This window comes from Prinia subflava, chromosome 1 (genome assembly GCF_021018805.1).
Source record: "Prinia subflava isolate CZ2003 ecotype Zambia chromosome 1, Cam_Psub_1.2, whole genome shotgun sequence".
Lineage (NCBI taxonomy): Eukaryota > Metazoa > Chordata > Aves > Passeriformes > Cisticolidae > Prinia > Prinia subflava.
The window spans coordinates 26,808,850-26,880,938 of NC_086247.1; the positions used below are offsets into that span (position 1 = coordinate 26,808,850).

The 72,089-nt window shown below is 36.8% G+C and overlaps 1 protein-coding gene across 4 annotated transcripts; it reads right to left on the reverse strand.

The window, feature by feature from the left end:
- Positions 1–653: 653 nt before the first annotated feature.
- WWP1 (WW domain containing E3 ubiquitin protein ligase 1) lies at positions 654–58,461 on the reverse strand. 4 transcript variants are annotated; one of them, XM_063391636.1, is made up of 25 exons: positions 58,103–58,461; positions 57,392–57,595; positions 35,498–35,588; positions 31,639–31,777; positions 29,295–29,419; positions 26,482–26,619; positions 26,318–26,384; positions 24,119–24,300; positions 21,042–21,393; positions 18,894–18,989; positions 18,104–18,278; positions 15,427–15,481; positions 15,252–15,336; positions 15,019–15,147; positions 13,997–14,069; positions 13,833–13,904; positions 12,757–12,845; positions 10,008–10,167; positions 7,205–7,338; positions 6,966–7,106; positions 5,938–6,058; positions 4,659–4,763; positions 3,195–3,291; positions 2,818–2,890; positions 654–1,580 (listed from the first exon to the last, which is right to left on the reverse strand). In XM_063391636.1, exons 3-25 carry the CDS (start codon positions 35,565–35,567, stop codon positions 1,481–1,483), a joined length of 2,778 nt encoding a protein of 925 aa, XP_063247706.1. In that variant the 5' UTR covers positions 35,568–35,588; positions 57,392–57,595; positions 58,103–58,461; the 3' UTR covers positions 654–1,480. The 4 variants fall into 4 exon arrangements, with proteins under 4 accessions (XP_063247706.1, XP_063247715.1, XP_063247698.1 ...); XM_063391645.1 differs by lacking the exon at positions 57,392–57,595 and having other exon boundaries at positions 26,318–26,381; positions 58,103–58,460; XM_063391628.1 differs by lacking the exon at positions 57,392–57,595 and having other exon boundaries at positions 58,103–58,460.
- Between the last annotated feature and the right edge of the window lie 13,628 nt (positions 58,462–72,089).

Below are 72,089 nucleotides of genomic sequence, written 5' to 3' on the forward strand. Positions count from 1 at the left end.
TCTAAAATCATTATCATGTGTGTACAAAATTCTGTGTAATTTAAATGTAATGGAATTTACAGGTAATATTTAAAGCATATTACAAATGGTGATTTAAAACACGTTTTTACTCTATAATAAGGAAGCACAATTTGCTAAAAGTAGCATTTAGTATCGTTCACATGAACAAGGTGTTAAATTTTTGTATTTTTTTTAAACACATCTTTGCAGTTCAGCAAATCTATGCCAATAAAATGCCAATAAAATTAATTTTAAAATGATTTTATATTACTGTGCACTTAGGACAAACCTGACCTACGTAAAAGGATGACAGGTTTTAGATGTATTTCATTCAAGTACATCTAAATTTCTGTAAGAACTTTAGAGAAATGAGATTGTTTAATACTAAATAATACTTTTATCTGTGCAAAGCTTAAGTAACTTTCATTTTGAGTTTATTAAATCCAGTATCTGAAACTGAACAAGAACACAGAAAGCAGCAAAATTCACATTACCTTTCGTATACCCTTATAGCTCAGTTGACATTAATATAACTACAAAGTTATAAAAAGACATCACAGAGTGAAAAGGGAAACCAAATAAACAAAACAAAACCAAATTAAAAAAAAAAAAAAAAAAAAAAAAAAAAGCCTGCAAGACACCAGACCAAGAAGTCAATGGGTAGTATTTTCTCTTTTATTCTTTTCTTTGAAGATTACCTAACATCCTTGTGGTAATAACCCAAGGTACTATGTAAACAAATTTCAATGCTGCTCAAATGAATTAAAATACTCTGTTCAGCTCCTGCAGTAAGTCAGAACAGTGGCACCAGTTCCTTTCAACATTAAATCACATTCATCTCATTGTACATGACTTGTGCAAGTAGTAAAGGCTTTATTCATGACCTTGGCTACATCAGTAGAGAGGGATATATCAGCTATTTATGTATTGAAAAAAATCAAACTGACAGAAGAACAGATTCTGTCGTCTCAAATACCAGCAGCATCTTTCTACATATTTAGGATACGTTTGGCCTAAGCCTTTAACACCTTTTAAAACAGCCATGCAGTAAAACAAACTTGGAGATGTTTCTTTAGAGAACATTGAGCAGTTTTAACATTTTTCTGAATGATAAAGCCAAGATAAAGCAAATCCAGGCCCTTTTAAATGGCTGCAACTTTTCATACACTTAAAGCTCTATAAAACTAGAGCCCATTAGTATATATATTTATATTTTATATATATATATTTTAAATAAGTCTCTTGTCTGCTTTCAAAATTTATGGAGGGGTTTTTCTTGTCTTTTGAAAGGGCAATAAATAAAAGTAGAAAAGGCTGAACAGTTTTGCATATATTTGTGGAAGAACGGAGAACAATTAAACTTTTAGAGTTCCAGAAAGATCACTGTACAGAACAAAAAGCTTATATACAATTAAGTGTGCAATTTTAGTTGGCTGGGCCTTTTATTATGCAAGGTATCCTTTTTGACTAGAAGCAACTTCTACTCTTGTCCAAATCCCTCCGTTTCTTCAATGGCAAAGAGCAACTTCTCTTTTAGTTGTTCGTAGCTTTTATATGGTGGCAAATCCAAACGATTAAAACTGAGCAGGAAAACAAACAGAATTTTGGTAAGTTTATCTAAATCCCATGTAGAACTCTACAGAATTCAATTGTTATAGTAGAAGCTATAAATGTTTTGATCTAACAATTAGAAAAAAAGAAATAACAATCAGCACAATCTCAATGCCTTGGCATTTCTACAAGAAGTAAAAAGAAAGTTTCAGAGGAATATTCTAAGAAACAAAAGACCCCTACCAGATTAAAAAAACTAGAATGGTGAAAGACTAAAGACTGTCCAAGATACAGGGAACTATAATACTTAGAAAAAAATCATATAAAAACGTGATATTTACAATAATGATTACTTATAGTAGTAATACATAGAAAAGGAAATTTTCAGCATGAAGTTTAATATAATCTTAGTTTGAAGCATTTCCAAATTTCAACAACAGCATGGAAAAGGTGAACTTTTCTCCTTCCTACACACGCTTGGATATAGGTGAGTGTTTTTCCCTCCAAACTTTGCCCTAAAAGGCTTTTGCCAAAACATTTCATTCCATGTCTTCCCCAAAATTATTCTAGACAAGATATGTTTAACTCTTGCAAACATCACTCAAAACAAAAGCCAGTGGAGATGATGTAAAATGGACGATACCCTTAAGTAGTTTAAAAGTATGATGAATATTATTGTCACAGGTTGCCGAAGGAAAGTCTGTCCATTTTGCACAGTTTATATAAAAACCTGATCTGTGCACCTGATGCAACAGTTCAGTATGCACAGGAATGCCAAGCCAATAATGGCCCATCTGCAGCCTGGTGGGAAAAAGTATCAGCATTCTTGGCTAAGCATCCTTGTTTTGAAGGTTTGCTGTCATTTCTTTCATGCTACTTCTCACCACTATACATTTTATCTTTTATAATGTTACTGCATAATAACTGTATCTAAGAACTATGTGGCTACTACTAACATGACTTGTTCAGTTATTTCATGTTCTTTTAATATTCTTTAAAAGAATTAGGAAAACGCCTTTCAGTTCTACACAAGGATGTTCTCATCCCTTTGATAGAGCTGACACTGAGAAACTGTTCAGCACAGTAGTAAAATTAAAGAAAAGGGCAACTAGGAAAGTTTTCAACATTGGCATGTCAGTGCAACCAAATGAAGCTGAAGATGGAGATAGAGAATTGATCCAAATTAGATTTCATTTGATTTGGCCAATGCAAGCCTGGAAGAGATAAACCACTAAAGGTACAGAAAGTTTACACATAACAACTCACCAAGTGTGACTTCTTGGTAACCAGGTTTCCTTACCAACTTTTTCAATGCAGAATTTCTGAGGACCATTACTTCCTAGAAAATAAGATTTTGTAAAGTGTAATCTGTTCCTTTTTAAGTAGCATACATGATATATACATGACATAAGACACAACTCAGACACAGCAGACAGAGTTCATTAGTTACATGAACATGCTTCTCACAGAAACAAGCTAATTTCCAAATAGCTTATAAATGTATTCCTGGGATTTATGATATAAAAACCCTTCTAGATCCAAGGTGATGAACATGGAGTTTCTCTTATCTGTACACCTGCAGCATGGTTCATTTGCAAATGAAACAGTGACTGTAAAAACAGTTCTGGTCACCTTTTACTTACCCATAAGTTCAGCAAATCCACCCAGTGGTAATCTGCAAGTGCCAGTGACAAACTGCAGAAGTCGCATGCGAACCTCGTTGTCTGTTTCTTTTACAAACTAGGCACAGAAATTGAAATTACTTAATAAAAAGCTTTAACACAGCTGGACAAAATCAAAAACCCCGTGACATGGTTAAAAAAGTATATTTCCACTTAAAAATACACCAACTTGTTTGGTACCAGTTTTCATTTCTTTACTTTAGCAAAATTGGTTGGAGGAAAAAGAACAGTGATTTCAGATTATAAGCACAGTCAGCCATTATAATGTGAAGGCTGGGAACAGCAAATAGAAGAATCCTTACTTATTTTATTCTACACTGAAATATAAATCATACCAATGCTTTGTATGAAGACTACTGCCATTGTTATTAAACACGGCACTAGTCTAGCCATAGACTCTGGGTATTTCAAGACTAAGAAAGACTTGCATATAAATGTAGATACTTAAACTTCTGGTATAGATTCTTTCAGTACCAAGCATCTTAAAAAGATGTATCATCAAATCTTATGATGTAAAAAAGACAGGAAATAACTGTTTTGTATCACTTTCCCAGAAAAACTTAGTCAAAAGCATCTCTAAAATGGTGGTTTTTTCAAAAGACCCTAGGTCTGAATTCTCTTCAGGAAAATTTGTAGAAACTGTGAGCCTGAATAGTGTTTGAGGGTTTTCCTTAGCCAACTTCATTAAAACTGAGTGAAGATTAGTCAGTGCTAGACTGGAACAGTTAATATGACAAATAATCCTAAGTACTATGTGACATTTTTAGATCACAGAATCAGAATGGTTTGGGTTGAAAGGAATGTTTAAGATGGTCTAGTTTCAACCCCTCTCCCACGGCAGGCACACTTTCCACTAGACCAGGTTGCTCAGAGCTCCATGCAGCCTAACCTTGAACACCTCCAGGGATAGGGCATCCACAGCTTCTCTGGACAATCTCTTCAAGTGCCTCACCACCCTCACATTAAAGACCTTCTCTTCCTAATATCTAACCTAAAGCTACCCTCTTTTTGAATCCATTTCCCCTTGTCCTGTCACTACATGCCCTTGTAAAAAAGTCCCTCTGCATCTTTCTTGTATGCTCCCCTTAGGTTCTGGAAAGTGAAGATGTACAGGTGCACTACATATAAGAACATTTAGAAGGTAGATCACTAAGACTAAAATAATTATCACTGAATAACCAGTAAGGACAAGATAGCGACAAAAATATTCATAAGCCAGCATCCAAATGTAATGTGTGTATCTATCTGACATTTCTCACCCTAAAGAATCCTCCCTAAAGACCAGTAATCCTCCTTTCCTTCTCTGAAAAGAAAAAAAGGAAGCTGTAAGAACCTTCATCTGGACAGCCCTCCACTCCACATGTCATTTGTGCTACAGATCGAAACAAAACCTACAGAAGTCAGAAATGTCACTGATTAACATACCTGCCAGAACCATATGATCTGCTTGCTGTTCCTCGTGTAATGACGATAAACAGTGTTCCTCTGCCAGTCTGCTAAATCAACCTCTTGCATACCACAGAGCATAACCTAGAAAAGAGAATGATTTCTTCACATTACACACATAACTTAAGAGTATTTTTTATTTTGTATGAGACGTGGTAACAAAAATGAAAGTTTCTGCTCTGAAAACAGAAGTGGTAATTTTTTCATTTTATTATGTAATTAGATTTTCCTTTATCCTAAGTTTACAGAGCTACTCCAAAATTGTGTATGTTTTTAAGTGGTCTGAAAGACTGAATACCAAAAACTTGGTATCTTCTAACTAATAGCTCAATAATAGCAGATACTACCTTTCCCACAAGAGTAATTTTTACATTAAGGAAGATATTACCCTTTCCATTAAATCTTCATCTCATATTCCAAAATGATGATTAAATTGCTGCTACTGCTACTACCAATAAAGATAAGACATACTGCCAAGTATAAGTCTGAAAAGTATTCATTACAAGAGGCAATGAAAGCTGAAAGTTCAAAAGGCAAAGCCTTCCACAAAACTGAACACGGAGTAAGACTGAGCAAAGTCTTTTCTTAGGAAAAAAATCCTCCCTATTTAACTTAAGAAAGTTTCAGAAAACTGCTCATTATATACAGGGAACGTTGGCAAATCACACAGAAATAAATGAGCACAGCACTACAGAGCCTTTTGTCCCTACTCCAAATCACAACCCCAAGAGTGAACACAGACCAGGCTGATAAGTAAACGTGGAGCGTGCAAGCAATCCCTGCTATCAGACCTTGGGTTGCATACTGAGGATCTGAAAAGTTCTGTTTCATGCCTTGTTGGTTCCTCCAGTTTTCTGTCTTTGAATATAAGAACCCTAGAACCTGTCTTAGACCATGTATTTGATACTAAGCAATTACCATACACCACAACCAACTCCTGTGTCATCTGTTACATGTTAATTCTACCCATCTACCACAGAGGGAAAAGTTTGTGACTCATAGATCCATCAGTGATCTCATATACTTCCACAGAAACTTTCAAAAATACATTTTAATGCTGAACACCACAAAACACTGATTAAAAACACTGATTCAATTTTCATCATGATTTAATCCCACTGTTCCTAATAAATTCTCCATGTTCCAAAAGCTATCAAATGCAGCATGCACAGACAAGAGATTCAAGCTGACCTATCCATTTAATCTCTCCATATGTATTACCTTTGCAAAAGGTAAAAATGCTGAATAAAAACCTCACCTCCAGTTCCTTTTCATCAAAATAATGTAGCCATTGTAGAGGAACTACTTCATTAAAACCATCAAGAAAAGCTTTGGTCTGTTCTCTAACTCCCCGAGAAAATCGCCACTCTGCCATTAGCCTGGGATAGAACAAAACCAAACATGAATTAAACATCAATTAGCATTCAACGTGAAGAAGTTCAAACATACAGGATTGCATATGTGTTCCCATCAGGTAAGACTCCCTCAAGCTTCACTTCTTATACTGTTCAATTCCATTAACTATAAGGAACCTACTGTACTATATTATCACAAATCTTCACATTTAGATAATAGTAAAGTGGCAAGGTGTAACTTAGATGACCACTGCAGTTAAAAAGACATATTATTATTAACCTTATTTCATCTATATACTACAGAAACTATTTCTCTGAGAAATTGAAGACTGCTAATTTAAGTGGAAACTTTATGTGCAGCACTGGACATATATAATATCACAGAAAAGGGTCTGTGTACATCTGCTTTTGGGATCACTGAATAGACACATCAGAAACAGAGGTTCAGAAAAAGAAGGGCAGTGATAAAATCAGGAAACAGGCAGAAAAGAGTAGCAGAAAGAGTTTAGAAAAAACCAGTTGAACTCACAGCATGTTACACACCATTCTGAATTTCAGTTTCCACATTTATAGCAAAGTTCTAAACAATTTTACAATCTTCTGTCTAACAGATACCTTCCCTCTACCTGGATCTGTTACCTGAAGTTACTGAATTTAGGCTTGCTCATTTCAGTTTCACCTGTTCTCCCACTGCACACAAAAGAGCATGACAGGTCATCTTCACTCCACATGTACCTTTTGTGCCAAAGAATTGTGTATCAAGACAGCAACGTGTACCAAGATACCATTTCAATAACAGTCACAAGAATTACATAGTAACACGGGAAGAAAAAGTAAAAACAAACCAAAACCAACAGAAACCACCGTGTCAAAAAAGGCTAGAGCAACAAGAGAAACATGAACACTTTTTTCAGCATCTACACCTTCCTACCCAATATATTCTTCTTTGTTCTCCTCAGTTACCAAGATATTTGAACCTCCTGATTTCAGTTCATGTGAGGTTACTTTTCCTAAGAGCTCCATATCCACACAGAAGTACATTTCCAAGTTACACTCTTCAATGTTATTATCCCTGGATGAAAAGAAAAAAAAGTATTGCAACGAACTCTATACAAACAAAAAGATCCATAACATATCAAAGACACACACACAAAAAAATAAACTACAAACCTTATCCAAATTAGGGAGTTATAAAATTCAGTATCAATAGATTCCAGGTCTTTAATAGTAAGCTTTTTGCTCAGCATTCGTTTGTAGAAAGGCAGAGAAAAACCAGTGTCAATAAATTTCCCATGAAACAAAGCCTGTTGAAGAGAAAAATATGTTTATTTTTTTTGAACTACTGAATTATTGAAGTGTTTCTGGCCTTGAAGTCTTTTTTTTTTTTTTCTTTCTCCTTCAAATAATAAAAAGCACCAAATAGCAGTAGCAGCTTTATAAAGCCGTATTTATAAAGAACAAAATATTAAATTAAATGGGAAGCAAAAAAAATGGAAAAAATTTATGCAAGCATATATTATTAAATTTTAGAAATTCTGTGATAAAAAAACAACCAACTTCTCATAAATGCACTTCATCCTTTCTTCCCTTAATTATGTGAATAGGCATAATTGCCAAGTGTTATTTTATCCTACTTCATCAGGATATTTGATCCTACTTGAGTATTACTACCATTTTTTACTACGTACATACATCCAGCAACATCATCCTCTACAGAATGATACTGCAGCTTGTAAGAAAGGGCTTTGGGAGTCACATCTTTTTATTAGTGAGTAACAGAACTGAGGAATTAAAATCTCCGCAAAACTGAAAAGAGAAAACCAAACCCAAAACATGTGTCTTGTCTCACCACACATGCACACAGGGTGTAAGCTGATTTCTAGTACTGAAGCATAGCATTACACACACACACACTGTTAACCTCTACACTGACTCAGTGCATCTGAGAGCTCACAGAACACAACATAACCAAGAAAACCCTTTCTTCCTCTCAGCTTTATCAAGTACACTTTCTTCACTAAAATAGCTCTTAAAAAAAATCGTACACAAAGGCCATGTAGTGCATTCATTGCTTCTCTTTCCTCTCAGCTGAAATTCTGTGAGCAGAAGAGCCAACTAACAGCCCATTTCCTCCAGGCTCCATCTTTTTTCCCCTCCTAATTCCCCCCTTTTAGGCTTAGTCTAGTATGCATTTTCTTCTGCTTAAGAAGACTGTAAAGAGGTTCTCTTAAAGGCTTTTATTTATTTATTTGTTTATACATCTATTTACTTTTAAACTAGTTTATTCTTCTCATGGGAGGGTTACCTCATAGAAATTCCATGTCAAGTGCAGCATTTGGGCATATGATTTTCTGCATTTGCAGAATTAAGCTCTTAAAATCACCTTATTTGATGTGAATTATAATCTTACAGCAAAATATAACAGTTGCCTCAGCCAACTTCATTTAACATGTTTTTATTACGAAGTTAGATGTGTATTCTTTATGTTTAATCCTGTTTCAGTTGAAAATTGAATTGGCTACTTCAGTACTTAAAACTAAAAATCTCACTACTGTTTTAGAACTGTGAGAAGAACACAAACTGCAACTTTGTTTCCCAGTTGCATTACTACCTGAGCTATCTTAAGCCACTAGAGGGTTTTGTGGCCCAGGAAGCACTGCAGAAAGTTCCATCCAGTATAAACCATGAATACACTCAAGCCTGGCAAGAGACCACATCAAGCAGCATTACACAGGTCTTTCTCTTGCCCTGCTTAGAGAATTTAAAATGCAAACACATAAATACTTTAGGAAATAAAAGCCTATTTTTAATTACATTAATTACCTTAATTAAATTCTCTACTGTGATCTCTACTGTTGTGAAATAGCTTTCCTAAAGTTAACGTTTCTTAACATTAACTTCAACAAGATCAAAAATCACCAGCTGAAAGAAACACTGGCTCTAGCACCTAACTGGCTTTATCATGCCTTCCTGCTAAGTGGCCCTGTAACTTGCTGAGGACTCTAAAATAAAGAAAAAAGGTGGCAGCCTACTGAAAATGTTAACCCAATGAGGTAAATTCTCATGACAGCACAAAAATTGTGAACTCAAAACACTTGAAATCAGAGATGGTATTATCATAACTGAATACATTTCTTAAGAAGTATCCATAAGAAAAGCATAAGAAAAGTTAAGAAACCACCTAAACGTCATTTATTTTAAAAGTTTTTTTTTTCATTTATGTTACACTTGGCTTGTATTTGTTTTAATATTGTACAAAAACCCTGAACAACACAAGGCAATAGTCTCTTCAGTAAGAAAATGCACTTGCATCTACTGGTTTTGGTTTCACTATTCACCAAGTTGAGGGATATTGCTGGGGACTACCTGTAGACATGATGATTATGTGGAAAGATGACTGTATCACTACATGGAAGGAGAGAAATGTGACAGAACAGGAGTCACTATAGAAGACCAACTCAGTGATACTGAAGAAATGATACATGCCTGATCAGCTTGTATTTTAAGAGAAACTGGATGGCAGAGAATCAAGCCTGACAGCTTCTGCTCTCCTCAGTATCTGACTTTTATATCCAAGCATATACATTTAAATTAAGGCCCAGTGTACTCTGCAAAACATTCTAACTCATTTTTTCAAATATACTAAGGTATACCAAGTCCAACTGAGGAGCCTTTTTCACAAAATAGTAGTCACATTTTTCAGAGCATCAGTATTCAGACACTCAGACAACAGTTTGCATGAAGCACACACATCCAATTGATGAAAATAAAATATCATATCGAACATCATATTAACTTTGATCACTCTCCCAGGAAACATGAGTGTGCAAGAGACTCAACTCTCAGGGAGCTGGCCTATTCTTCAATTTCTTTATTCTTCATTAATATAACCTTTAATAACTGTACAAACAAATACTGTTCAGGAGTAAATGTATAGCTACAGGAAATATAAAACCTTAAAAATCTAACCTACCATGGCAATAAAGCGCCCAATGAAACAGAAATATGAAAGATGGTCAGGATTGATTGTTGATGCTGGATTTATCTGCAGGCAATAGTTGCTCTTGCCAGCATATTCAAATAGGCAGTACATAGGGTTCAGTACTTCATGGGAAAGCAAGAAAAACCATTCTCTAAGGAAAAAAAAACATGTATACACATAAAAACCATCAAATACAGATGTTTATCACCATTCCCCTTAGGTAACTAGCAAAATGGTCAAAATATATGCAAAGTTTGAAAAATAATATAAACAGTGTTGTATTATAATCACAGAATAATATACGGTATTATATATTTCTTAAATATAGAAAATCAATTATCAGTCCCAATAATGTTAGAAAATAATGGTTTCCGAAGCTTAGAAATTATAGTTAAGATTTTCGTCTAGAACACACCCTCACAGCACAGGTTTTAGCTGCCTATCAGTAATACCTTTTTCTAACACAGTCCCTGCCTCAACCAGTACACAGCATTTACCCTCCTCATGCCTACTTTATTGTCTACAACTCACGTCTCTACTCAAAAAAATCACAGATTATTCCATGCTCATTATAAACAACTTAGATAAAACAAAACTAATTGAAACCTCAGCACACCTTATTTGCTTTTCCAGTCTGACAGCAAAACACTCACTAAGTCATTGTAGTTTAAAGAATTACCATGCATTGGTTAAGCCTACACAACATGACAGTGCAAAAGTATCTTTTTTACTGAAGTTAAATGAATACATGTTTTTTACCACTTCAATTTTTTTCAACTCAGCTGATCTGAAATAATTCCAGAATCTGGTATTTCAGTGTTCAGATAGGTGATTTTTATAATATTTCTTGCTTTATAGTATTTGCATATAGTATTTGCAGAGACCTCAGAACAGTCATACACACTCAGGAGCTTCTGTATCGGGCACTAAATGTTTGGTACTAAACAACCAGGCTTAGGGATAACCCATAAAAACAGCTGAAAGTCTGTCTTATAATAACTATAGGGGCTGAATTCCATTCTGACTGTCTTTCAGCTGTCACAGTTAAGAGGCATCTCTTCTATCCTTGCATTTACTCAAGATCATGGAATAGAAATGAGGTTTGCCTGCATGTTTCTCCTAACAGTGCCGTGAAACTCACGTCATGGATCACGATTCTCTATGATACGCTTTCAACCCAAAGGCAGCCAGGATCCAGTAACCCTAACAGGGTTCCATGTACCTTCCAGTAAGCACCAGAATGTTCTACAGCATTCTAGGCAAGTTTCATACTGAGACAATTACATTAACTACATAGAAGCATCAAAGTTAATAGGCATTAAAATTAGAACAAGTCAGATAACAAGGGAGGAATAAACTAAATCAGTCATTAACAAGAAGTTGCAGAAGCAATTAATTTTTCCCATCAACAGCTAAAACTTGCCACAGGACATAATGTCAGATTGGTCCTGCTACATACAAGGTAAAAATCTGACAGGAACACTGAGTGTAGTCTGCTGAGAGGCAGCTGATTTATATTTGTATTAATGCAATATTTCATTAGTCAGTACATGAACATTTATTTAGTGTCACTTAGGAATTCTTAGCTTAAGTTACAGTAAGATCCTGGCTGGTTCTCAGTTGCACATACAAAGTCTTGGGCAAGACTTAAGTAACTATGAAACTATGAAACTACACTACTTAGGTAATATTTATTTATTTATTCTCCTTCTTTCTTCAATTAACACACTTCAGTTAAATTATTCTAACTTCTTATCTATGGAAAGATCTATGAACTGTTCCGGCTCCCATCCTAAACCTATGGCCCTCACAACAGAGACACCAACCAAACAAAACCCATGCAAAGCAAAACTTGAATTCCTCCCTGCAATCACTCCCCAAAAGTCTATGTGATACTGTAATCAGAAGCAGAACACCACATACCCACAGCTCAACCTTCAGTGGCAAGCTTCCTTACTTATGACTACACATTTTCTCTGAATTCAGTTTTAATGCAGGAAGCTACATAAAACCAGAACAAAACCAAACCAGAACACCTTAACATTAAAAAAAAAACCAACCAAAAAAGCCTAACAAGAAAAATTTTGTCACCTATGACCTCCTCCAATTCCCTGGATATACAGTAGTACTGAATTTTCTTCTCTAGCAATAGCAATTCATTCAAGTAACTGGCAGCAGTAGTCAGTGGTTGTATTCTCTGTGGTCAAGAAATGAAACCTTGTCTGTGGTTTTCCTGTTATCAGATTTTTCCCCTCTGAGTTCCACTTCAGATCATAGAAAAACCCATAGTCCAGCTGTTTCACATTCCAGTGGAGCCAACATTGTCTGTCTGTTGTTCTTTTATGCCTGCACTACTCTCCTTTCATTTATTTCCTTCCTCTTCTTATCAGCCCCAATCTGGTGTTTGCTTGCCATTTTTCCAAATAAGCAGAACACTTTATTTTCCCACAGTCCCCATTTCTAGAAAAATTGAGTTTTCTGGTAGAAAGTTTCTGAAATAACTCAGTCCAGAGCAATTAACTTCATTCCAATTAAAACATCAATCTTTGTCAAAGAACTGAACAACTGAGACCATAGTTTTACCAATGTGAAGCTGTAATATGTGAAAATAGACAGTGCTGCCAGTTCCACCTCCTTAATACATTTAGGTGGACTAAAAAGATACCTAGGGTCAAACTGCAAGAGAAATCAAGGCTAGAGTGATATTAAAAAATAAAAACTTTAAGAAATTTTTTTTTACCTTGCCAAGCCACCATAATCCAATCCTTCTTCTCCTCTAAATATAACATATAATCTTCTCCTCAAATCATACGGTTTTAATGCCATAATCTATCAAAAAAAATTTATAAGTTACCAATTATGCATCATCACTACATCTCTCATTGATATTTAATTTATGTCGATACAGAAATTGTATATATGTCAAATGTTACACAAATTTGAAAAGCAAGTAGACCATCTCATGGACAAGCAACCAATGAACTACACACAAAAATACCAATTTGGACTTAAAATCTTTGAGCAGCGGACTGCTAGCAAGGTGAAGGAATATCTGGAAAGTACTGCTATATGAGTACCCTGTTCTTACACTCTTCCTAAGGCAGTCATTATTTAAGGAAAACAGACAAAAAGGTACTTCATCTGATATATATGATTTTTTTGTTTTAGGGAAATCACTTAGAAGTAATAACTATATCCAAACTAAATTCAATATATCTTAATTTATAATATACTTTTTACTTATAGAGAATCCCTGCCAAGTGGTCTTGTGGTGACAGCAGCAAGAATTTTCACCACACACTGTCTGCAGACTGTAAGAGCTCAAGGACTGTAAGTTTCAATTACACAGATTTCATCTTTGAAGGACAAAGCAGGACACCAGTTTTAACTGGAGGAAACAACATATTGTAAGGTATCTAAAGACACACAGGAATCAGGAAAGCAAATATAATGTGGCTGATGCCACAGCTGATTAAGCTATGGAACTCTACTACACGAGGCTGTAGATGTAAAAAGTTCACAAGAGGAGCACAGATAAGCTCACAGAAGAGAAATCCCTTGAGGATTATTAAAATACTCAGAAACCACTTCAAGCTCAAGAAGCATTTCAATTGTAAACAGCTGGAAAATGAAAGATCATATGGTAAAAGTATTATATACAATACTTTTTTCTTACAGTCTTCCCTAAGAAACCCCCACTAGCTAATACTAGGGGAAGATAACTGTGCCTGGAGGACCATTAGTCTGAACTAGCTATGGCCATTTTTGTTCTTCTGCTTTGTCTTGAAACAAACACAATTATTTTTGCAGGCTTACTTGCTGGAAGGAATCCTCAAACAGAGTCTGTCTGGATACATTGATTTTCACATGACTTGGCAGTGCATTGGACTGTAATCATAAGGCAATAGCATTAAAAGGCAGCACATACATATGTAAAAACTCACACAGTTTCAATCAATAAATAATTACTAAATCAGTACCTGACACAAGTAACGGAAATGAGCGAGTTTCCACCTAAAGCTGCGCTCATAAGCAATCTGTGGCCCTTTATTTCTGTAAGGAAACATATTGGAGAAACATTAAGCATACAGACATCAAATAATACTTTCAATGCTAAACAACAGCATGAAGATTTTAAAAATACACAGAAATTGTTATTGTAAGATATGATCAAATGCAGCTAATGGTTTGGAATGCCAGTCTTTCTTTCCTCCATCCCTTGCTCATGATTTTTTTGCAAGTTAATTTATCAAATTTGATAGAAAGATAAAAGATCAAGAGGATATAAAATCCCTATGAAACATGTAAAAACTGCAAGTAATACAAAGGAGAGACATCTAATTTATCATCTTCACTGAGAGAAAGACTGCCAAGTTAGGCTTTATAAATTCAGCTGCTTCTGGAACTGTGAAGGACTTTCTAGTGCAACATTCTACAGGCTCATTGAATGATAAGTCATCACTACATTGTCAGAATTAAACCCTACCCCATATAAAAGACATCAAGAAAGCCACTATAGGTTGGTTCAATACTTCAAACCAAAATACTTTAAAAAGTTTGCATGTAAACTTTTTCAGAAATGTTTAGAACTACTTTGTTTAGACATTACTGTTGCTGGAATGCGTATCATTATAAGTAATAATCATAATGACCATTTGCTGTTACTTTAAAAATGCAACTATTAGTTACATTAGTTCATTATTGCCCATTCAATGAGGCAATGAACCTCACTGCCCTTCTCTATTTATAAAATTATTACAATCTTGGTATTTCAAAAGCATATAAAAACTACTGAACAGTACAGAGCAGTACAGCAAAATGTGTCCTAGGTAAAGTCACAAATAAAATTTAAAAATATTTTAAATTTATAATAAAAAAACTTGTTCATCATTTAGTGTGCAATTCCAGCTAAAAGTGTAGGTCATTTGATAGTATGAGAAGACTTCACTATTAAACTATAACAAGGTAGAACATTCAAAAATATATTTAATTTCTCACTTACACAGAAGATTTCCCAGTACGAGGATCATTGAAGGTGGTGGTTCTTGTATTATGATCAACAAAGTACCTGACACCTTCTCTGGTATATCTGATTTCCCAGCCCTCTGGAAGAGGGTCCTCATTCTGTAAACTGCAAAAAAACCAAATTGAAGGCACTGCTTTTTCCCCCCATATCACAGTATAAAAGAATTAAGCAAGATCTTTTGAATCTGCACAGTCATTATACACACCTACCCTTGAGTTCGAGGGTCTTCCCACTGTGTTGTCTTTGTGTTATGATTTACAAAATACACCCTATCATTTGAATCCACTCTCCTTTCTAAAGGAAAAAAGAAAAAAATCCACTATGCAACTGCATTCCAAATTTCTGTAACTGCCACTTCCTGAAACCCACAATTGATTAACTTACCCCAGCCTGGTGGTAAAGGCCCAAGTGGATCATTTTCTGCTGACAACATCGAAGCCTATTTAAAAACAAGAGGTCTTTCAGTTAGGCCAAATATTACTTATATTATTTTCTCAGTGTGTTCCAAGATTACTACTAGTCCTGAAGACTATTCATTCTGCAAAAAAACCCCATCATGTCATCTTTAATCTAGCTTTGCAAAGAAACTTTGATTATATGATAATAAGACATGCTTTTGCACATTTGTTTCCAATGCAATCTACCCTCCTTTTCCCTTCCTACAGCAAACTTGAGTGCTCATACAAAGAGGTGCAGTTCATACAAGTTTTGAGGAAGCATGTATCAGCAGATAAGCACTAAGTTCTTGCTTAAGAACACGTTTTACCATAATAAACATTTCCAAGCACAGTGACTACTGCCAGCATAGGGGGTTTTACTTCCTCAGTACATGATAACTTCCCTGCATGTTTGGCTATTTTCAAACGTTGTCGCTGTTTTTTTAAAATGCAGCTGCATTCATATGCAGATGGGTCAAATTATACCAGCATACAGTAAGGTTAAAAGGGAAAAAAAAGGGATTACATTATTATGTAAACACATGCTAAGCTCATAATATACTGTAACCTTGCAGAAGTCCCCAAGTAGCTCCCAAAAATAAAAAGCATGAGAAAAAAAAAAAAATAAAAGGCAGAAATCCCATAGACTACAGGATCCATGCTCTGATTTATAATTAAAAATATCCACTCCTAAAGTTTTGTGGATGCTAACTTACAGTGTGTGTGGGTGCAGAATGGAATTTTGATATAAGGGGACCAAGCTGTGTTCTCCAAAGAGTGTCTTAGGAGCTAAGACTGCTTTATACAGCATTTGCAATACAAAGATATCAAGCAAGAGTTTACAGGAGCAAATTCAAGCAAAACAAATCTATGATATTTTTTCTCAGAAGGAGAAATAGATCAAGGATCAAAAGGAAATGCATAAGTTACACTCAAAATAGAGCTGCATAGTTGTTCCAGCCACCTCTACTACACATGAACAGAGAATTATCATTATTTCAGCAGCAAATGCAGTTAGTCTTTTCTGCTTTAGGAGACCACACAATCACAATAACCCTCTAACCAAAGACTTCTCTGTGGTGACTGTAAAAGAATAGTGCACAAAAGCAAAAAGCTGTCTGCCAAAGAACTGAATGTTGGCACAGTTCAGATATTTCCGACCTTCCTAATGGGTCTGAGGATTTGTGTGTGGCTGCTGGCCACACAGAGCTGTATATTTAACAGAACACACTGCAAGACCAAGCAGATTCACTTCCAAAATGACTATGACCAATTAATCCAGGTAAAAATGAAAGTAATTCAAATAAGTGTATTCCATCTACATTTCTTTCTTTACATAGTTTAGCTTTGACCACTCAAGGTAATTGAAACATTCTCTAGCTGAAAGTATTCATTTACTTTTTCTCAAAAAATAAAATACAATCTCACTTAAACTGCTATATAGGCAGAGTCCTGGTATATCACCAGAGCATGAAAAGGTAACTATAGTTAGACTTGAACTATTCTGGAAGAAAAGTATGCAGAAACATACTAAAGTAAAAAAAAAAAAAAAAACCAACACTCTTCCTTCAATATAATTTCAAGTTTCCCCTTCAATAAACTGTGAGTTCTACCTGTGCAACAGATAGAAAAACTGCGCTTAGAAAACAGAATTCTAAAGAGATGGCAACAGTCCAGTTTTCTCTTCCTTCAGATATATTCTGTCTCACTAACAAATCCTCATTTATTGATTCTAAGGTCAGATGAGACATTTTCAGGAATGGGTCTGTTGTTTTCAGTAAGGGTTATCCTTTAATAAAGGAACCAACATAATTTTAAAAAAATATTGTTCGCCGAAGGACAAATCTAGCCCCAAAAAAAATCTTGGCACCGGAAAAGTGAGAGTTATCTCCTATTCCAATGAAGATGTTCTGGACTTGTACTTCCATGGTTTCATCTTCAAAACTCTCCAGCTTTGCTGCATATCACTTACGAAGTTTCTGGGATCAGATTTTTTTTAAGAAGCAAAGCACAATTCTTGAAGTACACTGTTTAGAGTGACAGTGACACACAGGCACCATCATTCTTGACTCTGAAAAAACAACTATCCTATTTATCCAGTCACAATGGGAAAATCTGACTCAAGAAACATTCTCTTTGAAGATACTCATATTTTCTTTAGGCAGAAATAAGCAACTATGTGAGAGAAGTGGAAAACCACGTAGGAAATTCCAGAGCTGAACCAGATGTATAACCCTGAATGTAAAAGTATTGCCACTTGTATTAGCAAAGGACTTCTAATCCCTTAAACAGTTTAGAAGACTGTTTAGTGTTCAAAATGACCCCTAACATCATTTAGACTCCTTTTCAGTTTAAGGGACAGTTTCAGTTGTACCTCTTACTACTGATATTAAAAATCTTATGTAAAATGCAGTATCGAAAACTGCTGTCAAGGAAGAAACTCAGGAGGGAGTACTTTCTGCCTTCCAGGATGATTTTTAACTTTTTTCAAAACAATCCAAATCTAAATTACTGACGCTAAACATCTTTTAACGCATATAGTTGAATACTTACACAATCCCTTTCTCTAAAGAACAAAAATGCACCTACAGCCCTGTCCTAATTCCAAGTTCTGTGTACTTTACCGAGTAGAGGTATCGCTGGTTGAATTGTTGCATAGCTCCCTGCAGCTGGTTCCGTTGAGATTGCCACTGCTCAAAGTTCCTCACTGACTCCATCGTGGGCCGCTGCCACGTTGTCGTTCTGGTGTTGTGGTCCACATAGTACACCCTCCCACGATCATCAACTCTTCTTTCCCAGCTTTCAAGAAACACAAATGTTAACAGTTCATTCTCCCAGGAGTGTTACTAACCGAATTTCTCTTTATGCCAAATCCCTAGGTGGTACTTGAATGAACTACTGGAGTCACAGACATGATTTTAATTTCTAAAGGACACAAAAGCCCCCCAACGTAATTGGTAGATGAACAACCACAATGAGCACACATAGACCTCAAGCAACTGCCTGCTCAGCTCTCTGTGACCTCAGTTTTAACTTTGTAACACCTGTGACTGCAAGCAACCTTGGCAGATTTCACAGAGAACACTTTGCTGGGAAATCTGAGATTTGGAACCAGTGCACTACACTTAGTGGTGCCACCTAAAAGAAGGCAATCAAATATTCACTATTTCATGCTTAAGTTTTAAGGGAAGAACAAAATACTTTAGTAGTTGTATTTGAACAAGTGATCAGAACTAGTGACATATCCAGTATCAACACTCCTGTAACAATAGCTGCAATTAACATATTTAAATGAAAGCTGGAATTTAATATATGACACAGAATACAGTTTTGAAGAGTTTCTGTTTGTTTCCAGCAACAAACAAACAAAAATATAGTGAGTTTATTATATTTAATTCAAGAAGTCTATATTACCCAGGAGGTAAGGGCTGTGGTCTTTCCCATGTTGTAGTTCGTGTGTTGTGATCAACGTAATAGGTTCTACCGTGAGGATCCTTTCTTTGCTCCCACCTTCAAGACAAAGAAACTTGCACATAAGTGAAGTTGCAAATACTTCCCTGGGACTTTCCACTAAGACAAAAAAGTACCTTGGCATTGAATGAAAATACCACAGTCCAAAACGCATTCTTGAACATCAAAGAAAATTCACACCAGAATACAGATCAGTTACTTCCTATTGAAATGACATCACCACAAAGACTTCTTGAAAGGATTTAGCACATAATGAGCTACATCAATATTCACAAGCATTTTCCTATTATATTTAAGCTGGGAACAAAGTCAGTTAATTATCTGCTCAATGCTTGGATGCTAAAATAACCTCATTGCAAAAGTGCTTAGAGAGATGCATTTTTTGCATTTCCAAGTTCATATCTCTCAAAAAATCAGTGTGTTTGCATTTGAAGCTCTGTTTCCTATACCCAGCAAACAGCATCTTTCAGAGTGAACCTGCAGTGTATGCTGTCAGCTGTTTTTCCTGTGTTTCTATTTCCTATGCTGGTAAATTCTGTATCTGATATCCTTGGGGATTACTTCATTTTGTGAAACAATCTCACATTGAAGATGGAGCTAGGACCAAACATTATCAACAGCTGAGGTTTCATGATGCTGAGAACTACCATAATGCAATAAAAGTATTGGCAATGAAACCAGGATAAACATTAGGTGAAAAGCTGAAGTGCTTGTCTGCATTTGATTTATATTTGTTTTCCTTACATAAACACTTAATTAGTTCCTAAAAATGTAGGCAGAACACCTGGCCTGCTTAGGATTGGATGTGCGTTTTCTCACTATTGCAGATAATTGTATAAAACTACAAAATCTTTTCTTCAATTCAAGAGGCTATATGTTAAGATTTCAAGAAGAGTAGAGAGGAACAGCAGCAGTTTACAGAGTTCCTAGGGCTATACATAATGGAGACTCAATTAGGCTGGAGTGATAAGAGGGCAGAGGGGAGAGGAAGGAGGGGAGTGTGGGGAACCATCAAATAAAATAATCACAGAAACATGATCAGGGAATGATGAAGAAATGCAGTTGGCCACAGTGTGCACTATGCCTGGAACTCATATGCCTGGACTCCCTCCTCAGTGGGAAAGCACGTAAGTAATTAAAATAAAAGAATGTGTGGAAAGAATTTCAGCATCTGAAAATTAAAAACTAAGTAACTCTTCCACAACTTATATATAATACTTCTATCTTTTAAAATGTTTGTTTTCATGTTTATCTAACTGCAGAAACTCAGAAGTGTCACTAATAACTTACTGAACCTTCTTCACAGGGAGAAGACAGGCTCTCAAAGATCAGTTACAATGACACAAGGTATACACACTTAGGGTTAAGAAACAGTTTCTGTGATCAGAAAATGCTGAAAATGGTTAATATTTACAATATTATGGAAACATCAGTATTTCTAATTTGAACTGAAGGTATCTTTTCACCCCAACATGAAAGCATATACAAAAAATGTTAAGATCTATCTATCTATATATTTGAGCAGGTACTGTACTTTCACTTAATGCACATTTTTGATTTTGTCTAAGCACATTTTTGATTTTGTATTTAAGACTACTAAAGCAATTTCTAACAATCTAGTAACATTAAAAAATTCTAGCTCTTCTTAGCACATACCTACATACACATCAAGTCTTATTTTTAACTATAACATTACTGGCCTCACTCTTACACAGCAAGCACTACAAGTATCTACAGACTAGTCACTTCCACTTCTTTGTGCTTTGGTCCTTACTACTAAGAAACAAAAGAATAATGAAATATGGTCCAAATAAGTTTGAAAATATCAAGTGAAAAGTCTTCACATCCATAGCGCTCAAGAGTTTGTCTATTAGGATCACAATACCATCTCAGCAAATCAGTTATCTGTTGTTACTTTCTGGGACAAGAGCAGCCAGTTATAGCAGCAGTACAAATCCCATTTTAGATCAAATAACCCTGTCTCAGCCAGCTGACCTGCATTTGACAATCCTTGTATAGAATAAGTTTCTGTTTCTTTATATGTACATTTAGATGACACAAAATGCTAGCATTAAAAGCAAAACAACATACCCTGGTGGCAAAGGTTCTGTACTGGCACTGGCAGGCTGCTGTCTTATGGGCTCTGCAGATGCACTTGGCGTGGAGGAGGACTCCCTTGGCTTTGCTGCATCTGCTGCTGTGCTGTTTCGAGCGCTGGGCTGGGCACAGTCTGTGGCAGCTGCAGGTTCTAGTCCAGCAGACACAACAGGCAATGCAGAAGTGTGGCTTTCAGAAGAGCTGGTTGCTTCTGTTGCTGACTGAGGTTCTGCTGTATCATCAGTGCAATCTGCTGAAGACACAGGAGCTTCGACTGAACCCGTTGGAGCCTCGGAGACAGAGGAATTACCAGCTTCAGGTGCAGAGGCAGATGATTCGCCATTAACTGAGAAAAAGGAAATAACATTTGTGTATCAGCATCTGATGAGATTTACTTTTCAAATAACCAATTTCTGGAGTAAATTACTTGAATATATTTAAGTTGCACCTGTATGCCACAGGCAGCACTGTTGTCTAAGATGACAAAAAGTCACAACACACTTGCCTTCAATTAAAACCTACTGTTTGCAAGCCATTCTCTATACTTCCCTGCTAAAGTTATTTCTTAGTTTCTGCATGTCTTAGTCAATATCACACCTTACTCTAGATTAGCAAGAGGCACCCATCTAGTTTTCCACAAAACTGTATAGCTTTTTTTAAAACTCCGAACTTACACTGAAGTTCAAAAAAGAATCTTGATCAGTATGACACGAAAACAAATATTAAGAGATTACTCTACGAGATTTGGAAAACTAAGAGGCATTTCCTACAGATAATTCTTTCCTTTTTCAGAGCTGAGGTACAGAACTCTACAATTCACCCTGCACCTGTGTGTGACTTGGAAAAAAAATCCCCCTCCAAAAAAAGGATTAAAATACAAAAACTATTATTGGCTAACACAATTTGTATAGTCCAATGACTGAATAAAATTACTTTAGGATCACAAAGTAAATCAATTCTATCTTTTAGAGAACAATAAAAATGCCATCAAACAGAAGCAAGCACAATCTCATAAAAGGTTTAAAGCAGGCATGGATTTAGCAGGCAAAGGGTGCTAAGAGGGCTTTATTAGTCCCAAGCCCACTTGGCCAACAATACATCAATCATCTGCAGAGTTAAACAGAACAGTATCTCAGCACATCAAGATCTTGCCTAACTTAGACAAGTGACACGAGGTACAGCAGTCTGCAGGACACCCATTAAAAGTCAAGGCCCTATAAAAAGCAGTGCAACATAATTCAGCACTTTCATTTTCTGCACCACTAATCAACATCACAGAGTGACAATTCTATTTATACTTGGTAGCTTGTACCTGTTTTAGAGTTGCAACAATTTTCTACAGGACTAAGGATATGCAACACATGCTTCAAGCAATTTTCTTACCTTACAGTGTATTATCACCTTACCAAGCTAAGGAATGAAATTAATATAATTCTATGCTCTTAACCTTACTGATTCACATTTGCAAAATTTAATCCTACATTAGTGCTTATATAATGTTGTTTCATTATTTTTAAAGAGTTCAACTGTTTATTCTATCATCAGAATTTAAATTAGCAAGTGAGTTTCTTTAAGGCATTATCACTGCACCATAGGAATTTTCTTGATATGCATAATGATAAGCATGATTTTACAGGCAATAGATTTTTAAGTTCTATAAAGGAAGCAATTTTTGAATAAAACTTTTCCAGAGTAACACATCACTGCTTCCAGATGGCATAAAAGAAATTATCTACATTAAGACATACATACATACCAGGATTTTACATTGTTTCAGCATGACATGAAAATTATAAACAATTTGATCAAGTTTACTCAAATTTCTGCTTAAACTAGCAACAACCTACTTACACAAGAAAAAAGCCAATTGAAATTTCAACTTCCATTTAAAAAAATCAACTTAATAATGAACAAATCATCTGCTCTCTTAGTAAGTTCATCCCCAAAACAGATGTAATAAAACATTACATCAGATGTAATGTAACTTGACCAATTATGCCTAAAACAGCAATTCTGCCAACATCATATAAAACTACAATCCTGCTACAGCATAGCAGTGGGGGAAAAAAAAAGGTGCCATCAAAAAATGCCAGAGATCTGTTTTATGCCTTGCCTTAAAAGAATCTTCACCCACTGGTAGAGTAGTTGATTACTCCTATACCAATGCCTCAGTGATGATTTCATCAATATTACCACTTGAAAAGATCAATTATTTTTCAATTCAATCTATTCTAATACAGATTTCAAATGGCTCTGTCTGCTGTTGAAGAAAAAGGAAGCAATGCCTTAATAATATATATGCCCTCTAGCCTTGAGCTGAAAAGAGAGGGAAATCAAAGTTCTCCAAATCAAGAAAAACTTCAGAGAAGATCTAATTTAATTATTACTTTTTCAAGTTCATAACTGTTTCTGTTATCTTCCAACCATACCAACACTTCCACTCTATTACAGAGAGTTTGACAATCTCTGTTCTATCATTTAGTAACAACTTGCCTATTTCTATTTATGGTTGTCTATTCTCTGCTATCATTGTCAGCTCTCTCAAACAGCTGAGAAAAGACAAAGGGCTTAGAAGGCACAGTCATTATTAGATACCAGAGGAATAAAAATTTTAAAAATCACTAGTTTCACTGAGCCAAAACTGAACTGTAGTCAGAAGCAATGTTTTTGTGTTTAAGAAGCAAATTAAATTCAGTATTTGCCACTGCCTGTTTTTAAACGGAATTTTTGAAAAAAATTGAAGGCACGTAAAGTCTGCAACACATCTCAACTCTGCTGCTCAGAGTACAGCAGTCTGGGATAGAAAAATGGAAGATTTTGGACATTTTATCCTTTCTTCCTCAGAGAAAAGAACTTATGAACTTAAGAAAGTGTGAAACTCAGTATATTTAAGAATGGGTCTACTGCAAAAAAAATTTACAAAAGCGGACACTCAAGGTTATAAATTCAAGCCACTTCCTCTCAGTACTTTTGAATTCCAACAAAATTTTATAGAAAAAATAGCTCAACTTGAAATACAACTAGATAAAAAAGCTTCAGAGAACACGCCCCCATAACTCTCCCATTCTTACCAGTGCTGTGGACAGGCTGAGCTTCGAGTGGTTTTGGTACTGGTGTATTTTTGGGTCTGGCTGCAACATGATTAGGAGATGGTGTGCTGTCTCCATTAACAGCTTCTACACAGAACGTATTCTGTGTTACAGAGCTGGAAGGTTCTTGATTGTCTATCCCATTAGAAATGTCACAAGCAGATCTTGGTAAAAATAAAAGATGATTTTAGGTTACTACAAGCAACTTGTTAAACAGTTATGCAGCTAAACTACATGCTACACTAAACCACGCTACAGAAACAAATCAAGAAATGGTGGTAAATTCACAACTACTAATGGCATGGTGTTTGCAGACTAGATAATTGTTTTGGTCTCATCCTTGACTGTTAAAAGGCAAGAATCACTTTCGGGGATTTCAGATACTTAAAACAGGTAAGAGTTTCCATTTTCACTTTCTCTTTTAATGACATATTAGAATTGAATTAGAATCTTCCAAAACGGCCTCAGGGACCCTTCCAAAGTGCAGCTACGAGCAGGAAAGCTTTTTCTCTCATTAAGCAAGAGGATGAACTAGTTTTGTTAGTCATAACATTAAAAATACTCATAAGAGAGTTACAAAATTCTCCCTTAGTAAAAGGAAAATAAGATGAGCTTATCTATGCATTGGCAACATGGGACATTGTGAGGACAATACACATAGGCAGCTCTGTGTTTACAAGACTACATGGAAATAAATGCACTTTAAGGGCTTGTTAATGGAAAGTTTTGCTTAGTTACAGTAATTCAGTACACTGTTTTTTTACTTAAATCTCTTTCAGAATGCTTAAACCCATCCACCAGAGACAAATATTTCGAAAATTACACTCAGTGTCAATTCCTTAACATCTCAAGGAGTAGAGGTTAAATGCTAGAATTATACAAATGACAAAATATGTGAGAACAGTTAGAAATCCAACTTTGTGGAGTAAGAAGGGAAGAAGTAGAATTTCCATGCTTCCTTATCCAACCCCAAAGGAGAAGTATAAACAGAGAATTGAAGTATCCCTTTTCATTTTTGGACTACAAACTCAATTTACCTCCAAAAGACATGCAAAGAAGCTACCTTGAAACTTTTCTTCATCTCTTAATTTTAAAACTGTAAATCAAAATTCCTGGATTGTTATGTGGAAAACTGCAGTAAATTAAAATATCAACACCAAGAGCAGGATACCAGTAAAAGATATCATCTCCAGCAACAATAGCTGAATGAAAACAAATGATTGTTACTACTGTTTCAAAATGGTATGCAGATGTGTTTGAAATCACTTTTAGCAGTCCCAAATCTTTCTAACAAAAACAAATCAGGAGCAACTTTTTATTCTCACTCCCTCATTTTGAGCACCCATCAGGGAAGAGAGACAAACATCCCCAAATTCAAAAAAATAATCAAGACAAGCATACAAGGACAATGTGCCCCTATCACTCAAATGCATAGCAGCTGGATGTTTTTCCACTCCAGTTAGTGTCAATAACTTAAACAGAAATGGGTTCACACAAGGTAACTGAGCAGACCAGTAACATTAAAATGATCTGAATTGACCTGTTTGTCTTACTAGAGATGAGGGGGCAAAAAAATTTATTCCTACTTCTCTACAGCCAGTCCTTGAGCAGGTTATAAAGGTAAAGAAGCCGAGAATTAAGCTCTTAATTGGTCCGAATATCATTTTCTTGCCACTTCAGAAGGAAACAGGCCTTGGCCTCAAGTGTTACAAATCCTGCTTTTGAAACTCAATACAAGTCTCTTAAGTTCCTCATCATGACCTTCAAAAAGCTGAAGAGGAAGTAATTCAGGCTTTTTTTTTCCTTTTCCTTCCGTTCAGGTGCTACATTGCAAAAAGCTGCTGGAATAATAGAAATGGTTCTTAAGCAGCAAAAGAAAACAATTGAGTAACTACATAAAAATACACTGAGCCACTGCTCCCCTAATTTCTGCTGCAGTATTTTATAGATTTCCAGTCAGCTGAACTAAATTATGTAATTATCAATCAAATAATGTTTCTAAAACCTGTTGCGACATAATTGAGACCTCAGCAGCTGAAATGTCTCTTTAAAACCATTTAAAAATGAAAACAAAAAAAAAACCAAAAAAAAAACCCCATCAAAACACAAACAACCCAAACACTTCAACTAATAAATTTGCTAATACTTCATATTGCATAAAACACAAAAATAATTTCCAACCTGGATGAACTTCCTGCTGAAGCATCTGTGCTTTCATGTACAGCCTCGCCATTTTGTTGAACTTCTACTGAACAGTAGGAAAAAAATTCAACAGAAATATTCTATTATATCAATTTGAAATCTTAATCCAAATATTAATATTTGACTTAATTATTTTAACTTACTGGTTGCTGATGAACTGAGATTTGTAAGAGGTTCTTGTTCAACAACCAAACCATCTAGCACAACTGTCAGTTCACCTGTTTGCACCATGCCACTCTTGTTTTCCAAAGAGAGTTTCAACTGTTCTTTCACCTTCTCCACTAAAAATGGAGTCAGGGATTTGGGGTGGGTAGAGGAGGAGAAGGAAAAAAGGAGTAAAGGAAAAATTAAATTCTAAATAATATTAAAAAAGATCTTCAACACACAAATGTGATATAAATACATTCAGTTCTATAAAACAGATATTCAAGTCAAAGCAGAAATCACTATGGAGCTGTATTTAAACTTATACCTGCTGTGTGTAAATGCACACTTCATTTTAAAAAAGAACTGTCTATTTACATGGTATATGCTATAGGTATGCTAAAGAATTCATGTGAATTCAGTACTTTGTTGTTAATGATTTCCCAGGTCCGCCATTTTCATTAAGCCCTTTGGAAATTATGCACTACTTACATAACATGTGATGGCTTAAAGTCAAACAACTTCTCAACCACACATCCAAATATTACAAATCACTGGGAACCTCATTCTAAAAGACCACTGAAAAAAACATCTCTTTGAGGAAGAAGTAAATGCAAAGACTGCACAGAGTCTTCTCCCAATTTTAAAACTGATTTTAGTAAATTTTTATTAGCATTTTCATAGATTGTAACTCCAAGAATTAAACAGTAAGAGAGGATGCTTCAGGTAACCAAAAGTTAAATCAGAAACTATTTTGACCAAAAGAAAATTTGAGATAATTGATGGTGCAGTAAAATAATTCAATCTAACTGACAAGCAGTACATAAATTTGTAGAGAGACATATAATCCAGAGGTAAAACATGTTGTAAAACATTCTCTCCAAATCAACTATCACGAGTTGAACAGTTAAAGCTACATATCTTAAATCCAAATACAGTCAGCTAGGAGTTCACATTAATCAGGTTAAAATGGTTAAGATCTTTTAGTATTTGTGCTCTCAGATTAAAAGATTAGTTTTTAAAGATATGCCACCATATTTCCCCCATATGATAGCATTCCAAGTTAAATTTAAACTGGGTATTTCTAAGCACTAAACTAGTATTTCCTTTTGTTTTTTTCATTCTTAGCATGCATTATAAGTGAACAATAAACATGAAAAGAGGGGAGGCTGCCATAACCCACTGCCAGATACCCCCAAGCTATTACTTGAAAGAGCAAGTTTGACAGCGTAGTTGGGCAGCAGTTACCAGCAGACACACACTGCTGTGCTACAATGGATTTTAAAGGATATTAAATCTCTGCAGCAAGCACAAAGCTCCTAAATCTACAGGACTACTGATTTAGCAATACACATTTTGGAAAAAAGTACTGTCTCAAAGAAGAGAAGAAACTAACCTACCACTGAATTGTTTAATTACACATTTTTAATTTTTGCTAAGGATGACTGGTTTAACTTCTGCTATTTTAACAGGTTATCTTCCTAAACCAGATCAACTGTTGGCTGTAGTTCAACTGAGCTGGCAAGAAAACTGTGAGGTGTGTGGGCAGCAATTTAATAGTCACGGCGTTTAGCAGAATTGATTCTAAATTTCTGCATTTAGAGGAATTCCCATTCCATATTCATCAGCAAAGAGCCTTTCAAGTGCTGCATTTCAGAATAGGTATCAATAATTAAATGAATGAAGGATACCAATCAGATTATTCTATCAGTGAATTCTTAGTTTAATCCAGTGTCTAACTACTGACTTGCCCAAATAAGAAACATTGCACATAAATTACTTTTGGTGCAATGTACAGAAAACTCAGTCAACCATTCCCTGAAAGAATTTGTCAAGATGTTAGATCCTACCTCCTACCTCCCCTGGATCTACAGTAATAAAATGTTGAATATTTTGTTAGAAATTGTTAAAATATTAATTACCTTTTTGTGGCTAACATTATTGCAACCCAGTTTCTTCTGATACAGTTTTCTCATGTAAAAAGAAAATTTTCTGCTTAACTATGAAAGCTACTGCTAAATCATTATAATACTGTTGAAGAAGCCCCATTTGATTTTGGATTCTGTTTCAATTTTCAGTAAGAATCAGAAGAATTGAACTTTTTTTTTTTGGCTCTCCTTTCCCCCCACCTTTCCAAACAGTCATCTCAGGTTTATATATATATAACTTGTGAAAAGGGTTAAGATTGGTTTAGCTGGAATTCTACTGCCACTCTGGAGTGGAATTTAAAGTGTGGATTCACCATCTTGTTGTACTACAGAAAAAAAATTTTGAAAAGCAAACTAGATATATTCTATTAAAAATGTTTCATATTAGAAATTACACAGATCAATCTCTATGTACTAAAAGGAAGATCACATATGTTTCCTTAATCAGTGTTTTCTATTGCTCTCTGGGCAGCTAAATTATGAGGGACAAATATCCAGCCTTTCTATTAGTGACTCCAGAGAAGGAAAACATGGAAAATTACACGGCTTTCCTGAAAGTTTAATTTTTTTTGGTTACCAAATCTAAACCAGATCTTCTACCCAATTAGTAACAAGCTTGCTAAAAAACATGGTATTTAATCACTTCTGCTTTTACTTAATTTTCAGCAACTAATACTCTACTGTTTGTTTCAAAAGTGTTATATCCCACTGTTACATTTAAAATGCTTTCAATAGCACAAATATCTCTAGAAGAGACGAGTAAAGATATCAACTGTATCAGTTGTAATTATTACACATATAGTTAACAGTCTGGTTGCCAGTCTGATATATAGATTAGTAATAATAATTTTACTTTATTCAAAATAGCCTTCATGTTAACTTACATTTTCGATTGTGTACTTCCAAAGCTTGTCTCAAGTCTACAGTGGCTCTTCCTAATAAAGCATCTGCTTTTAAAGTGTGATGGCTCCACACTCTAAATTCCAGCGTAGTCTGTGGAGTCACATTCCTGCATATAAAATACATTTTAAATATATATATACAGATTTTTAATAATTCATTCTTGTTATTTAGGAGTATTTGAATTTTATTCAATTTCTCACTGTATTTCTTGATAACAATGAAGTGAAACTTTGTATTTCAAGGGGAAATTTTCAACTAAGAATTGCAAACACTATGCTAGTCACACTTGGGATCAAAGAAAGTGCATTACTATGATAGTATAAGGAATTTGAGAAGTGTCAGAATAACCTACACTGAGCTTACATCTCAGTTATATACAACACATCTTTATTTATGAAAGGCTTATTTCCCCTATTCCTCCAGAGTTCTCACTAAAAACTTACATTATTAAATGTGGAGAAAAAGGTGGGAAGTATATTTGTCTATCACTGAAAAGAAAAATACTAAATATTTTTAGAAACGAAAAAGCAACAAAGCATCTATTTGCAAGCAAGAAGAACCCACTCAACAGGTATCAGCCTGCCATGGAAGTGTTGTTAAACACTTCTTGTGAATCCACAAATATATATAAAACCATAAGGCATACTCACAGAAATCAGAGGGAAAAAATCAAATGGTGAAGCTAAAGTAAAAACTGGAGAAAGGTAAAGGACCCAGTTGCAGTAATATTATGACAAGCTTTGGCATTGATCTCTCCCCTGCTCAAGCTATGCTACATCCTGGAGAGTAAGTTTTGTTAGGGTCTAATACTGCAAAGGTGCCCTTGGCTGTGAAAAACAGGAGTAGAAGTACTTCACTGCAAAAAGTCAAAGGCCACATATCCATCAGTATTGATCTAACATATACAGAAGTTATATCAGCAATGATAAAAACAATAATTAAACAAAAGACCCACTCTCCCAACAACAGGACTAGCTCTACAGTCACTTGAACATGTTGGACAAGGTGGATCATTTTTGCTGAAACACAAGCAAATATATTTTTCCACTTTGAATAGGCTGCCTTCTAAGGGAGGTCTTAGTAAAAGAGCAGCTCAACAAAGTAAAGGAAAAAATCCCCCACACTTACACATACAAATATATTGCTGACCCATAGAAGTGAGGGGAATTTGGTAAGCCAAAGAGGTCACTAAACCTCAATAGAGGAATCCCAATAGAGGAAGAATGAGACAGAATAGCTTAAAAAATACATGTAAGGGTAAGACTTCAAGTAAGCAATGCTCATTATGAAATGAGTCTGCCTTTATATGCATTGCAATTTACCTCATTTCTATCAGATCACCAAATCCTGCCAAATCAAACCTGCTTCCTCAAGAAAAACTCAAGTCCCTGTGACTATACTGACAGCTCTGTACTAATTCTTGATCCTGGAAATCATCTCAGGTCCAAGACTACGTTATTCTCTTTTGCAACATTGCAAAAGGCTAAGAAGTTCACTAAACCTGAAATATCAAGAAATGAGGCACAGGAATACATCCTTCAGACCAGGTCTGGAGTCAGTAAGTGTTCCCAAGCCAAGAGGTTCCCAAGGATGTACCACTCCCCACTCTGCAGCACTGTTACTGCATCTAGCATGGTTCCTACTGCTAACAAAGCTGGCTACTGCACACAGAGACGTCAGATGCTGTGAAATGTGCTGGCCCAGGCACAATGCCCCTTGATAGGAGCTGTGCTGCTTCCAGACCCAAGGCTGAACCAATACAATCTTGCTTGTGAATAAAGCATTCTAACCAAGTGCAAGACTGCCAGCTCTTCATGGAGTCCCATTCAGGTATCTCTACACCTCTAGCACAGTTAAACCAAACTAAACCACAAGAAGATTGAAATGGTCAATTATCAGGGTAAGCTGCAAGGCAACTTTGCAGTTTTTGTGTGCATATCCCTTCACTGGGAAATTCAAATGAAGAAGTGACCTCCTTCATAATTATTACTTATCCACTTGAGACTTTTTTCCTTCTAAAGTTGAGAATAACATGGTTACAATTAGTAAGTCTCTCTAGCAACATGTGCTAAACACAGTGCTAACAAATATCAAGACTGTATCACGTACAGCCACTGTATGCAAGTAACACACACTGTAGGAAAAAAATACTCTCAAAATATTGTAAGGATTCAGAAAAAAAAATAATTTGAGATAAATACCAACTTATGTCTGCATTTAGGCATCAACAGCCAGGGCAAACTATGTAGGCAGCCAAGCTTAGTAAATATTTGCCTGCAATGTCTGTCTAATAAATAGTATGAAACAACCAAAAAATCTACTTACACTGTCAGCTGTTCATCCCATTTGGGATTTGAAGAACTACTAGATTTTGCTGTTTTCTTAATTTCTCCATCTGCAGTTAATTCCGTGTAGAAAGTGGTTCCAAACCAATTCTTTTTCCGTTTCAGTTTGGCACTAGAAACTAATAAAATACATTGTTTTATCTATAACAGCATACTGTTGCTGAAAAACAGAAATGTCTGCCTACACACTGTATGAAATACTTTGCATGGCAATGTTTTTCCTCACCTTCTCTACTTCTGCTGAATAGAAAGAAGTCAATGCAAAAATGGTAACTTTTATTTTCAAAAGTTGCTTTGTCAGACAGTTGAAAACAACTGTCACATCCTCTTTTTCCCACATACTGGCAGGACTGGTTGTAGAGACAGCACAATTATTTTAGGGATAAAAACTGGAAATAATGTAGGTTGTTTTCTTATTGTTCTCCCTATTCTTCCCTTAACTGAAAAATCTGTAAGCATGATACATGGGATGATGCATCTGAGGGATTATCAGACAGAGTTTATTTTTTAGTTATGTATTTGTTACATTTAGTTTTATACATTTAGTTATATATGTTATGAAAGTCAATGCAGTTCACACCTATTTCAAAATGTCCCTGTATAACAAGGCCTGTATACAGAGCTCCATTTCTTTGCCTGTATTACTGCATGGTTGAATTTGTGGGTTTACACATCAGTCTGTCAAAATTAAGAAACCTACTCTTAGATTTCCTCTATTTAAACAGCTTTGCAGATGAACTCAAAAGTTTCAGGTAAATATTCAAAAATTAAGAAACACCACCGATCGAAGAAGCTATTTTCACCTCTAAATCACTGCTAAGTTCCTCTGTGCTCCTGAACATAAATCTGTTCTCTCTCTTCCATGCCCAGCTGAGGAAGTCACTATAAAAACCAACAGCACCCTAACTGCCAAGATTTTAAATTCTCTTTCAGGCAGATGGTGTCTTGAAAAGACCACAAGAATGGATTCTCAACTATATTTACCTGCTGGCTGCACCTTCTCTCTAATTCCTCCCTTGTTTCAGTGCGATTCTTGTTCCCTCCACTTGCAAACTAAAACAAGGCTAAGTATTTTCAGCCATTTGGAAACAATTCTTCCCTGTTCCTTTCCCCTATGGTACTTGGAACTTAACGTGGAAGTTTACTAAACTGAAAGAGAGACATATTTCTGGATTGCAGTATTCTGAGATGTATACATGAGTCATTTAAAAGTTAGTGGGATGCAACCATCCAGGATTCTAAAGGCACTAGCCATGGACTTTTACTTGGTTTCAAATAAAAGGTGCAAACTTATCTCCCTCACATTCGGAAAGCCCAGTCTTAGTAATGCACCATGAGTCATAAAAAGGAACTGCAGCCCTGGTAATGACGAAAGCTGGAATGTAGAAAACTAAAACTGTAATTTTCATCTGAAATCATGACATATTTTTAAGCTTTGACAACTTCTACTTCTTCCACATTTTCTTCCATAATTTTCTTCCCAAAGGAAGATACAACATTTATTAAAACACAGGTATTTAGTAATGATATTCAGGCTTCCTTTTAATTTCTCCTCTTTTTCTCCTCATTTCTCCTCTGATTATGTTTTAAGTTAGTAAATTTTGAGTCCCCAACCATAAAAGGAGCCCATTATCATCTTTTGATTAGGACATTTTCTAAAAAAAACTACGAATAAGTAATAACACCAGCAAGACATCCAAAAGAACTAACAAGACAAGATCTCACCAAGAAGATTTTAAGAAATACTGCTGGCAAAGCATGCCTACAACATGCTGTATCTGTCCAAACTCAAACAAGTCACCACTCCATACAAATTCCTTGTTTGCAAAATGAGTTTATGATACTTGCTGCCTTTATAAAAGTGCTTTCTAAGTATAGTACTTGAAATGTAAGTCTAGCTTCTACAGCAGCATAAACAGAACTGCACATAAATATGCAGTGTAGGCCAGCAATACCACAGTCCCACACTCCTCTGTCTCCCAGTACTTTCCCTATGATACTGCCACTGACACTCATTCCTGTGATCTTGCAATAAAGTCTACGTTCAGAGAACTAAACCTTCAGAAAAGTTAACACAAATGTTGTAAAGACTTCTTCCCATTTGAGCCCTGACCCAGATTTCTTGGAGTCAAAAGAAGTCCCAGCATCAGAAAAATACAAGACTATTTTACATAAGGAGCAGCTGAGCACAGGATAAAAAATTTCTGTATGTACTACAGATCTGAAATTAAGGGTCATTTGTGTAAGCCAGTTTATATACACATTCAATCAGTTATATGTACATTCAATCTACAGGTGGCTCCACCTCTGCTGTTAGTTATTGCCAGTTTTGAAGATTCATCACATTATTGAGTGATGTGCTCCTTACATAAGGTTAATCATTTTTGAGGTTTCTCTCTTATCTAATTTCATAAAATATCCATTGTGGGGGACTCTTCAAAAAAATTTTTTTTTTCTCAGAATAACCTGGCTATCTTTGGATCATTTAGCAAGATGCACCTTTCTTTAAATGCAGCCTTTATTAACAAGTGGTATCTTACTCATGTTTTTCCCATATTTTCTTCAGGATAGCCTTAATATATTCTTGGCCATGCATCCATTTTTACTTCAGTGTTCCCAGATTTCTCAAAATCCCTGGAAAGTTCAAGTTAGTTATCAATGGTGAAATAATACTTTTACCCATAAATACACATATATATTGATGGCAGGTGTATTTATGTACAGTATCTCATCTATGTGCTGGTAACATTTTCATTTTTAACTGCTGTAACACTGTCATGATTAGCTATCAGACTTGTTTACTTAGATGCACTTTGCTTATCTTCAGACTACAAGGAAGTCTCAGTTCTGCTCTGCCATCCCACAGAGAGAGTAGCTAAGATTGACAACAATTGTCACATCTTTAACCAGTTCTTGTCCATCAGTAGCAAAATGCATTATCTACTTGACCTGCTCAACATCTACTGAAAAAGCGTCCCCAGCACAATCAGAAATTTCCAGGACTCTTTGTAGCCTACTGTGTTTCCCTGCCATGGATACTGAGATGGCTGATTTTTGCCTCAAACTATGAGAACTAGCACAGCAAAAGGGAAAAAGTGAACAGCCACAAGAGACAACATGGTAAATTGCAACTAGATAGAATGAAAAACATTCAAAGTGACATGGCTTATCACAAGGAAAGCTGGTAATCTACAACCTTTGAGATACTGAAAACTCAACTGGACAATTTAATGAGCAACTTGATCCAACTTCAAAGGTAGCCCTGCCTTCATCAGAAGAGTGGACTAGGGAATCACCAAAGGTCCCTTCCAACTTAAATCATTCCTGTTTAGTCCAACCTGTGGCCCTAAGGATATTATAATCAACAAATATTTACCTGATATGTAATGAAAGAACTTAATCTTTTGAAGGGCTAGCAACTTTTGTGATCTCCTCCAGTTCTCTACCTTTGCTAATACATTGTACCCATTTTTGGCTTGGGGTTCACTACAACCACCCATCTTTTTCCTAGAGTTTCAGTAACACGTGTTGCCTCTTCAGAACACGTCATTAACCCCTTGCTCCCAAGAAAAATTTCTTGCAATTGTCTGTACTGTTGTACGGAATACCTTTTTTATTATTACTTTTTTAGATTTATTAAACCCTGTCATGCAAGTCGCTGTATAATTTCTATTTAGCATCAAATCATCTTCTACAGATATTATAGTCACATTATTAACTGTAACATCCATATCATTAATTAAAATATTAACTAGTCCATTTTTACACTCACTTCCAGGATTGCTTTTGTACAATACATGTTTTGCTGTAAAAATCTCTATAATACAATCATTACTTGCCTGTTACTTGCATCTGTAATCTTCCATTATGGTTGTGACTTGTATCAGATCTTGGTGAGGCTGTGGCCATGTCAGAGGTTTAGGCTTCAGCCTAAAAAAAGCAAACAGCTTATTACGAAATACTTATCTCTGCATGTTAGCTTGAGCTATTCAATAAAATGTTCAACCAATCAAGAAGTTACCAAATATTACTTACGTACAGCAGAACACATTATTTCATAACAGCAGTTAAAAAAAGCAATTACTTTGGAAATTTGTCCCACGTTACACCTCTAAGGATGCCAAGACACTTCAGTAACATACATATTTACATAGTTTAGAACAAACGTGTAAGGCGAGAATAAAAATTCAGCTGTGATATATCAATAATTCTCTCTCAAGAAGACATACTTATGGTCTGATTTCAGATAAGGTGAGCACCAACAACTTCAAATGAACAAAATGTTTGAAATATTCACATGCTTCAAAAATCATGCTGTCACCAGAACAATTCACTCAAGCAGTAACGAGAGCAATTCTGACAAACGTTTCCATCCTATCCTTGGATTTTCCACGAGCTTTCTGCCCCTCTGTTGTCCACCCACAAATCACTTCCCTCATCTCCTGAGACAGGAAGCACTCTACAAGGACACCCCATCTCACCACCCACTGAAGCTGAGTGTGTCAGATCCCAGCACAAACACGTGCACACAGCATCACTCCTGTCCTCCTGAATTACTACACCTGAAGCACATCTAGAAGTAAAACATTCTGTTTCTATCAGACAACTACTTTTCATGAGAAAAGAATATATATATGTAAAATAGACTTTCCATGATCTGGAGGAACTTCCACATATTTGTTTCTGAGAACCCAACTGGTTTCAATAACAATGTGGGAAAAGCTGTCACCAAATCTTTTTGATTATGCACCTCTATAAGCATGAAAATTTTGAGTACATACCCCCAATATGTGTGTGTTTATTTAAAAATTAAATATATGTACCACTTTACTAATATACTCCATATATATTACAGCATATGAAACCAGAAATTAAAAGGATGAAATGAAGATGAAATAAACAGTATTTTTAAAGAATTTTTAATGGTAAAAAAAACTCTTTTGCTCTTACTATTTTTTTTTGTGGGAGCCATGATTGAATATGCTTCAACATTTTTTAAAATGCTGACTTAGCACTTTGTAACGGTGATTCAAAGGTCTAGTTTTAAATTCAGTTTATTGGCTGTCATAGCTGGAAAACACAATTTGCAAAGATATGTACATCCAAATCAAAGTGCATCACTGGCTACACTTTCTAAATCATGACATTCGTTTTGCATCTCCATCCACTAATTATGTAAAGGTTTTTCTTCAAATTTGGCAAGTAAACTTCCATCTTCCCTGATATCATCACTTGTTACTGCAAACCAAAGAAAGGTATTGCATTTTTACACTTTTCTCAAATTTTCAGACTCTGAAACTTAATTGGGAGGACTTTTAAGCAGATAAGGAAATTCTGCTTCCAAGTTTAAGTGTACAAATACGGAAGGTTTTAGAGATGACATCTTTTCTGGCAACAAAAAACACACAAGGAAACATTTCAAAACAACCATTTTCAAAATGCTTCCTTCGTAGCATCAGTTTATTTCAAAAAGCAATAGGTTTCTTGTTAAAATACCATCTTCACCTTTAAGGGAAGGTGAGGAGAAGGTAGGGAAGATCTTTTAAGTGTCTTTATTATTTTGAAAATAACTGATAGTCAGCATACTGCTGACTGCTATCACTAAACAGGTCAGGAAGTTCATAACATTTGCCTTTTTGTGAGATAAAACATGTAATTAATCTTCAAGTCTTACAACACTTCTAAGCACTTTGCCATGATAACTAGCAATCCTCTGCACAGTACACAAGATCTTCCTGGTCACACCCACTGTCATTACAGATTACTTTAAATACTTGACTATTTAAAGGTTTTGTTTTCATACAATGAACCACAATGATGACATCCTGCAGCACTTTGTGCACTTACGGCTCCAGCTTCCTTGTTGCTTGGCTATGCATGATGCAATGAATAAATTCTGCAAATGGTGCTCAACTTGCAGCCTTAGCCAAGAACATTTTTTACTTCAGTCAAATCAGCCACTCCATCTGTGGTTAGTTTTGTACAGTTTCTCCATTTAAAAAAAATGCTGCTATTAAAGAAGATACTGTGTAGAATTTATGCTTAAGGGTGTCTCTTGTCTGATACGTCTTTCCCTAGTGACTTATTTCTTTGTGTATTTCATTATGGACACAGAATCCAGCAATTACTGTAAGTCGAGCCACACCACAAACACCTATACTTTCATCCAACTCTCTGTACAGCCAGCCTCTCCCACTGTGTAATTTTTTTCTGATATTTATTTTTTCAGAACTCTGGCAATGTTTTCCAGACATCTTCCAACCGTATCTGCTGACAAAAGAATTTGTTTTGGTTTGTCACCACATTGTTTGCCACGTATTATTCCAGACATTTATACTACCATAGGAAGATGAAACGTTTCCCCAACAGTATCTCTGTACTCTGCTACTGAGAAGTCTCAAAGGTGGCTTCTAATGATCTACCTCTAAGTTTAGTGAAATCTTGCAAAGTCTTGGATTGAGCATATATAGCATGACTTTAACATTGCTGAAAAAATTTGTAGATGTTTGTCTTCATGTTCTGGGTGCTTAGTTTTTAAATGCCTTGCTAATGGTGATGGCTTCCTACTATCATTAGCTGATACCTCAAGAAACAATGCTCATCACTTCCAATAGCGGATGTACATCCGTATTTGAAATACCTTTCTTGATAAACCAAATTGTTTTGGCTGACTTCTTGTCAGATCTAGTTGTTAATGATTTTATCTCATAATACATCTGACCAAGAGCTCACACAAGAAGAAGCATCAGCACTGCCATGTTCTTATTATTCACACTACTAATATTATCTTCAATGCATGGTCTATTCGCAGGAATTTTTTTAAGCCACTTGCCCATTTTGTGAGCGTTTGTTTAGTAAAAACTGAATATCATAATCCACAAATCCTAACTGGGCACAAGTACACTGCATCTATTACAATACACTGGAAGTAAATGAACAAATGAAGGTGCTACTGAGATCCCATCATACTGTGAAATACTAAATCTGTCTTTGGGACACCTCACAAACCAAATCTGACACAGGACCATCTAACATACAGATCTACAGAGGGTGCCAGTGTCAATACGTATACTAAATAAAGCTTAATCTCTTCCTTATTTTTAAGATAAAATGTAAGTCCTAGATTTTCTTCCCATATTTCACTGGATGGTGTTCTACACTGACTTCGGAGGAAAACGTCACAAAAGCAACGCATTCAAACAATTCTGAGGCAAATAAATTCAAATACTTCACAAGAAACCAAGAATTGTAATCTAGTTCTAAACATACATTAAAAAACTAGTCTAGGCATACTTTTGTAAATGACAAATTATGATTGTTTGTTTCCTCCAACTGTTTAACCCGCATAGGTCTAAAATGCTAGTGGGGGGATTGGTTTTTTATTTGGTTGGTTGGATGAGTTTTGTGGGTTTTTTAACTTAACATCAAGGATGCACAAAGCAAAACAAATAAATTTTTTTTTAAATATATATATAAATAAATAAATAAATAAAATTGTGTCAGAATCCTCAGGTAGACAGTTCGTTGTATTATCTCCTCAGACTTCACATGTTGATTCATTTGTAAGTAATACTACCTGCCCAAACCTGAGTTTCTGGCTCTTCTAGCTGCTAAGCTGCTAACTGTATTTGGCAAACATGTTTGTCAATCTTCTGATAACAGGGAAGTGAGAATTCACTACACTTAGCTTTGAATCTTTCCTCTTGAAGGAAAAAATGACCAGAATGCATGGGAGAAATTATTGCTCTGTGAGAGGTGATCTCAATAGCTGACAGGAGATGAAACAAAGTTAGGCTTAGGGTTGGCTGAGGGGCTGGAACTGCATGACTGCAACCCACAACAACAGTCCTCTGATGTTCTGTTCTGACCCTGTTGAATTAACATCCTTCTATTATAGAAATCTATTTTATATTGTTGCCAATATGGCACACTTAGGTGTATTTACACAGCAATGATCACAGTTCCATATTTTCAGTATGTTGTAAACAAAATACTGACATGCATGTCAAATACTATTTAGAAAAACACACTAAAATATATGAAAGTTTTTTTTAAAGTATTTAAACTTTTAAAAATAAACATAGGGTTTTACCCTAACAACACAAAGTTTTGTGTTATCGTTTATATTGAAAAGGGCTTTACTGAACAGAGCAAATTAGTTGAACTGATTCTGATTTCATCATATTCCAAAGATTCTAACAGTTTTCATGTTCCAAAGACTCTAACAGCTGCAGCCCACTCATCCTTTCTTAACTGATTGGAAATCTAGAACTGGTTAGGAATTAAGGAGAAAGGAAGCATTAAATTTATTTAAGGCTTCATTCGTCACTTATTTTCATCACTAACTATCCAAACTCAGCTACTGACATTTTTAAATTAACAGGTTATTGCCTAATCAGCTCAGATGCAGGCTGGTTCTTTCAGGAGACAGCCTGCTCACAAGACAGTGTTTGTCATTTTCATTCAAGATCTAGAAAGCTACTCAAACGTTAATATTTTATAAAAAACAAACAAAAGAGTCTTCACTGCCTGATGCACACTGGATCATACTCACTTCCTGTCAAACATGTTTTTACTCCAGATAAACAAAGCCTTCAGGAAGAAAAGTCAGACAAACTAGATTGTACAAGATGAACAATTTCATCTAGAGCTTCAAATACCTATTAGTCCCTAAAGGCTGGTCTGAACATATGACAAATGCTGCTGCACAACTGAAAAAGAGAAGCATAATCCAAAACTTGGCCCTTCAGCCTTTGACAGGGAAATCGCTGATGCAGACATGGCAGGGGACAGAGGTGAGGTGAGACACCGGACAAGAACTCTATCACAGGAACTGTTTGCAGAGCTGACAAAAACAGCACTATCAACATTTTGTAAGGTACTAGTATGGATTGCCATACTCAAGAAAAGGACATGAAAAGCTCTCCTGGGATAATAGAGCATGAAAGAGCAGTCCAAAATTAACAAAGACTGGAAGTAAATAGTGTTGACATAAATGATTCCAAAAATCTCAGGTTTCTGGGGGGCAAGGCTACTGCAGAGAGACCACGCATATACTGAATGAAACTAAGCAGAGACAATAAAGAAGTCACAAAAGTAGAAGAACTGACATATTTACATGAGGATGGGACTACCATCATTCCTTTACCTTACTAGAAGTAAAAGCTTTTATCAGCTGACGAAGATTTCGGAAAATTCTAGTAGAGATTCTTCAGATATCAAAAATCTGAAAGTTTCAAGGACTAGCAACCTCTGTCTTGATGAGCCAGAAGAAATTATATCTGCATGGCCAAAAATAAACCAAATTCCAACTAAACACATTGTCTGATCTGCAGAAATGTATGGGATGGCAATTAGACCAAGCAAAGTGAAAATACTTATTAGGAGGACTGAGTAGTTTCCACATCCAGAGTAATGTCAAAAGCAAAATACCTGTATTTTCTTGATCTAATTTGCAAAATAGTCTCGATGAGAAAGAAAAACAGATGGTGAAGAAACACTGAAAGATGAAGGTTTTTTAAACTAAACAATTTTAGAAGTCATACTTGCAATCATGTAAGCCCTCAACACTAATGAACAAGGGAACACTATGTCATAGGGGCACTGTTTACTGTTTTCTTGCATCATGGACAAACTTTTTTTCCCTCATCCCTAAATCCCTTTTTCTTGTCTCTCAAAATAAATCCCCAGTTTTGGCTCCTGAATATGTTGATTAAGGGTTAAAAATCTTTGAAGTTATCTTTATATAACCTTAAAAAGAGGATTACATACAGCTATGTAAATCACCATCTTTGTAGTTACAATCTTCCTGAAAATGAGGGGATTAATTCTGACAGCGCTACAATCACCACACATTCCCAAATATGAAGCTGTTACACATCTTTACTCAAGCTCTCGGTTAAACTTCATTGATCTAAAGGATATGAAGCTTTACTTTCAGGACTGTGTCATCAACACACATGAATGCTAACCCCAGCCTCAAAATTCCTGGACAACAAAAAATCACAGAGACTCGTGAGAGCCCCATGAAGACCACAGTGATCACAACCCTTCCGTCTAAACCACCCTCATCACACATAACTGCTACATCAACTGGAAGAGTACAATCTAGTTATTAACTCCTACAGCTGATATCTTACTATTACTTCAGTTGTGTATAATATTTTGGGTAATTACAGATCAATTAGGACAAAGTAAGACCCAAGCAAAACCACAGAATGGACAACATGGCAGTCTATAAAAGAATTAAAGGATCATTTTCTAATTCAACAGCGAATCAACAGTTTCATGGAAGTCAGTCTCCTTAACAATAACAACATTTATAAAATTTATGTTTCTGTGAACAATACTGTCTAAATCTCAAAATGCTATTAAAAAATCAGAAATCAAGGGGAAAAACAACACTGAATATTTATTTATTTTTCAGTCATCAGTAGAATAATTACTTATTTATAGAATTTAAGCAGGCACATTTTAAATTTCCTTATTTATTTGGTAATGAGTGCACCTAGTGCAGGTATTTCTTGTAAAGTTGAAAGTTAAAAAGTATCACCGGAGCACCAAACACACATTTATAGATTGCTTGATGCTGTGAACCAGTAATTGAGGAAGTATTTCATGAAGAACCAAGGCACTCAGACATAAAAGAATACACCTACCAAAAGAGAAAACCATTTCCTTACTCATATGATACCACAAGAGTCAAACTAGGAATAAGACAAACAAAAAAAAAGTACCAAGATAGTATGGTTCAATTACCTGTGATATCATTTCATAACATATGGAAAATCCCATCATAGAAAATAGTTAATTTTTTTTTCCTCACTTTAATTCATGCATGTAAAAAGCTCAATTAATACAAAAGGCTGGAGAAGTGAACAGTGATTTCAGGAGGCTGTAGGGGTCAGAATCCCTGTACTGTAGCTGTTCTGATCCTCTGAGTGTGAGGTATGGGAATGAAATACTGTAGGGAATCTCTGCCCATGGTAGAGCACGCAGGGTGACAAAGCAACCCTGGGAGAGCATCTTTCAGGCAAAGACAGTTGTTCCACTTTGCTAGGGAGGACAGCAAATCATCCACACCTCTAGTCCTGCCTTCAGACCCTCTTCTTACACCAAAGAAACAAGGCTGGGGTGGGGGGAAGGGAGTTACCACGCTGATGAAAATCAGCAAGTGTAGAGCCAGAAGCAAGTTTCTTGATGTAAAAACAAGAAGAGGAAAAAAAGGAAAAAAAATGCCTTTCCTTATGTCAGATGTAAGTAAGTTTCTTAATCAACTTCCTTCCATTAAGACTTTCAAAATCCAAAATTTTTATTCAACACAATTCTGATTGAAAAGTCCATTTCACTATTTATCAACAATAAAAATGGTGATGACTTTGTCACAGCTAATTGAACACATGTTTAATTAACTGTGTTTTTTTATAAAAAGAACCAAAACTATATTACTTGGAGAGAGAACCAGTAAATCTATAATAAAAAAACTGAGGAGTTTCTCCCTTTATTATCAGGAAACTTTCAGCTTAATAATTCAATATGCACAGACACCGGATTGGAAACAGATCTGGAGAAATATATGAAGACCCAAAAATGTGTTAGCCTTTCTTACACTGAGTAGGACAATAGAGCCATTTCTACAATTCTTGTACTCTGCAACACGAAAAAAAAAAAAAATCTAAGACTTGGCATTCCCTCTATGTATAGCTTTGATCATCAAAAGCTAAAATTGCAGTAATATTTACACATAGGCAAATAGAGAACTTAAAGGTTTCTTTCCTTGAATGCCACAAACCTTACCACAAACCAAATGCCATTTTAAGAAGCAATGAAAATATCAGTAAGAGATCTCTTCCACAAATACCAGTAGGGCCTTCTGAGAACCACTGAACATTTGCTGCATGTTGAAGACAAAACTAATTTGTTCTTCACAAAAATTTCATCTCTCCTCCATTTCAGATGTTCTCTTCCTCTTTAAGATTTACTATTACAGGCAAATTCAGAATGTCCACAGTTCCATATTCTATTCTGAACAAATATATGGTAACCAAGAATATACAGTGAAGCCCAACACAAACTTTGGTTTAGGAGCAATGGACTAGGGATACAGACAAGACATCATGTAGGCCAAGGTGTTAGATTTAATTAATCAGCAATTAATTGGTGTATGGGGAAAGAACGGGGGGGAAGGAAAAACAATGCTACTTCTGTGAACATTAGCTTCTGGTAAAATGCTATATTCATGGACATCTTATATATACTTAATGAAAATATTTGCTGGTTTGATTCCTTTTAATAGAATGCTAGAATTTAAAATACTCATAAAGCTGGCAAAATGGCACCTTGACATGCTTCAGCCACTCAGCAGAACTCTTTCACATATGCACTCTGCCACACTCACTCAAGGAACCAAATTGTTTGAACATAATAACAAACTCTAAGAAAACAAAAATATTGCCTAGCTATACATATTGTTTTAACTATTTCATATTATACATCCTCCTAGCTGGCAAGGATTTTAAAAAGGGTATATATAGATGTAAATGAACATATTGTAATAGTTAAGCAGGCAGTAAGTCCCACTTAAAATTACTAGAAGCTGCAAAAACATTAAAGAGATTTTTTTCAATGTCAAATAAAAGCCTTGACATGCTTCCATTAATTGAAGTTACGTAAATGAACAAGAACTATACATGAACTATGGAGTAATGAAGCACCACTGAGCAGCAGGTGGGTTTTGTTATTTTTACAGATACACTGAAAGTGGCAAAACCCAGTAAATGGTGCTTCAATGTGTGACTCCTGGTAGACAGATGAGAGAAAAGCAAAGTCCAAGTTACACAAACAACTCTAACCTTTGATTTCTAATCTGGATGCCTTACCCTGAAAGTCTTGGATTCTTTCAATTTAACTTAATAGATCTGTTTATATGACACTGAAATGTTACTTTTTTTTTTCTTCCACAGACTAAATTCCACATCTTCTGGTACTCTGCTTTTGCCCCAAGCAGCCAATTCTCATACCTTTTTATCTGCATGAATTCAAACACTTCCTATTTTTAAACCCCTTAATTTTTTGTTGTTTTCACCTTTACTACCTTTAAATTTCAGTCCTATGTGTATTTTCTCTTTGCATTTTATACCTATATAATTTAATTTTTTTCTGGGAGATATTTTAATTATTCAACACAAAAGTACACATGAAAGCCAAATGTTACAAAATAAAAATATTCAAGAATGAAACAAAGTAGTATGCACGCTTACCATCAGGTTTTCTAACTATGACTTAAAATTATGCATGAAGCTAAAGAACCTGAAACATTACTAATCCTAACTTATGTGACAGTAGGAAACAAAAGAAAGATTATTAGCTTTCAGAATCCCTGTGAGAAAAATTTAAGCAATAGTTCTGTGCTAAAACTGAATGCAAAAGACGGTACAAAATGTATTCAGAATCATAAAGCATACAGTAAGTTTAATAATTATCCAGTAAATTTGTAAGATACACTGAGTAGTACTGAGCAGTCTCCTCACCTATGAAGTACCATTTGTAAAAGTATTATAGACAGTAGCTTCAGTCATTGCTTAACAGCTTAGAAAATATTAGAAATGGAAATCCGTTTTTCCCTGATCATTTAAAATAAGGCTAAGAGCACTGATTTTACTTCTCACACAATGAAAACACACAGTGATAGTACTTCTAAGACAGAACTGTAGTAAAGATCACTGCTTGCTGAGCAACAAATTATTTTCTGTGGTACCTACTGCTAAACTTGAGTCAGACAAATAGTGATGGACTGAAATGTAGGTCTCAACCTTAAATAAAAATCTAGGATAGTTTATAAAAATGTAAAGCTAACATCTTGAAACTATTTCACAGTATTGTTAGCTACTTATCAAGATCATAAGATTCCTTCAGATCCCTTTAGTACTTACTTCTTACTAATAGTTTCTCCAGTTCCTTAGGTATTGATGAGTTTAAAATATGTATGTTAAAAAAATAACTATTCCTTCAGGCACATAAATATTACCTATACAAACAGATATAGAAAACCTGAAAGGACAGTAAAATGTACTGTTCAAAACATTTGTAACTGACATATTCTATGTTAACAGTGAATATTGGAAACTTTGTTTTTTAATAGAGGTGCTCCAGTGCCTTAATCATCTTGATGGCCCTTAATTAAACTCTCTCCAGCACATCCACATCTCCTTTGTACCGAGGAGCCCAGTACTGGGCATAGCACCCCAGGTGTGGCCTCATCACCAGTGCTGAATAAAAGGGAAGCACCATCTCCCTCAGCCTGATGGAGATTCTTTGTCTCATGCAGCCCAGGTGGCAGTCACCCTCTTTGGCCTCATGGCATATTGTTGCATCGTGTTCAACCTCATGTCCACCCGGACCCCCAGATATCTTTTGCCAGCAGAATGTTAAGCTTCTCCTGTTAAAACTCAGAAGTACTGTCAAAACCATCTTCAACCAACAATATCCCTCTCTCTTTTATCTAAGAACAGTGTACAAGTATTCCCCAAAAAATGAGAATTACTTGAGGCTGAGAGGTCTGGAAAAGGACACAAATTTGTTAATTAGTACTCCAACAAAACAAATAAGAAAGGTGTGAGAGCTATGAAAGCTATCCTCATACTTTGTTTTCATCAACATATTTTTGGGAGTGAGTCTTCAGACCAGCCAGAACAGTCAGGGATATAGGAGCATTTAATTTCTCATCTTTTTGCCAAGCCCACAGTACATACTGGTGGGTATAGACACAGTGGAGGCTTCCTTAGGATCTGCTCTCACAGAAGAAGAATTTCAGCTTAGCACTCTCCTCCTCCGAGGTTTATGAGGCCTTGACAACAAGACAAGGCATTAGTTCTTCCTGACAGTAAACCAATAGCTTCTCCAGAGATACTGCAATGTCTCTGATACATTGTAAATATTTTGTTACTAAGTTCCGAGCTGCCAACCCTGCAGCAAAAGACAGAGAACTGAACTGGAAAGCAAACTGTAACTCTTCTCAAAACACAGGACATCCTGAGATGGAAGACACCCCTGAGGATCACCCTATCCACCTCCTGACTCTGCAGAGTGCAGCATAAAGGTTAACAATGTATCTACGAGCACTGACTGAACGCTTCCTGAACAGGATGGATGGGTCAGTTCGCAGGGCTCTGACATTACTGGTGTTTGTAACACCTGATCAAGGAGTGCCGTGGCTGGAGCACTGGGATGGAGGGCTACAGGCCCTTCAGGAGCAATAGGCACAGCAGGAAGGGTGGAGGAATTGCTCTCTGTGTGAGGGAGGGTTTGATTGCACAGCCCTTACAGTTAGTGATGATGTGATTGAGAGCCCCCAGGAGAGGATTAGGGGGATGGGAAAAAGGGAGTTGTTGCAGTGGGTGTCTATGACTGACAATCCAGCCAGGATATAATCATTGACTAATTATTCTCTAGACAATTTAGGGAAAAACCCTGAATTTGTAGCCCTTGCCATTATAAGGGATTTCAATTAATATCAACCAGGAGCACCACTGTGCTGAGGAAGTCTTGGAAATTCTTGAAGTCTGTAGGAGGTAACTTCTTGTCACAGGTACTCAGTAAGCCAACTAGAAAAGATACCATCCCAGACTTGCTATTTGTGAATACAGGAGGTCTCTTGAGGGATGTGATGGTAGGTTGCTGTCTTGCCAGCTGTGATCATGAAATGATCCTGTTTAATTTTATATCCTTCTAGGATAAGGTGACTGACCTTGTGGATGAAGGGAATGTGGTGGATATAGTTCTGGATTTTAGCAAGGATTTTGATACTGTCCCTCACAACATCCCTCTGGACAAGTTGCCTAACTGTGGGCTGAGCAGGTTTATGTCATGCTCAGTGAAGTATTGGCTAAAGGGTACGAGCTCAAAGGGTTGTACTAAATGGGATGCATCTGACTGGGGCCCTGTCCCAGTGGTATCCCTCAAGGCTCACTTCCAGGGCCAGTCCTGTTCAATATTTATATCAATGAACTGGATACTTGAGTTGAATGTACCAGTAGCAAGTCTGCTGACCAGAAGCTGGGGAGGGAGGCACTAATCTCCTCTCCAGGTTATTTAGTGACAGGACATGTAAGAATGGTTCAGCGTTGAGTCAGGGAAAGCTCAGACCTGACATTAGAAAGTATTTCTTCACTGAGAAGGTGTTCAAGCACTGTAACAGGTTTCTTAGAGAGGTGGTCTATGCCCCAGGCCTGTCAGTGTTTAAGAGACATTCGGACAATGCCCTTAACAACATGGTTGACCTTGCTGCCAGCCCTGAACTGCTCAAGCAGGTGGACTAGATGATCTCTGTAGGTCCCTGCCAATTGAAATATTGTACTTTATTTCATTCTTGTAAACTAACAGCTTGGGGCCATGACCACTTCCCTAGGGAGCTTGTTGCAGTGCTCAAACCCACTTTTGAGATCCTTTCTAGCATACACCATTCCATGACTCAGCAGAGAACTTCTTACTAACCAACCAAACACAAACAGTTTTAAGCAATTCCCTCACCTCCTATCACTGGGCACCAGAAGATCAGCACCTCCTTATCTGTTCCCCATCATATGCAAGCTGCAGACAGCAATGACGTCACCTCTCCATTTCATCTTCTCTAAGTTGAACAAATGCAGTATCCTGAGCTGCTCCTCATAAGTCATGCTCTCTACTCCTCCTTTGGACAAATTCTAACATTCTTCACTCTGCGTCTGATAGAAATATTACTGTATTTATCTTTCTTAAGCCGAGCTATATGCGTTTTCCAGCCCTCCACCTCAGAAACTAAATCTTCATCTACTCCTATTGATATGGAGAGCAAGCTACACAAAATAATATTTTCTACATTTTTTCAAGTACATTCACTGACCATTGCTTCAAATGCTGCAGAATTGATCGGTGCATTATCCATAACATATTACCAGCCTTCCACAAGGGTCTCAGAAAAAATATAGTACCATTACAGAAGTTCACAAAAAACTGTATTTCTGAGTGTTATGCAAGAGGCCTAGACAAATGACTATGATTCCATTGCACACATCTGCCTGTTCTCTTCTGCCTTTTATTTGGACCTTTTTAGCCTTGTTTTCCCAAGCAAACATCACATGCATGACTCATGCTGTCCACCTGCCTCTTCCCCCTCTTTCTTTCATCTCCATCCCTCTAAGTGAATCTGTTCACCACCAGATTCAGTTAAAATAAACTGAGACTATCATCTGAAACACTAAGTTCCCATGAGTTTCACGAAGTTCAATAGCATAGCAGAGAAAAGAGACACAATTTCATGTGCTCGCTGAGCAAAGGCTGCAGCGTGAGCTCAAGCTGTCAAAGCTGCCTGACTTAAAAGCTACAGAAACACCACAGAAAGCTCTGAATCAGTTTGAGCTGCAGCAGTGCATGGTGCCTTTTTCACTACAAGTAAGGTATAGAACAGCACATGAAGCAAAGAATTGTAATTGTAAGAAAAGACTGTATGGAACCTAGTTCCACTGCTACAGAGCAACTTACAGCAAAATATTTACAGCATATGCTCTGCTTGTGAATCAATCACAATGATGCTTCTAGGTCCTACCATAATGTCAAATAATGAAAATACCACAATGCTTCCTCTTACAGATAAAAACACACACAGTGAAACAAACAGAGTAAACTACTTCCAGGTTGCTTGAACAGAACAACGATAGTTAAAGGCCAACACACATGTCAAGAAATCAGGGAAGAATATTTTCTTCTTAATTCTAATACTTAGCTGACTAGTTCTCATATCTGCCAGAACATGAAATATGCTAGCTACACAAGCCTTTCTGGGCTGTCTTCTTTTATGGATAATCCTAATGCTTGGTATAAATTACTGTTCGTCAGACCTGCATCAAGAGCGACGTAAAGCAATACATAAAGATAGATGGTTAAAATATGGGCAGATTTTAGTGTACCTACACTGCAAACAGAAAACTCTACCCCCTAGTTCCATGCAGGCACTTCCATATTAAACTGTATAGGTAACCTATTTTAACCACATGGAAAATGGAGAAGCATGAGCTTCTGAACAGGCAGAGCCTGAGCACATACCAAGAGTGCCCAGATAGCTTATAAAATCCACTCGCAGGAATCCGTGCCTGTCAGCACCACCTTATTAGTTACAATAGCTTTGACTGCTGTAAACACATCTCTACCACAGCCGCAGCAAAATTAGCAAATATGGAACAACTTTAAAGATGTTAACCAAGAGTGCTGCTGTAACTGTTACATCCCCCCCCACTATGTTTTTATGGGATATGGAAAAAGGTGACTAAGAAATACCAGTAATGGGAAATACATTATTACTGCTCCACAAAACAGTTTCCCAATCTACCCATTGTTTTGGTAAGTCATAAAAAACAACCATTTAAAGAGGGGAAGAGAAGCCCACTCAGTGTTATGAGAAAGTGGCAGAAAGGGTTTTGCACAATTTTTGTCAGTAAGACATTTGATGTGATCCACCTCTCACCAGTAACTTTATCTCAAAAAATAGCTCAAAGACGTATAAGTAGAATTCACTGCATGTTCTCACTCTCTTTTCTCTGAATATTTGATTTTTTAGAAGTGCTATGCAAGGCTCTTTCCAGCTGTCAATCTCAGCAGTGTTAAAACACTAAAACATGTCTGTCCTACTTCCAGTCACAGACTGCTCTAATCTTACCTATTGCTACCTGAGAGCATCCAGCCAAGCACTGTTGCTTACTTCTTCAAAAATAGTCCTTCATTGCTAGAGAATACAACCTGATCCTTACCAAGGCTCTAAGCTGACGAACAATTCTCACTTCTTAAAATAAAGAGTTGCCTGTTTCTGATAAATATTTTCCAATCCAATTTTAATCCGGGTTAATCTGATTCCAAAATTTACCACCAAAAATAATCACAAATTGAGAACACAAAAATTAATAAAACGCAAGTTTTACCAGAAGGGCTCGAAGTTTGACTTCTCAAGGGCCAATACTGGACCACAATTATACCTTGCATATTAAGTTTAACACATCATTACAAAAGCAACAGTGAAAGAAAACACACTTTCATGAACATCAGTATCCTTTCTAGTGAAAAGCTAAAGGACTAAGTTATAAAATTTAAAATGACTACCAGCTTGAGAGCAACACTGCCTTGAAACCAGGTGGCTACAAAAAGTGCATAGAAAAGATCAGCTTCCCACTGAAGGATGTCGAAGTTACTCCCTGATTCAGGTTGATTTTCAAGGGAACCTGCGAGGGTAGATATTAGAGGAAAGACAAGCAAGAGAAAAGCATCTCCAGCATCCTTTACTCACAAAACACAGTCCTGCATGATACGGTCAACACACAGGCCCTCGGCCTGCAGAGTATTAAAGACGCTTAGTCATTCTCTAAGTCTTCTTCCATATGAATCTCTCCTCCTCTTTCTTGCTGTCCTTTCTCATGCCTTCTCTAGTTGTACTGTACAGCCTTCAACCCAGGACAGGAAAAGTTGAAAAAATACACAAGGCATTCATTTAAGCTAGGAATGCACTGTGCACATAAACAGTGGCATGATGGAGTTGTCTGTTTTGTTCTTTAGTCTATTCCTATATTTTCTATATCAACCTTTAAAAACACCAGTTTTTAAGCTGTGGAGTGCCACTAAACATCTGGAAAAATGTTCTTAGTTCCCCTCTGTTATCAGGGAGGGTTTGAAATACAAAATGTTCAAATATGCAGGAAAATAAGCCCAAAGTGTATCTCTTCTAATGAAGATTTATTTAATCAATTTGGATTTCTTATGGCCTTTAAAGCTTTGAAACTGAAGCAACCAGCACAACAGATTTATATAAAAGAGACAAGAACAGGAACCAACTCTGAAAGTAGGCTATCTCTGACAGTTATATTCAAAAAAACCCCAAACCAAACATAAGCAAACTATAACATAAACCAAAACAAACTATAACCAAAAAAGGCTACAGTGGGCAGTCTAGACTAACTTGCTGTTAGAAAGTATTTTAAAATGCATTTAGTTTATGCACTAAAGTACAATCTGTATGATCTTTCTCATTAAAATACCTTTTTCTTTGCAATGGATTTTCTCCTTGTCTGTATAACAATTTATTCCTTATTTTGAATCATATAGCAGTCAACCTCAGCTGAATTGTGTATGAATTATTTCTTGATAGACTACCCTCTTCAACTTTTCAAAGTGTGCTCTAACTTCTATTTATTTAGTTGTATGACACAGGATTGAAAGCATAGGCTGAAATAGAATATTTGTATTCAATATTTAGGGTTCTAGAGGCCTCTACTAGAGGCCTTTCTTCACTTTTTTTAATGCTAAAAATTAAAAACATTTTTCTTTTTATTTGCACAAAAGCCGTGCTACTCTGATAGTTTTCTCCTCAATCAGTTATATCTTCCTGATCAAAGACTGAATACAAACAACAAAGAAACCCAACAGTTCATCTGTGAAAGATCTGGGAGATTCCCAAAACCATTTACCATAGAACAGTAACAAACATGCTTATATAAGTAATATAAAAACAGCATGTAAGAGCATATATGTTATATTCTGAACACATTCCACATTTATGGGACATTTTCATAAAACAGTTCTTAACTATGTTTGGTTCTTGTTACCATATACTTCATTACACCTCATTTTGAGGAATAGTTGTAGCTACTCTTTCCAACACACATTAGGTCTCCTATGTTAACACAAAAAATGTACCTATCACAAATATTACACTACCCACTGTTATTTCCACCTGAAGGTTCAACTTTGATTACTCAATAAATAATTTCACTACCTAAAAATTTTGTCAATTTATTAGAAGACATTTTAGCATGTTATGAACTAAGATTCCAAACAGTTTTCTTTCCCATAGCTATTCCAACAATGCAGTTTAATTCACCATCCCGTGACAACATTTTGTCAGAAAACTTGTATAAGACATTCAGCCAGGGACTTATTTTATTTTGGAATGACACACAGGTATCAGTCTTCCACCAGATTTTCAATACTAACTGAATTTTCCCTGTCCTTGTAACTGTCATCTTGAAGTCAAAATACAACTATTTTTCTTTCTTTTTTTTTAAGCCCAAAATCTTTGCAGCTACTAAGTAAGAAAAGTGATATTTTTTAAAAAAAGATAACACTGTACCAAGACAGCTGGAAATGGAAAACTAACTGTGCCAAGAATGGAGGAAAAAAGGGAACTGAAATTTAAGAAGAAGCAGCTTCCACACTTCTAACCTGAGGGAGAAAAGGAAGTTTGCCAATCCTATTACTCTTCATCTTGTATTGAGATTTCCTCTTATATTTTATTTTGCTTTTTAATTGTTATATTTACAAATATAATTTTATGCCATCATATATGCTAGGAAATACAAGCGAGAATTGTGTATGTAATTTTGGTACACCAGTCAGTAAAAACAAGGTCAGCTTTCAAGACTAAGTACCATGATCTGATCAGCAGAAAACAAATGAATGGATGAATCCTTACAAACAACAAACAAAAAAAAGTAGTTCTGAATTTCTCAAGAACTACCACAGCACTCTGTTTCAAAACTGGACATGTGTTTTTTTTCAGTTCTAATGCCAAAGTATATTGTGCAATTTTACAGATTATCAGCTTTATCTTTCCTGTTTATTTTAGCCCATTCTTAAACTACAACTCATTTGATTTGGTTTACACTGAGAAATTGCTGGCTACCTTGAAATGCACATACAATCCAAAGTTCTCTTACATTTTTCACCTATCTCTATGAGAAACAGATAAAAGTTTTTAGTTGCTTCCTTTTTTAAAGGACTCTTCTGCTAATTTCCTGCTCCATTTAAAGCTTATGGCAAAAGATCTGGGTTAAAACCCCAGTAATGAGAAATGTGTGGAGACTATCCTGTTTACTGCCATCTATGCTCACAGAAGCACAGACGAGAGCTCTCCTCTGCCCACTTCAGGCTGCAAGGTGAAGATATTTAAATGCATAAACCAGAATTGTTTTGCTGCTATTCTTCAGAAATTGACTTCCTCTTCTCACCAGTTTTTAAATTGTTTTCTTCTATCCTCAAGACAATTTCCTATTAAATAAGCCTAAAATCCTAATGGAATCAAAGTACACAGGAGTAATTCTATTCTGTTTGAACTACTCGGGTGGTCAGTTATTAATACACATTTGCATTCTCAGTGCCATTTACACATAAGACAAATCGAGAGATTGTCCTACTGTGTAACAATAATATCATTTGAAAAAAAGTCTTCAGATTTTGAACTGATTACATTTAAGTATGCTCAGATGCTAGCCACTTAAAGCAGAACATAAGCATATCTAACATACTCCAATGAAAAGAAAAATGGTGATTAATAAAAACCAAAGAATTTTGGAATCTTTGCTAATCTGCTTTGTTAAACACATGCTTTACTCCAATTTTATTCATGACTTTATTTTAGTCAAAAGCCATTATAAGGTAACACAACCACCTCAGTAAATTTCAGTTGACTCTTCAAAATCAGTAGAATTTTTAAGTTAAATCTAAATCCTCTTTTAACAGGATTTTAAAAGCGATTTTTTGACAATACTGAATTATCAAACTGTACATTAGATTAACAATTTACACAATCCTCAGCACTGACTGAGGGGAGAAGGAATTAAAATATAATTGTTTCTTTGCCATACATAGGCTGCTATAGAACTACAGCAGTATAGCCATGTAAGCCTGCAATGATTAATTGCTTCTTCCTATAGATGCAATAATTAGTAAGACCTATATGTAACAGAAACCTAAAGGTTTTCCATACGTTCACTGCAATGCTAAGAAATTAAAGAAAATAAACAAACCCAGCACTCTCCCCTGTAAACAATTCTGACATCCTATAACCACTCTGACAGCTGATAGCTTCCCTGGAATCTCCAGTGTTTCTCTGTAAAGCAACACTACACTTGCAAAACAGAGCTAAACTTAAATACGCTTCTGATTAAACTAGCAGGTCCTTAAGACAGTAAATACATTCCCCAAGCAGCAGTAATCAGAGCTTTTCACTTACAAAAAGCAATTAAAAACAAAAACTCACTCTCTCTTAAAAATATCAGCAAATTTTAGTCGAAACTATGCCATGCCAGTGGGAGAGGAGCGGAGCAGGGAGGGAGGGTGCACCACTCTAAGACTTGTTCTTTTTTACAAGCCTTTGGAATGCCTCTTCAGGACACTCACAACTCCTGCTGATAAGAAGAGGAGGTTTCTCTTTCCAGCTATATTATTTTGCTCCAAGAAAACAGAGGTGAAACCTCCAGTACTTCCCATGATCCTTACCTATGGCCACTTTATGGAACCACAGAAGAACTCCAGCACGGTACCATAAACCTGAACGAGCACCGACACAGAAAGAGGCCTACTGATGCAATGGCAACAACCTTTGAAAGGAGGACCCAGATGTAACCAGCTCCTACTGTCTGCATTGGCACACAGACCTAAGAATCTAGAAGAGTGTCACCATGTATTGCATAACTCAAAATCCAAAGGAAGAGTTCAGCAGTTCTGGTTTACAAGTTTCGCAAGGACAGGAAAAATAACAGGATTTTTGCTAATGTGACACTATCATAGAAACTGGGGAATCCTGCCCCAGTTTACATACTTTATTACAGGCACACTGGAGAAGTTTTTCTGATTTTGAGTCACCAAGCAATTGATTTTCTGGCAGAGACAGAAGGGTTTTTTCTGGTTTGTGGTTTTGCTGGGTTTTTTTTTTTAGTTCACGTGAATGTTACACTGTGCAGAAGCAGGCAAGTGCAGTACAATGCTTGCTTAAAAGATAAACATTTTTATCAGTAGCTTCACTTCTTTTCAGTCTTTATAAAGAGTCTTTTTAACACAGCTAAAAGTAACTCACAAGAATCACTTAAAGACAGCTTGTAACAAGCACTTATTTTTCTTTATCACTCCATCCATTACCTCACCTAGCCTTCACACTTCTTTATCTCAACTCAATTCTAAAATGAACTTGGGGGATTTTGTGGGGGATTTAGTTGCAGGGGTCTTTTTTAAGGTAACAATGAGTATTTGCTTTAAGTGCATAAAGAGAAGCCATTTCCAATTAACAGACATGGCTCAGGTCATGACGTTTTGATCATGGCACCTTACTTTTCAAGTCTAATGTTTTAATGGCATAGGAAGCATGAAGAAATTGAATGCGATACCAACTCCATGTTGAAGATCCTTACTCCTGATTCTTCCTGTCCAAAACCCAGAAGGAATCTCTTTCCCCACACACATTCTTTCCTGTGAAAGAACAGGGAAGTGGGCAGAAAATTCAACTTATCAAAATTTCCAACTTCATACTGAAAGATAAAAAGGAAGATGAAAAGCAGTAAAACTAGCAAACATTTCTCCTTCTTCCAAGGGTTTCACAGACTCATGAAAAGGGGTTGGCTCTGAACTCCATCAGTATTCCTGTGATTTAAGAAGCACTTGCAGGCAAATGATTATTTAAACTTCATTGAAAACCCTTTTAAAAAACCCTACTGGCTGACTTACAGTGTTTTTTTCCCTGATATTTAGCAAGAAATGTAAACTATTTTACAGACAAAAATAATTTGTATTCTTTTGGTAATGAAGCATTCCGTACCAAGAGAATAAATCAGTCCCAAAGCTCTCAAGCTTTCAAGTATAACTGTGTATTTAAGGGAATTACTCTACAGTATTGTTGGAGAAAGTCTGCGCATAGTACTAAGTTGGAAGCACTAACAAACCTTTAACATATAGTTCAAAAAACACACTGAAGTGGTGACAAAGGGATTCTAAACCCACAAGTTCACAAGCAGCATCAATCAAAAGTATTTCTAGTTGCCCCATTGGAAAGCATCTCAGTCATGAATCCAAGTAAACTGTGCTTTTGCAGCTGTACAATTTTTCTCAAAAGGATGAAAAATCTTCAGACTTTTCCTCTAATTAAATTTGTTTAATCTTGATTAGTATTTAATTCAACCACAAATAGTTATTCAGTTATACCTGGACAAACACGGACTCATAAGGCAGCACAAAAAATTTTTAAAAAATATACAACCAGTCCAAGTTAGTAAAGCATTATTACAGCCAACATCAGTCCCTTTGTTTCTATATTGCAGAGATTAAGCCAGTATAACATTTTAAGAGTAGACTTTTTGCTATGAAGATCATATTGTCTTTCACATGTATGACCATCTATAACCCAACTACCTGCAGTCAGTGTAATGCAGTCAGTGCTTGCATCCCCTAGTAAACCAGTATTATTAAACTTGCATAACCTGAGGTTTTTTCAATGCACAGCATCCTGATTACTTTTTATAAGACATAGCTGCCTTGTGAAAATGCAACTGAAATATGAATACCTCTTTTTACAGCTTCACCAAAACACTGAAGAGCTCCCATTAAAATGATTAGATGGTGTTAAGTCCTTTTCTCTCTTTGATGTACAGTTTAAACATTTATAGATCTGGAAGCAGAGCTAGATCATCCTAGTTAAACTGGGATGAGAATTGGTATCGTTCCAAAAATAAGACAACTACAAATAAAATCAAGTAAATAACTGAGTTGTAACATTTTGAAACAACATAAACAAAGATAATCGACACAAATAGGTCTTTTGAGGTCTCCAACTCCGTCTGCTCAGCCAAACACCCACCACAGGGACCCCGAGGGACGAGCAGACACCTATAACCTGGGCGCTGACCGCAACATCCCGCCGGGCGCTCCGGGGAGGGGACACGGCCGCTCACCTCCTCCCTCCCCGGCTTCACCAAAGGAAGGTGAACATAACCGTAGTTAAATCCTTCTCCTCTGCTTTCACCCCGCACATAAGCAAGCCAGGGCCGGCCGTGGAGCTGCCTCACTGAGTCCTGGCCACTAAAGCTTCTCGCAATCCACTCAGCGTTGACACAGGTCACGACTCAGCCCTCAGTCACCCTCGCAAAGGCCGGAGACTGGAATAAACAAGGTTATTCGCCTGACACCGGACACCGGCGACACTCCCCTTCCCTCTCCCCCCGCCCCGCAGCGACACAGGCTCACCACAGCCCCGAGCCTCCCTCCCCTCGCCAGGTGCGGGCCCAGAGGCCCTCAGCCCCGTCCAGACGCGAGCCGGAGTGGGAGACGGCAGGGAAACAGCGATTCTCCGAACCATGTGGGGCATCGGGAGGGGAGAAGCAACAGCCGCCGCCCCCGGCCAGCGCAGCCCGAGGGGTGCGACGAGTGGAAGTGCCGGAAAGCAGAGAGCGAGACCTCCCTACGGCTCCCTTCGCCATTTTAGCCCCCACGCCCATGCCCCTCCTCCCCGCCCCTCGGTGACAGGGGCAGATCGCACCCGTGCAGCGCCCACCCCCCGGCTGCCCGCGGCCGAGAGCGGCGGGCGGCGAGGACGGCAGCCGTCCCTCTGCCGGGCCGGACCGCAGACCGAGGCGGCTGCGGCACAGCCTGTTTTGTGCCCTTACCGTGGCTCGCAGCCTCACAGCTGCTGCCGCCTCCGTCCTCCCACCGTTCTCTTCTTCTTCTTCTCCGCTGCCTCGGCGCCGCGGCGCTCCTCACCCCTCGGCGCCGCGCTCCGCCGCCGCCGCCGCGCAGAATGATGCCATCTCACAGCGGCATCGGCGGCTCCCGCACGGCAGCCCTCCTCCCGCCCCTCCCGGCGCCGCTCCCGCCGCCGCCGGCCGCCCCCGCCGGCCGGGCCAGCCTCGTGCGCACCCGGGGCACGGGCAGCAGGAACTTGTGGAGCTGCAGCCGGAGCCGCTGGAGCCGCCCCGGCGGGAGGGCCCGGTCGGGACCGAGCAGTGCGCAGCGGCGGTGGGAGGGAAGAGGCGAGCCTGAACCGAGGCTCTTCAAAGGGGACAGGGCTTATTGCTAGCGCCTGCCCCGGGCTGAACCAAGTCGGGCGCCGCGGCGGGGAGAAGAGCCGAGAGCGCGGAATCGACCTCGGGGAAGGCGGGGCTGGGCTGCAGCCGCGGGGCACCGTCCGCGGGGCAGAGCCTGCCGGCGCAGGATAAGGAGGGCTCCTGCGAGTCGCTGTCCCCCAACGAGGCTCCTCCGCGGCGCCGAGAGCCCGCGCACCCCGGTGCGGTGCGAGCGATAAAGGCGGGGGATGTCTCCTCCACCCGCCTCCCGCCCGCCCTCCCCGGCCGTGCAGGCAGGGCGGGCTCCTGCGCCCCGCCGGGAGCCTCGGCTGCTGCCGTGACAGGAGCGCCTGCCCGCGATCCCGGGCTGGTCCCGGTGCTCCACGGCCGGCCCTCTTCTCGCTGTCTGATAGCGCAGCCTCTCCCGTTCTCGGGCGGGCGGATGAAGGCACGGGAGAGGCAGCTCCGCGCACAGGGCTGCCCCGCTGCCCCTCCGCAGGGCGGGACAGCGCCGGCACCTCCGGCAGCCCCGGCACGGGCGCTGGACCCCGGCAGGAACCGCAGGCCTGCCCTGCCGGTTTACAAACCCAAAAGTAGCCATATGCACAAATATGTGGAGCTGAAGTTGTGCCTGGCATTGAAGACTGATGAAGCTTTGTCTTCGTATCGTATGGCATAACTCTGAGGAGGCAGTGGCAGCACGAACTTTCGGGCATAAACACGGCCTTTGAGTGGTTGTCCCAGAAAGTCCGGCACTGCTGTTAGTTGCAAGGAACAAAAGCTTACAGTATGAGACCCTGAAGCAACTTTCAGCAACGTCTGGTATTTCATTATTCTTAAAAAACAACATGGGGCCCAGCAATCTGATTTGAGCATGTAAATTCCTTCAGGGAATAAAAGGACTGCTCTCAAAAGGACTACTTTTCAACCTACTCATTCTCACTAGAAAATCTATAGGAAAACAAAGTTTCCAAAAGGAGTTTGGAAAGGAAACAGTATTTACAGTTGCACTTTAAAAGTATCTTAGAGTATTCTAGAGTGAAAAACACTGGTCTTCTCTTGACTGGTGACACTAGTACAAGTGACTGAAAACTGATGGTTTGAGCTTCTGCACACAGCAAATGTAACAGAATATGTGGACTCCAGACTCAAAATGTGGCATGGGCAGTAAGAGTAGCTGTGTGCAGTTAGCAACCTAGTTGCTTATTGCAAGTTAACTAAGGTAAGTTGCAAGTTGATCCATCTAATTTATAGAGTTCAGCATATACTGTTTTCTCTGCAGTTAAAGCTTGCATTTGAAGAAAACCAGAGTCCCTCTTTAGTTCTGACATTGTCCAAAATTAGGAAATTGCTTACTACAAGGAACCACTTCTACAATATTTTGGTAGCACTTCCAGAGTGTGGTACTAAGCTCCTGGCTGTTTGTTTTCCTGGTGTAAAGCAATCTAATTGAAATAGATGTAGCATTATATTCCCAGCAGCAAAGGGTGGGTGAAGGTGTAAATGGCAACATTCCATCTCTGGTCTTTGCAGAAGATATTCATTTCTCTTCTATAAAACTTTGCTTGTTGCTAATATCAGTAATCCGATACAGATACTTCATGGAAAGTATGAGCATCATTTTGTAGTATATGTGTAAAATTTCTAAGTGCTTCTTTCTTGCCTTATGAAGTATGAAAAGTGTGTAGTTACTTAATATTCCATACACAAGTGATGGGCTTCTCTGGCCTGCCTCCTCCCTATTTCAAAACAAATTTTGTCATACATTTGTCTCACTCCAGGGAGCAGTGACATTCCAAGTATTCTTCCATCTTAAAAGACATTTGATAGCCTAATGAAAGCAAAATGTCACAAATTTGTTAATGCCACAAGTTTGGTTTTAAATGTCTTATAAAACCTCAAGACTTTTTCATCTTTCTGATTACTTTTAGAGTAATAGGTAATAGAAACATAGAATTATAGAATGGTATCAATTGAAAAGGACCTTCAAGTTCATCCATTTCCCCACCCTTCCTACCATGAACAGGGGCACCTTCCACTAGACCAGGTTTTACTTGGAGCCCCATCCAACCAGGCCTTGAACACTTCCAGAGATCTACAACTTCTCTGGGCAACCTGTTCCAGTGTCTCACCACCCTCACAGTAAAGAATTTCTTCCTAATATCTAATCTAAAGCCTACCATCCTTCAGCTTAAAACCATTCCCTATTATCCTGTCTCTACATCTACATGGTAAAAAGACCCTCTCTAGTTTTCTTGTAGACCTCTTTTGGGACTGGAACATGCCATAAGGTCTCCCAAGAGCTTTCTGTTCTCCAGGCTGAACAATGCCAACATTCTCAGCCTGTCTTCATAGGAGAGCCTCCTCCAGTTCCAGTCCCCTGATAGTATGAAATACTTAATGGTTAAGAGTCATACATTGAAAACTTGCTTCAAAAGATGGAGTTATACTTGTATACTTGTATCTGAGAAAGTGCAAATACAGTTGTCTCCATTTTGTAGATAACCACCATTGTTTGTTTGTTTGTTCATTTTCTTCTTTATTTTGGCCAAAAAAGATTACAGGCTCTATCATACAGCACTGAAGGCTAGCAGGAATTTATGCAGGTCTGGTGTTGTTACCTTAGAGCTTTGCTCTTTATAGGGTGAAATAAACAGTGTTTATTAACCCCTTCACTGTCCCTTTAGAAAGTTAACTTCAGGTAAGGTTTAATAAGCCACTAAACGTATAAAAACAAATCAACCAAAGTTGGAATTTTGCAAGAGGGTCTGCCTGATTTTTTTTTTTTAATATATATAAAAGTACTTCTATACACAACATTTCTGAGATAGTAATTTATGATACTAAAAGATTTTTAAAGCATCTCCTTGTGTATTTCTGACTTTTTTTTTACCTTTACTCTTTACAAAGTAAGGAGAGTTCTAGAGAACTTGGATTCAGAATAGATCTCTATAAAACAGACTCCAGAATATACTGGGCTTATCCTAAGATTTTAATAGATCTTGTCTGGCATGCTTGAACAATGTACATTTGATAAGCATGGATTTTAGGACAGGCTATTGCAAATCTAGGTTTTAATAGACTAGAGTATATCCAGTGCCTGGAATTGTATCTTACTTTTTCAGTAATTGTTTCTCTGTGTGAATGCACAAACAGGAGTGGCAGTGAGCTCTGCTAGCCTTTAATTGGAAAATCTGAGTGACAGTAGTTTAGCTTCATTTGCTTATGTTCTGGAGAACTCTTGTAGACCTCAATAGGCAGTAAACCAGTACAACTGCAAATTAATGGCTTTTATAGCTAAAAAAATTACTGTAAAATACCATCTATTTGCATTTCTGTTTGTCTTTGATTTCTCTAATATTTTACAAAAGCCTCGTGTTAAACTATAATCCCTGAATGTTGCAGAATAGTTTAAAAACTTCTCTAGAAAAGTGGAAGTGAAGTGTATTAATCCAACTTCCTTAGCAGTAATGCAGTAAAAGATGAGGCTGAAACCAAATCTTTCTGCCATTAATAGACTCCAATGCAAGCTGATTTCACCTGAGCAAAGGCATGCAAAACTAGTTGGTGTGGTTTCTGTTTGAAATGAGCAAAGTTTTATTATACAAGTCTGAAACACAAATGGTTAGTTTGATTGCTTAATCTAATGAGAATAGAGGGAAAATTTCCCTGGGTTTTTTTTTTTTGGGTTTTTTTTGTTTGTTGGTTGGTTTTTTTTACATGGAGATTTATTATTACAAAACTCATGCAGAGTAAGAAAAAATTTGAACAAGTTTCTTTGGACCATATTCAAAAAAGCATTTAGGCACCTGAATTGTGGTTTGGATAAAACATAAATTTTTCCTTCAAGAGCACAAGCCACAAAACCCTGTAGATGTAGTCACCCAAGTCTGCCGGTGGATGTACTCAGTGTCCATAGGCATTGGCAAGAGGCTCTTGATGTCTTCATAACAGTAAAAAAAAAAAAAAAAAAAAAAAAAAAAAAAAAAGTACTATTTGGCTCATGCCTGGTTTGTTTGGGGTCCAGGTGGTGGGTGATATGCCACCTAAGATCCATGGAAGGGTGAATCAGGGAAGTGTGATTAAAGGTGTATCCAGTACCAAAAATATCTGAAATCAATATAGAGTACAGAAGTTACAGCAAGGACAGAAGCAGGGAGAATCGTGCTAGGGGTGATCACCAGGCATTACAGTGTCACGACTGGAGAACTCAGAACCTAAACCAGCCTGTGTTTTGTGCCCTCCTAAACCCAAACCAATCTCTCTTTCCAAGTCAGGCTGTGACCAATTAGTGCTGTCTGATTTGGGACCAGGATTATCCTTCCTGTGCCAGCTCTATGGAGCTCTGCAGACGCACGCTGAAGTAGTGCAGAAGAGACAACTCAGCAGCTAGGGAACATGAGCTAGAACAGCTGGGAAGTTTTAGTTTCTGGTCCTGCTTCCCAGCAGAGTTCAGACATTTTAATCAATGGTTTTTCAATGCACAATATTGGCTCCTGTTCCAGGACAATAAACACTCCCTATAACAACTGAATGTCTGCACTTTTGGCATTTGGTCAGAGTCTTATATTGCTCTCACAGGTTCCACTGTTGTTATGTTTTAAAAACAGAATAAGTATAGTTATGTATACGTTGGGCTTTGTGTCTGCAAAATTATACCTTAAACATATATTGTCCTTACAAAATATCTTATTTATATGGTAAGTAAGGGCTAAGGGTTTGTCCCTATGTTGTTATGTGGGTTTTTTGATGTTACACTTAGAGTACAATCCTACTTTAGTCATGATTTACTGTATATAATTAAAAGTCTCCAGTTTCACAATGGTTAAGGAACTTGGGTACTGCACTATTCAATTATTCACCTCTATTTATTTAGTTCCTTCCATCTCTCAGAGGTATGCATATGTTGCTTCTCATTTAAGGTGTGAGATATGGATTCTGCTATTATGTATGCAATATCTGGCACAACCATGTTCAAGTTTGTAATATAAGGTTTTTGTATATGTACTAGTATAAATAACACATAACAGTAATCACCTTGGGCACACCTAATTTAACTGGATTCCTCACAAAAATTTGGTGTCTAATTGCATTAAAATGAGTAGGTTTTTAAAGCATTATTGTGGAGTAATTCAAATGAAAAATTGCAGAGACTTTACTCCAGTTAGTATAAATCAACAAAATTGCTCAGCTCTGGATTTAGACAATATTAGTTTCTTTGTCTACAAATTTGGAATTACAAGGAGATTCTTCCTACACCTTTTTTCCAAGACCAAAAATTGTTAATTCAGAAGTTTTAAAATTTTAAGAAATCAATTAATTATTGAGGGGTTAAAACTCATTGATTTTCATCTACAGTTCCAAAAAAAGTGGGGTTTTTTGTGTAGAAATGTCTTCCAACATGTATTCATGAATACAATTATTTCAATATCTTGATATTGTCAGCTTTTCAGATCTGTTAGTCATCAAGACATTAGTGAATCAGCAATCAGGTTATTGCGTTTTTCTTGTAAGTCTAGAGGTTTGTGTGCCAAATCCTAAAAAACTATGAAAACAACTTGTCAAAGGGTTGTTGTTTCTGTGCTAACTCTTAGCAGCACAGTGTTAGACTTGTTTGGGGGCGGGGGATTGGGAGAGGGGAATTTACAACCCAATACATCTCATTTGATATTGTAATGAGATTGTGTTGTAATTTCCTTTAAGTCTGGTGCTGGATGGTCTTCTCTAAAATCAGAAACCTTAGATTTTATGTCAACATATTGTAATGTATTTGACAGCTAAAATATAACTATCTCTTAATCAAGTACTGTTTTCCCACTGACAAGAGCAGGAAATATATTAATGTAAATTCACTTCTGTCTTGAAATTGTAGCAGATAAATGTTTAGCCAGTGTTGGAAGTCTCTTGTTGTGTAGTGGGCTACTTTTTTGAAGTATGCCTGCCCTCCTGGCTTGGAAGCAGGGCTGAGGTTGAGCACAAATACTGAGTGAGTTGAATGTGACTTAGGTGCCTGAGATGAGTATAGAGACAGGTAGTTGAGGATAAGGGACTCCAGTCCCAGTGGAAGTGGTAAGTCAAAGAGTGTGGGAGCACAGCAGCTCACCTTGGGGTGGAGAATGGAAGAAAATAGGGCTGTTTAGAAGGCATGAAATGTGGGGAGACCTTTAAATAAGGAAAGGCAAATAGTTTGGTTTATTCTGGTCATATTCCAGTGGAAATACTTTGTATTTTTTCTCACCAATAAATTTTCAATGGGTTTTGGAAAAAAAAATCAGATTATGGCAAGTGATTTTATCCTCAATTCCCATGGAAGGAAGATGAATATTTACCAAGACTGTGCAATTACCCTTAAATCTCCATAATAACTTTTTTGAGTTCACAGACCAAATTCTAACATGTCTAGTAAATCTGATAAATTCTTTTTCCTTGAGAAAATAGATGGCAGAGTATAGTAGAAGGCTTCTGTAAATGTTCACTGGAAGGCCTGCAGACAAAGGAAAAGCTACATCATTAAATTGCACACTATTAACCACTGGAGAATGGGGAGCAAGGAAAGAGTAAACAATAAACCAGCCAGCCCTTATAAATGCCTACCATAAGAGAAGGCTTCAGTTGGAGTTTGCATTCTTAGGCACCAAAGTCAGTCAACCAAGAAAAACAAATCTTTAAGAGACCAAGCTTCATTAGTTCCAGTGCTCACTGAGTGATGTGATTTAATTGCAGCACTACCTAAAGCAATGCTATGCAGCCCATAGTCTGTGGGTAATTGATGGTCAATAAAAATCAAAAGGGAGCTCAAAAAGCAAGTCAAAACCAGACATTCCTGCACAGCCATATTCTCTCATATATATAAGCAGAAGGGAAGAGGAGAATGAAAATTAGGTTAATTTTTTAACCTTTATTTTTACTTGTCTCTAGAAGAAGGCCACTGTGAGTATTTTGGTACAGTAAGGAAAAGTGGCTTTTGAATTTGTTTTGCTTCCAGAGGTTTAGTGCTCCTTCAGTTGAAAAGGCTGAGAAATGTAGTGGTCTAGAGATCACAGTCAGAGAATCAAGGTTTCAGTTGTTGTAAGAAACCCTATGTCGTTTTTCCTTTATTGCCCTCTTTAGGTTGCGTAACTGAAAATTATCAAGTGAATGTAATTTGTGTTTGTCCTTTGTCAGAGCATGGCCTAAGTGTACCAGAGTCAGACATCAGTTTCAGCTGCAAATTGTTTTTGTCTTTTGTTAAACCTTTTTGAGCATTAATCAGAAAAACTAAGAAATTGAAATCTTCAAATTCATATTTTCTGAGACATAACTATATATTCTTTCTCTTAACATTACAGTGGTTTGTATCGTATTCATGCTTATTTAACAGCTGAGAGCTCTCTCTTCCTTTAATATAGACTACGTGCTTCTTGAATTTCTGTGCAGAACTCTTGCCATGACTTTCTCTTTTCCTAAGGAAAAGCAAGGATCTTGAACCTCAACTTTCTCCTCACCTGCCTCTCAGATCTTTCTTGGGTTCTGACCTGCAGACCTGTTTTGTTTCTCAAGCCTTAGTACTTATTTTAGCTCTGAAAATCTCCTCTTCTCTTCCTCAAGCCCTAGAACTCTTTTTGTCTCTGAGAATCCTCGGTTCTTTTTCTCAACTGAACATAAGAATTTAGACCTCAGTATTGTATTTATGATAGTAAAATAGACTGAGAAATTCGTGCATGTGTTTTAACAGCTTGGGAAAGTCCTTTTTTTGCCAAGTATTTACCGTACAGTACTGCTTGTTTCTTTATGAATAATCCCAATGTTTAATGCAGTTAAATGCATTTCAATTTTAGGACAATGCACCTCCTTGGTAGAACATGTCAGTCTTGGTAAACCATTCCTTCCATGACTATTTAAACTGTTAATGGAACAAACTAGGAAACGTTTAACTTTGCCACTTTTGATTGACTTATTATTCTCTTTTAATGCAGCTATGACACGTTGTCCCCATATTGTTATTAAAATTTCCCTAGCAATTTGTGCATGTGTAGGTTTTAAAATGAGATATAAAATTTGTACTTATGTAAATGTAATTTGTTATTTAAAATCTTCTAGGCATAGATGGGTGTAATACTATTTTTAAATGGTTGTTTTTAAAACTTCATTTTTCTTATGATTTATACAGGAGAGCTTTAGCCAATTAAATATTAATACAGAACGTTTCAATGTTTACTGTAAAAATCAGTGTACTGCTGCTCTTTAAAAGCCTTTAAAAATGCATTGCAATTTTACTTCTATATTCTGCACTTTCAACTTAACACATAAAATTGTTAGCACAAATCTGATGGAGTGACAAAAGATATGTTTGAAGTAGAGCTGCTTTTGTACTCTTTTCTGTCTTCTGCCTTCAATTAGATGATATCGGTTCCTTTGGTGGGCCAGTTTGCGACATGGTCACTAAAATACTGGCAATATCACAAGTAATGCAACTAAGTCTGTAGTTCCTGCTTAGCTTTTGTTTAAGGTATAGCAGACAGAAAAGAGCTTCTGCCATGAGTGAGACCCCACGAATTTTAGGTTAGAAAACACTGGGTTTTCCATAGTTATTTCTCTGTCTGATGTAAGGCCTTGAAGAAGAGGCTCAGTTCTGAATTTCACCATGCAGAGATTCCTACAGGCAAAGTTATGTGGAAGATATATGTGAGTATTTGGAATATGTATGTGGGTATGTGGAAGATGTATGTGGGAGAGTTGTGGTTTTTTTAAGGGTGAGTCCTATCTTGCACATCTCTGTGTGTGAACTGTAGGACTCTCCTTTGGCTTTCTACCAAGCACTGAGTGAATTACAGAGCTGACTGTGCACAAAACATCTCCTTTATGAATATGGCCTCTGGGATGGTTCCTATTATCAGGAAATAGTACTATGTATCAGTTTTCTTACTTTCAGTGGATTGTAGGTGAGAGAAACATGAAAGCAGGGTTGAAAGGAGAAAGGTGATGGAGGATACAATTTTTTAAATGACAGAAATCAGAACATTAATGTATTATAAATGGTTATTATTATAACCATTATATTTATCATTGTCATTATTATTCCTGCTGACAATTCTAGCTGTTCCTGAGGGAGAGGCAATATGTAACATACAACAATGAAATATACAGCAGCATAGTTCTTTTTCAGGTGTGTTATTTTTCCAGTCTAGAATTAAAAGAAAATACTACTTTGGTATTCAGAAAGAATTGATTAACTAGATGGAATAGTATTTTAGTGGAATTTGTTAAATTTAAAAACAGTTTTATCTAAAAAAACAAAAATTTTCAAACCCCCAAAACACAATTCATTTTCATTCCTGTTTCCTAAAGAAAATACTAGGAAAGAAAGGTATATTGTATTTCTTTTCACACAGTTCATTATTCTATTTAAGTCAGCACAATATTCATTTCCAGCAATATCCAGTGAAGTTTCTGGATACTTACTTTAGGTAAAATAGCAGTTTGTTTGAAAGTGCTAAAACATTTTAACTTGCTCTGAATATTTACAATAATAGAAAAATGTGAGTTAGCAACTTCCCTTATGATAAGGATTTTATTATGAATTACATTAAAAACTATATTTAGGACGAGAGAGTTTACCTGCCTTTCTCAAATATAAGTATTTTATTTTCTCCCCTCTTTCCCAAGATGTAGCACACTAACTTTGTTAAGGAACATGCTAGTCTTGCCATATTGAGGAGTGTCACAGATCAATTTTCTTGATTTTTCTTGGTATACAAGTTCATTTTTTAATTTATTTTATGAAAGTAAATGCAAAGAAAATTATTTAACGAAAGCTAACAAAAGTGGAATTCAATGAAATGAAATGGAAGGGATAAAATATTAATATAGTAACTAAAAACTCAAATGATTTTGGATATGTAATTTTTTTAATGGTAAGTCACCTTGAATCTGAGTGATTTTATACACTCCTGAAGGTTTGAAATCAGACACTATTTGAAAGAGAAATGGTAAAATAAGCAGAAGAAAGTGTATATATTTCTGCATAAATGATATTCCTTTTGAGGCAGAGATAATTCAGAAATTTTGAAATTGTTCACTTATACCAAACAACTGTTTGAGCAAAGATATGGAAATCTATCCTTGTTCCATTACATTACCCTCTGGGTAGCAACTGAATTGGAATTTTTTTCCTAAAATGTTATGCATAAGAGTGATTCACATACTTAGCCTTTGCTGTTTCCAAGGTATTGCTTTTATTATTCTGCAGCTGCGTCTGGTGCACTGACAGTGGCCAAACAGCAAACACAAGACTTGGACAACAGCTAAGAATTTGTAATTGCATTTTCAGTCAATCTGAATTACATTCTAACAGGAATGAGAAGACTTTTTCAAATGCTTTCTTTCAAGAAAGCAAAACTTGAACATACAGGTCTAGCATCAATTTTATATATCTGTGTATATATATATGGATTCTAAGGTTTTGCTGTCATTTTTAATATACTGAAATACCTGCAAACAAACAATTGGTAACAAAACTGAATTGCAGCCAATGTGATTTTTTTTTCTTGCAACAAACATAACTGACAAAGCTGGACAGGCTTCAATCAGAAGACTCAAATCAAATGATCTTTGTGAAGGAGCTTAATTTTTTAATAATTAGATAGTGGAATTGACTCTTTGTCCGTGATGGTCAGTTATTAAAATCTCTTCTGGCCTTAAGCATTTGTCAGTATTTTAATTGTGAAAGGGCTATTTTCCTGTGCTGCTGGCCTGAAATGTCTACTTGAGTTTAATACATTGTTTTTCTGCGTGGTTTAATGCAAAATCTGCCATATAAAATTCTAAATTTATTGTTGTTGTTTTTCTCCTGTAATTAAAAACAAAACAAAGCTAAGCAAAACAAACCAAAACAAACCACCAACTTCTGAAAATCACTATTAGGAGATTGTAGTACAATTGTAAAGGGGATCAGGCAAAGTCAGTGTGTAGGGAGTTTTTCCACTGAGTTTAGTCCTTCACATAGTGAGGAAAAGAACAGACTTAAACCTGGCCAGTAAACTGACTGGTTGCACTTTCTCTGATGTATGTAATCCACTTGATGGCACGAAATGTTGACAATTTTATTAAGTCTTCTATAAGTAATTATGAAGATGTGGAGCAATAGTGTCTTGGGTTGTTTTTTTAATTACACTTGTAATGCAAAATTAGTTTATTCAATTTTTTTCTTTCTGTTCTTTTGCCAGAGCGCTTTTTCTCACTAATGTAGTTCTGTCTGACAAGGTAGTATAATTCGTGAGCATCTAGCTTTCAAAAGCCAATAAGGCTTTCAAAAGCCAGAAAGAGTAATTAAGTTTAAATACATCAAGTATTATACCTTCCATGAGTTGCATACATTTCGAAGTTTACTTTTACCTGGTGCTCTCTTTGAGCACCAGTAATTTGTACCAGAAAGGGTACGAATTATGATAAATTTAATTTTCCATTACTTTTCCACTTACAGCTTGGAAACAGATCATTAATTAACTTCATGTGACTTGCAGCCTGAAAGAAAGTGGGAACACATTGTTGTATTAGTGTGACAAAAAACAACCCCAACTGTATTTGTTCTTATTGGTAATGATAACTCATCTTTGTGTAGGCCATGGGTATATGAATATCTCGTGTAGGGAGGAGGTAAACAGTCTTTGCTATTGCTTTAATAAGACAAACAGTGTTTCGGCTTCTGCTTGACAACTTAAGTTTCATCTTGACAGAAAGTTGTATTTGCCACAGAACAAGGTATTTTCCAGCTTAGCAATAACTTTATTGATGTCTTGCCTTGTTTCTGAGATACGATCCCTTCACAGTTGAGTGTTTCCTAAAGAATAGAAGACCATGCCAGACTGTGCCAGGCAAGAGTGCAACTGTATCCTGCACCACCAATATGTATACATGACCATTTCAAACTGTCAAAACTTGTATTAGGTTGGTGGATCATATTAACAGGAAACTGATAGATTATTTTTCCTAAATTTTGGTATTAGTTATGTTAGAATTCATAAACTACTGTGTCAGAGACAGAGAGTCATTGGTCTGAGTGTGAGGATCATTTTTCTTAGCCAAGGACAAACTGCACCCAAACATATTTGGACAAAGTATGACTCAGTCTGCACTACTCCTTATCTTGTAAAAATCATCCTATTGCAGCTAGAATTACCCTTGTATATGGTAGCAGATTCCTCCTGAAAAACAGCTTCTTTATTTTACTCAAATTCAGACACTTTACTTAGATAAATACAGTATTGTCTTCAAGCAAACTACTATGAAGTTAGACACTTTAGAACTGGTGTCACAGTACCATTAGATTAGGAAATTTAAAATTTTCAGGTTTATGACATGTGTTGGTATCAGTCTATATAATTCTGAATTTCTAATCCTGTTTGTTATTTAGACAAACTAACTGTTTTTCTTTCAGTGGAATTAGATCATTGTCCCCATTCTGGTTGCTGTGGGTCTTTGCCAAAATATGTCAGTTATTTGTTCTTTCTGTAACTTCAAATAGAGTCTGAGTAATGATTTGACCTTGTTTACCAGCATCCCTCAGTAGGTGATAGAACTCTTTAGGGAGAATTAGCATTCCAAAAGGTTTTATTTATTTTTCTTTCTGCTTATTTGTGTACATTGTAAGTGCACAAACTGAAATGTTTTGAGAGAGTTTTTAATAATCATCATTCTCATAAATGTGCCTGGTGCTGTGCCCAAAACTGATCTTAATTGGTGCACTTCAGAAGATGTGTACTAATTGGAAAGAGTCCAGAGCAAACAAACAGATTTTATCAGATATCTAGAAAATGTGATCTACAAGGAGAGGCTCAGTATGTTTAGGTAGTTGAGCACAACGAAAGAGAAAACAGAGTCTGTTCAGGGTAGTTATCTTTGATGATAATTTGACCTGCTCTCAGTGGGGAATTGGACTAAAAGAACCTTATGATGGAAATGCTGAGCTAAGACTTGAGAAATGTACGCTCAGTTCTTGTCTCTTCCCAAAGTGGCCTTGGGAAATCTGTCTGCTCTTTGATCCACCAGCACTAATGTGTTAATAGTTTTCCACTCTGTTTTGTTTATAGGGCTTAAACCAATTAGGACTTTGGCACTGAAAACATAACTCTGTCATGCTTGCAGCATCTGACTCTAAAATTTCTCCAAACAAGCCTTGTTCTGCCTCTGACTCTTCAAAATATCCAAATTCACCTGTCATTTTCACTTTAAATTTTTCCAATTGGGTTGCAGGATTTCTGCCTGTCTTTTGCCTGTCTCAGTCTGAAGAAATTAGTTAATAAGTTGCTTAAACTCACTTAAAAGCAGGAACTGGTGCAACTTCAAGTTGTTTCCTGTCATGCAGAGTCACTGTGTACATTTGCAAAAAGTGTAGAGACCTAAACTGAGTTGGTTTCAGGGCTCACTTTCATCTGGTTTCCAGTGTCTCAGGCTTGCAAGCTCATGCCTCTAAGTTATGCTGGTTAGGACATTTCACTGAGCTTGGGTTGTTCATCAGACTGCCAAAACTATTTTAGCTCTTTTGCTGTTGGCTATAGATAAATAAGTGGTTCTGGCAGCACAGACCAACCCCAAGATCTCCCTGCTGAGGGAT

What these genes read in the sequence shown, in the direction of transcription:
- WWP1 (XM_063391636.1), bottom strand. Translation starts at nt 35,567, where the DNA reads ATGGCCACAGCCTCACCAAGATCTGATACAAGTCACAACCATAATGGA. An exon ending in GGAAGTACACAATCGAAAAT is followed by an intron (nt 26,620 to 29,294) that starts GTAAGTTAACAT and finishes CTCCATTTTTAG; the next exon opens with TGGAGAAGGTGAAAGAACAG. An exon ending in TTGGGCGCTTTATTGCCATG is followed by an intron (nt 7,339 to 10,007) that starts GTAGGTTAGATT and finishes TCTCTTCAACAG; the next exon opens with GCTTTGTTTCATGGGAAATT.